This window comes from Hippoglossus hippoglossus, chromosome 4 (assembly GCF_009819705.1).
Source record: "Hippoglossus hippoglossus isolate fHipHip1 chromosome 4, fHipHip1.pri, whole genome shotgun sequence".
Taxonomy (NCBI): Eukaryota; Metazoa; Chordata; class Actinopteri; order Pleuronectiformes; family Pleuronectidae; genus Hippoglossus; species Hippoglossus hippoglossus.
The window spans coordinates 10,565,054-10,636,833 of NC_047154.1; the positions used below are offsets into that span (position 1 = coordinate 10,565,054).

A 71,780-nucleotide genomic window follows, 5' to 3' on the forward strand; every position below is an offset into this window, starting at 1 on the left:
TGGCTAAGTCAGGGGAGGCCCAGTCTGAATAAATTATAGACATACTTTCAATATTTCTAGTCTATAGAGACTAAGATCGAGGGCAAAAAGCTTTGGTTAATCAACAAACAACATAAGACATTTGGGGCAAATATGAAGGTCCAACAGAACATGTGTTTAAGATGGCTCACAGGTCTCAACAGGTAAAAAAAATCTGCCACATCAAATGGTTTTAAGGAGTGCATGGCGAGTACCACTATACATGAAGATCACAAAGCAGGTCGATTTACCCAGGTTGCATTGGTCTGCCTGTAGGAGCCAAACTGTGCAATAATAAACCCTGTCTTTGTCATAACAGAGAAGCAAAAATAGAAACTCAAACTGCGAAGACCTCGCCAACCTCTGACAATGACCAACAAGAGTAAACGAAGAGTTGTGCAAATGTGCACCGAGGGAGCTGTGAAGTAAACAAGCAACACTGTCCAATGAGTTGTTTTACAATATGGTCTTTTTTTTGCTTGTGTGGTACCGTGGACCTATTATCACTGTGGTTCCTCGGAGAACATGTGTAGTTATGAGAGGAGCTGGTGAACAGATGGGGTAGACACGAAGTTTGTTTATCCAAGCTTGTCCTGAGACCCTCCAGCCTGCCAGCCAGCATTGCATGCTTGTGCACACGCGCACGCACACACACACACACACACACAGACACACACAGCGTACACTTTCTTTTTCGTCTCCCTCATCCTTCCATCCCCCTTTCTTAACATTAAGACATAAAAACCACTCACTAGATGTTCTTTTTTGACAACTAACTTCAAGTGCAAATCAGTCACATGGATTAATTTAGTCATTTGTAAAGTCACACAACACTCAACATGTTTGTAGCTGAAACCTGTCTGGCTTCTTTTTCTGAGATCTGATTTAGCATAATTAAGGTTTACATTTTTTTCGTTTTCTTGGCAGCTTGTCATCAAAAACTGAAAAGAACCAGCAAAGGAGCTTGACTTCAACCCCATGGGCAGAAGAAAGGACATATCTCATTTGCAACTGGTTTGTTTCTGAAGTACCCGTTTTGTTGACAAAAGTGCCCTCCTCAGGAACAAAGTGCATTCATAACCTGCCTCTTTCCAATTAAGGTGCAAAAGGGGACTGGTAGTTGAACTACAGCACGACTATTTAAGTTATAGGGGAGGCTCGAAACCCATATGCGTGATCTCCTCTATATTCAAAGGCTCAGTGTGCTGGCTTTGGAAATAATGTTGTGTTTGGAGAACAAAAACACAGCTAGAGATTTAAAAATGGACAAATCCAGATGTAGGGAGTCACTGACAATATCTAACTGATATGTCAGCTCTGGTGTTTTCCCATTCTCTACAGGATACCTGCACTCAGCAAGTGTGTGTGTGTGTGTGTGTGTGTGTGTGTGTGTGTGAGGCAGAGAAAGTGCATTGGGGCTGGCAGCTCAGGGTGCATGTTTGAACAGGCTGTGGCTGACTCACACAGTGATGATGTGGCCAGAGGGACCCTGGCTGCCACGCACACACACATGCACACAAACACACGAACATGTAAACACACTCGCACACTAAACTGCCAGTACCAGGCGTCCTACCCACAGCAACACCAGACTCTAATATAATAATATCCCCTCCAGGCTGGTTCGGGGGCATTAGAGGACTACAGAGGGAGCGCGAGGGAGAGAAAAGGCCTGATTTGATCCCCTCCTGCCTGGAAACGTGGCTGAGCTGGGGGAGATTATTTTTTGGAATGCAACAGACATTGTGAGATCCCCCTCCCCTTCCCTTCCCTTGTTCCCCTCCCCCCACCAACCAGCTGCAGCTGCGCTCCTATTTGGCCTCCCAACTTGGACAGGTATTTATTGCTCTCTTCATCATACAGGTTGCCTCACGGTTTTGTGGTCCCCAGGGCAAAAGAATTGGAATAAGCATGATACATAAACCTGCTCTCGCTCCTTCCCCGACACCAGCCCACTTCCTTTAAATATACCTCTCTCTCTTTCTCTCGCTCGGTTGGATATCTTTAGTAAAGCTGTGCAAACATAGAAAAAAAAAGGTGCTCATCTATCTCTTCTTCTTCGTATTCTTTGTCACTCTCTCACTTGGGCTCCCTGCCATTTCTTTTAACCTGCGGTTGGTTAAATGCTACCCGCGCCTTGTCACACAAGGACAGATTCCGAAAAACTGCAGTTAAGCACATTCATTCGATCGACCTCCTCATCCTTTGGGCAGGAACTATACATGTCAAGTGATTAGGACAAATGGGTGACTTATGTTTTTTTTGTTTCATCAAACATTCATACAGTTTTTTTTCCGTTCACCCGCAAGCTTCACTCTTTGAGAAATATGACATCAAGCCTAAGAGGAAAAAACCCGATTGGTAAGTACACCTCAGCATTAAGAAAGGACAATGTCATATTTACCACCTGCTGTATATACATGTATACAATTATAAAGTGTCAAGTACCCGAAGCAGTCAACAAAAAGGAACGACAAAAAAAAAAATTAAGACAAAATCAAAAGGGAAAACAGAAATGCTGAAATTGCAGAATTGTGAGGAATAAGAGGCCATGTAGTCAAGCCAACAGACACATTGACAATGGTAGTGCTTTTAAAACACAATCCCTCCACCCCTCATTTTCCCTAGTCCTGCAATTGACGAGTCCCCATTAACGTGGATTCGACTCAAGGTGAATTTGTTTTTCAATAAGACAAACCTTAGATTCTTAAAATGCATTTCATAGAGTAAGTAACACTTCAATCAAACCCTCGTCTGAGTCTTTCTGGAACATTTAGAGAGAGAAAACTGTTGCATCAAACTGTGGTGAGTTTCCTTGCATATGCCATATTGTGGCAATGTTGTTTCTATGGTAACTGTACATTTCAGACCTGCAAAAGAATAGAAAAAGAGTTGTTTTCACCGGGAGGATTTGTCCTCGCTTCACCCGTACAGCAGCCAGAAGGTGCTTGACAGACACCTTGCTTAGAGCTTGAAGGCTGTGAGGACAAAACCAATAAAAATCTAAATCAACTGCATAGTTGTTCAGAGTTTCTTCGTATCTATTATACATTTGCCTAAGCCCATATGCCAATGTATAAAACCCCTAATATTATAAAGAAGGAAATGGCCCAGAAAGTGGACGTCATGGGTGTATGATGTGAAGCGTTCTTTGCTCTTTAACAGATACACGGACTCAAGTGCTTGCAAGTCTACTCTTTTCTAAAGTAAAAGGAGAAAGAAATATAAAGATTAGATTTTTGTGACACCCTGATTTGGTTTATAGAGGAATAGTTAGTTGTTAAATTGTTTTTTTTTAAGTCTCTCTTTGCGTCTTTTTTCTCCTCTGTTCACTGGCCTGTCTCACAGGCAGTGCAGAGTGACTATGGTATCCAGCAGTGTCCTTGATGCCCCTGCAGTCTCAGGGCCCAGCCTCCCCAGCCAACTCCTGCAGCTGAGGACTGTGTGCATGAGCTCCAGCTACCCCCCCCATCTCCGCCGCTGAGGTTGCCTCTGAACGCCGTCGTCCCCTGATGGTACGAGGCGCAGGCCCTGTGTCGGAGCCGGGGCTCAGCAGACCCAACGGGGACTCAAGGTGCCCTGGCTCCCTCATCCGAGGCTTTCGACCTCGACGAGAGGGGATGCCGTTGCAGCCGTCCTTCTTGAGGTGGCGGTGCAGGTGATCGGAGCGCACAAAAGTCTTAAAGCAGCTTGAGCACTGATAGGGGCGCAGGCCTGTGTGTACACGCATGTGGTTCTTCAGGTCGTAGTTGTGAGCAAAGGCGGCTCCACATTGCGTACACAGGTAAGGCTTCTCTCCTGTATGCTTCCTCATATGAACCTTGAGCTTGTCCTGCCTGAGAGGGAGACAAATAAACAAAATCAGAATCCGGATCAGAACACAGAGTTTAAAATGTTTTAATGAACTAGAGGATTGGCTCACAACAAATTAAAATCACTCAGGACACAAAGCTGGCTTCAAGTTTTCATTTCAGTGTCAGTAATTAACCAGGCTTCAAGTCATATCATGTAAATAAATACATATAGATCACTCAATATAGATTATTAATTTTCACATGTACCTGCAGTCATCTTAATATACTGTGGGTGGTTTTATGTTCTCAATAGGTATTTGTGATCCAATAGATTTCTGCAAGGGGCAGCCTGACCAATTAAGGCTACATCTATATAAATATTTTTATATTCTATATAAGTCTCCATCCTGATGAGCGATTTAGCTTCATATTAGAAATAATCTCTGTCCATATCAACAGACCATTCACATACACTGAGCATTTGTTGCTGGTGTTGCCAGGAAGCAGATTGTCTACTCTACAGTTGGTTACTTAGTTACAAGAAATAATATTAAACAAGAAATAGCAACGATGCAAAGTAAGAGCAGGGTTTTTGCTTTCTCGATGAGTTGGAACTGTTACTGACAGTAAGTGTTAGCAATATTTTGCATTAGTAGATTGCTAATATTTTGCATTTGGAAATGACTTCCAAACATCTCAGTTTTTTGCATGTATTTACTACAATGCTCCCTGGAGATTTCAAAGTAAAAGGTTACCAGCCATGTTTCCAAATTTCCCTGCATTAGTGAGTAGTGTAGACAGCAGTCGTAAACAATGCAACAGTGATGCCATTTGAAACTATAATAGACAATGAACATTTGACTGTCTTTTTAGTTGTACCGCCACAAGCCATATTTTGGTTGAATTTTGAATAATAATTTTGTGTCACTCAAATCAAATTGCTGATATGAAATAATTACATTCCAATAATTTATGAGTTCTACAACAATTACACAAAGACCAAACAATGACTTGGCTGCTCTAAATCTAACGTCAGTCACCTCATTACTTCCTGAAACAATTTTTACTTTGCCCTGATAGAATGTCCACTAAACTTTATCAGGCTGCCTTGGTCTTTATCTGACTCTTGTCCCTCCCTCCCCCCTTTAGCCCTTACTATCTCTCTAGCTCCCGAGCTCTTAAATCGTCTAACCCTTCTGCATCCAGGGCAGAGGGCTTCTAAATAAACAAGCGTGGATACAACAACTCCATTTGAACATACAAAGACACACAAATACACTGTCCATGTAATTGGATTAGCTGTCATACAAGCAAGCAAACAAACCCACTGCACCCTTTGAGGTCGACAACAAACCATGTCCCAAATATAGAAATTAACAAAGAAATTTGTATATAGGTGAAGAGGAACACACACACACACACACACACACACACACACACACACACACACACACACACACACACACACACACACACACACACACACACACACACACACACACACACACACACACACACACACACACACACACACACACACACACACACACACGAGCCTTGGAACAAAGTGGCACACTGACAGAGGTGAATTATTTAAAGGACAGGAGTGATTTATTACCATGCGAGGCACACTCTTAACCCTGATCAAACAGGATTAAGATTACAATACCCCCTTCCCACTGCCGGTCGAATTTAGCTTGAAGGCAAATTCAGACTGGTCTTCCCTACCCGTCATGCCAGCTGAGGTTCTGGGTATTACTAGCCCACTGCATTTATTTCCAGCACGAGTCTTCTGATTATTTCATTACAAGAATGATTTCAAGGAAAAGACACGTGTACTGAATACGGGGAAACCAAGTGGAAGTCCAGTTCCTTAGACTGGCCACATTTATCTGAGCGGCACATGGCAGCTTTCATTAGAGAGGTAAAGGAGTGACAGAGAGAGAGAGCGCGAGAGAGCGAGAGCGAGAGAGAGAGAGAGAGAGAGAGAGAGAGAGAGAGAGAGAGAGAGAGAGAGAGAGAGAGAGAGGAGGGGGTGGTGTAACTACTCTGCCATGGGCAATAATCAACATAACCAGAGATCAAAAGTTCAAATTACTGCATTGGAGCACATAACCGTAGCACCACTAAGGGCCTGTGATCCCCCTCTGTATCAGAGCACAGCACTTTATAGCAACCATCCACTAGATAACTACGATGGCACAGCCTTCTTTTATAGGACCCCTATGCTGAAATTTCAGGACTTTGCTATGAAGGCTGTCATCATAAAACAGACCTTTATAACCACCTGACCCCCCTCTCAGAGCTGGGATATGCTGCATGCCATTCGGATTAGCATTTAGCTACAATGTGACATTGTAATAACACCTGGGTAGGACTCAAGTCAGTCCACAGTCAAGGTAAACATTTAGATTTACAAACCACGTTGCCTCCTTAATACGAAGCTAAGTTGGTTAATGCTAATACTCCTGCTCTTGGCTTTGTGGCGTTTCCCCACTGCTGGGCAGTTTGTCTATGGTGCCAAGTCCAAGACTATTAGTACATGTGACATCGGGCAGTCACTTCCTTAATTAGGCTTACCTGGTAAAGCGCACTTTGCAGATGGCGCATTCATAGGGTTTCTCTCCCGTGTGCGTTCGGATATGGCGGGGTAGCTTGCCTGCTCCTTGAATGACCTTGGAGCATATGGGGCACTTCTGGAAGGCCTTAGAGCGCATCTTCCTCTCTCCTCCACCTCCTCCACCCCCGCCGCCTCTCTCTCCAACAACCCTCTCTCCTACTACTCTGTCTTGGCCAGTACTGCCCCGTGATAACCAGAGTGGCGGCACACCATGTGTCACAGCAGCAGAAGATGTATCATCATGCTGTGTGCTGTTAAAATAATTCAAGTAAAATTCCATGTCTGGGTCGTCCCCATCTCCTAGGTCCTCCCCGGTCGTTGCGCGCTCCTTTTGCCTCTCGATGGAGTCCATCATCTGCTGCAGGAGGGCACTGGCTGAACCTCTCTCCCTCGCCATCGCCTCCCTACCACTGTCCTCCACTTCGGTCTCCTGCCCCAGCCTTGAGTCAGGTGGGAGGTACAAGTGCCCATTCTGGGATGGGGGGTAGTAAGACGACCCCAGGCTCGCTCCATTCCCCTCTACTGCCTCCCCGTCCTCATCTTCCTCGTCATCCTCATCCTCTTCTTCTGGCTCCTGCGTTGGGGCCTGGGCCAATGCGAGTGCCAGGGGGGAGAAGTACTCACCAGGGCCACCAGGAGCCCCGTTGCTGGGGCCATTGCCGTGGTTAAAGTGCAGGTGTGTAGGCTGGTCCCTGAGCTCTGGCGTGCTGCAGCTGCTGCTCCAGGGGGCCCCTCTCTGGAAGTACTCCAGGTACTCCCGGGCCCGCACCCGGTTCCCCTGCTCCTTGCCCCCTCTGCCCTTTCCCTCCTTATTTTCATCTTCATCTCGTTGCTCATTGCCCGCCTAGTGAGAGACAATGGGAAACAAAGAAAGTGAGCGAGAGAAAAATGTAAGTTCATATAATTGTGTGCAAGGAAAAGAGACAAAAGTACAATAGCAAAGCACAGTAGTTAAAAAGTAAAACATTAACAAAACAGGAAAGACCTACATTTACAAATGTAATGACTGTCAGCATGAGCAGATCGCATGTACACGCACAGGCTAAGTATGCTTGTGGGTACATGCATTTTCAGTCAGAAAATAAAAACTAATTGGCTAAGCAATTTAACAACTTTTACAAAGTGTTACTGTTGAAGTGTTTTTGGCTTTTTAATCAAAGTAAACTTGTGCTAAATGTTGCATTAGAAAATTGGAAATATGTGGCCACAAACTGCAATGTTACAAGTTGGGATTACGTAAAGCAGTAAGTATTCAGACACAACATACCGCAGCTATACTTGATCATGTACAAGTGGAGCTGCTGTATGCTGTATCTCTAGTCTGTGAAAGCACATGCTGTCCTTCCACACAAACTATTGGCTCAGAATGAGTAAGTGTTGAACTAACCACAGGTCTGTGGGCGTGTGTTGGGCATAGTGAGGGAGACTGATAAAGGCTGTGATGAAAGTTTGACTTTGCTGACTATTTAATGAAGGGATTTATTGATGACCAGACAACCCATTCTATAAGTGGCTAAAGCAAGCTATTCAACATTTGCTTTTTGAGTTACCAACTCACAAAGGCAGAGCAGTTAACTGTAATTTCAAAAATGTTCAACACATGTCACTTCTAGTTCAATAATGATCTTGTACCGGCGGGGAGAGCACTTTGGTGTCCAGCAGGTGAGTACAGACGTCCTGGACAGGTGAGATCTCCAGGAGGCGAGCAGCGGCAAGGATGTCCGCCACACTGCTGTGGCTGACTGTCAATGTGGCTGTGTAGGCAAAGTCCAGCAACGCTCCCAGAGCCTCCGCTGGCACAAAGTCGATGTTGTAGATGTTCTGTTGGTCGGCAGCGGCACCTGAAGTGAAGAGCTTGTGGAAGTATGAGCTGCAGGAGGCCAGGACGGAGCGGTGAGCAGGAAACTCCTGGTCCTGAGTGACCAGGAGCACGTCGCACAGCAGGCCGCTGAGCCGCTGCTTGTTCAGGCTGCCCAGGATGTCGGCGCTGTGCTCGGGGAAAGGGATCCCCACGGGGCCTTCCTCCGCCTCTCCCGGCCCTCCTCGCCCTCCTCCGCCCCCGCCGCTTGCTGTCCCCCTGAGCTGCCTTCCGCCCCTCCCACCAGCTCCTGACGACATCTTCCACCAGCCTGCCGCCGAGCCGCCTAGCACAGCCCCCACCCGTGTATCCGTCCTGCCGTCTGTGCGTCTGCCTGTCTGAGGTGGGAAATAGTTTGGATAGAGGGATTGGATGGCGGAGAAAGAGAAAAAGAAAGGAAAACTTTTTTAGAATCACATCATGATATTATGTGGATATGGGTCTTTTCACAGCAGACATTTTGACATGTGACAGTAGGACAGGTACAGGTGCTCATGATGACATTAATAATGTTCTATTCAATAGTCACAGTTATTAATGTCATTATTTACCCCTGTGCTTTTCCTACTATCACATGTCAAAATGTCTGCAGCAGAGAGACAGAGGAACATTGATTAATTTATTCCCCATAGTGACAAATCTACACCAAAATGCTTCAAACTCAACATACTAGTACACACATGATCTCTATACACAGATTCTGCATGTGAAATTAAAGAATCTGTAGATGAGGGACAACATTTTGGGGCTGAAAGACTTCTGGTTTTCCTTTTTAAGTTTGACCAATCACATTTGAGCAGGCTTTGGTTGCCTGCAGGTAAATAGTCCGCGTGGTGGTGCACCTCTTTTGGTGCAACACATTGACCGAAATGCATCGGGTATTGTTTTTTTTTTTTTATCTGCATTCATTTGCAGATAGGGGTGAAAAAAGATTAGCTAAAATGTCATCTGGACCTAAAACTCAGAGAAAGAGTATGGCTGTTTGTGTCTTGTGTGGAGAAATGTTCGACTTGTTGGACTGGAAACATTGTACAGCAAACAGAAGACAGAGTCTTGGCCCGGATATCCACTGTCAACAACAGAAGCCCCAAAATATTGGCCGTTGCCCCCCCGAAGGCAACGTCATCAGACGAAATCAAATCTGCTCCAATTCTTGAAAATTAAAAATTTAAGAATAAGAACAGCTTAGTTCCTAACAGTTCACAACATACAGGGAGTCTGCAATGTAAACACAAGTACACTCTACTACAAAGTTGGGTCATATAAGGTTATGTAGCAATTAGCACGGGTTTGGCAATTAGCATGTTTATAGACTATGAGACATCTGTCAGTCTGCAACAACACTGAGACACAGCATGAACTAGTTGAAACTAAACGTAAACACTATAGACCTCTTACACAGCAGCCATTGTGACAGGAAATAGGAGGTAAACACAGGTGTTCCTAATGACATTAAGGGGGTTCTGTTCTATTTAGGTACAGAGCGTTAATGTGCTTACAATGGTGACACAATTCAATTACAATTCACATTTGTGTGTTTACAAGTCTTAAAGTAAACTGTGCACTGACTTGTACAGTCTCTGCATTAAACCCAAGATGATTCTTTATACATTCATATCTTAGCAATATCTTAGCTTCTGTGATAATGTGTTTTTATATCTATGCCACCAATATCAACAGTCTCACTGTGATGTGTTTTTATACACACAAAAAAGTAATTATTAAAGTTAGGTGGGCCTGATCTAAACTACACAGTGAATGCTTTACATTTGCCACATATGTTGAATGATGGATAAATCTGTTTTGAAAGCAGTATGCTTTAAATATATTAAAGCATCCCAGACCGACAATATAAACATTTCACTCCCTTTTGCTGGACCCAAAAGCCCTGAGTGAGTATCAATCTGCTTACAATTGATTTAAAGCAAATCTACTGGCACAACAGGCTGTTTACACATTGAGTACAAAATTGTACAACACCAAAAGTGTGAAAATGTGCAATCATTTAGTTTCTAATGGCATGGAATAAAGTGTGGAATATGGCCAGACTTGTTACCGGTTACAGTAGAGTGTGTGAATAACTTAGTGAAGATGGTTATGTTTATGTGTGTGTGTGCAGGTGGCTGGGTGCATGTTTCCTTACATGCCTACTTCTATAGGTGTGTGTGCATGCACCCGTGCAAGGAAGCAAGTAAGAGGTCGTGGAGGACAGATAGGCAGAGGGCAGTGGGGATCAGAGTGCATGCTGGGAGCTGGGCTGTGCAGCTTGTGCACTCTGTTAGTGGAGAGCCAGGGAGGGACGAGAGGGAGGTGGAGGAAAAGGGGGGAGGGAGCGGGTGAGGGAGGGGGGCTGCCAGAGCAGACCCTGTGGAAAAACTCCATGGGAGGAGGAAGAGGACACGCAACAAGCTGCGAGGGAACAGTATTAAAAAGGGAGGTTGTCAATCCGGTCTGAGCTGGTTACCCCACCCTGTACTGTGTGCCAAGTTTCAGGAAAGGCTGTCCCCTCGCTCACGTGTGGGGGGAGATTAAAATCATCGACTGAAGCCTGCGCAGTCGGAGGGGAGTTTGGCCATCCTCGATTTCTCTATTAACACACTCACACACAGGCAAATACCGTGGCATCACAGAGACATCAAGAATGCGCGAAGTTCACATACACGCAACTCAACACATATAGGCCACCCCCCCCCTCCAACCCTCCCCCTTCTCCATCTGCCAGGAAGGCCCAGCGGGGGGTGAGGTTAAGGGTGGAGTTGAGGATGGTGGTGATTGAGGATGCGTTCAGTTTGCGGCTCTGTACATGAGCAGGTCATTCAAATGACATTCCTTCAGACCAGCCCTCCTGGTATGTTTGTGCACTACACCAGGCAATCAAACCTGCTCAACCTGGCTGCCCGTCCTCTTCCACACTGGCTCACCTGCGTTCACCTCTCCTTTTCTCTCCACTGTTATGTTATGTTCTCCACTGTTAAAAGCGACGCCTATCTATCTCCACACCTTGAGATCTGGCAACATTTTTGTTGGGTAAAGACCTCTAAGAGGCCGGCCAGTGCAAAGAGCTGACGTTTGTTCCAACTTATCATGATCACCTAAATGGGTCAATAATTATTTTTAATTTAGGCAAAGCTTCAAAATGGCAACAGGATCATTCAACTAAAAGTTTGAACATTCAAATAAAGCAGGCAATATCTAAAACTACTTTTTTGTTTGACTAAGGGTAAAAAAACATCTCTTGCTCCTCACTGTACGTCTCCCTTAATTCAATTCTATTTTGATGGGAAGCTGACCACAAAGTCACTGCAACCACTTCCAATGTCTTTCATAGAGCTCAGATGAAAAAGGAGAGTCAGACATGGCATGAGCACATTTCATTATCCAACTCCTCATCTGAATATGCTGAGAGAGGGGAGGGCAAAAAGACAAAGAGGTACGACACCGGGGGGAGAGAGAGCTGAGTGCATTGGAGATGGTAGAAAGAGCGAGAGAAAGGGCAACCGCACGGCTGTCGGTCACGTCCTTCACAGGTGGAAACAGATCTCTGAGCCCATCCAGACCCGAGCCAACCTCCTCTTCACACACACACACACACACACACACACACACACACACACACACACACACACACACACACACACACACACACACACACACACACACACACACACACACACACACACACACACACACACACACACACACACACAGGGCATTGTTGCAAGCTTGTGTTTTGCGTTATCCCTAGGACATACACAGCTGACCCTGGGTCACGGCTTTGTGAGGTAAAGACGCTGAGCAGAGAGGAGATAAAACACACACACACACACACGTACACAAACTTGATTCAGTGCCAACAAAGCATGGAGGGACTGCTCTGTGTGCAGGAGTCACCTGTCCCCAAATAACCCACAAAGAGCGCTAAGAAAGAGGAAACAGTGCCACAAACCTGATCCTGACACCTCCTCATGGCTTGAAACATTCCTTATCACTAATTCATGCCTATGGGTGACAAGGCCCGCAGCCCAGCACAAGGCAGCGCAGTAACTGTCTGTTTCCCTGCACGCGCTCCACTTTCAGGGAAGGGCCTTCTCTCAATGACCGGTCCTCGAGCACCCACGCCTGCTTTGCAAGTCAAACAGCCGCTCTAACGCAGGGTCCACCCATCCCATCCTCGCCGTGATCACCTCCATTTCTTCCGTAACGTCCCTCTAGCGCCTCCACTATATCTACACGCAGCAAGGACAGATATCAAAATTACGTTTCAGGGACGAAACAACCATCAACCGTCTGCCTTTCTGCTGTTTTTTCAGTTGACTGTGCGGTGCATGTGTTCTTAATATCTATGCCAAGTTGGTCACACCCAATTTGCCTGTCATTCACAGACAAACACGTTGACACCAGGCAGTGGTTGCAACTAGTAAAAGCAGTTTTATTTTGGCCAATGTGTATCATCTATGGAAAGCCTGCAGAATTTCCACTCTCAAAGTAGCTGTCTTTGGCTGACACATACCAGTCATTCCTAAATACAAAGGAACAAACTGTTAACCCTGTGCAACCTCAGATGTTTCTGAGATAGATGAGAAGATTTATGTTTACTGGCACTTTTTAACAGCTGTGGCCACAATTTCAGGTTTCACCAAACTCAGGGAAAGTCCAGAAAATAGAGAAAATATTAAAAATCAGTAATTCCGGTGGGTACTGCACTGTGCTGTGCTTTTTGGTTCAACTCAACTGAATTAGAATGCAAATCATCCCCTTTGTTCTCCTTTTTATTCCAAACTTTCAGTTACTAGTTTCATGCAAAAAGTGATTGAATCATAAAATCTGCAATTCAAATACAATTCAAAGCTACTGAGTAATCCAACTTTAAAAAGGAGAAATAGAACAAACACAACAGAATAACTGATCCCTTGAACCATAAATGTAAATGGAGCACAGATGAGCCACCTTTTAGCACTGAAATACAGAGCAGGTTATTATCTTATTGCTTTTGCAAGAGTACAATTCTATCGTATGTTACTTCTACACAGGTGAAGGTTTTATGCATTCAGTAGCTCCCTTAACATCAGGGAAATTCATATATTTAAACCACAACAACTGTTGTTATTATTATTAAAGTAAGGCCAGAACTATAAACAACTGTAAAGTCTTTATATGAGACGGCATGTTGAAGGATCTGGTTGGCACTTTGCTCTTGTCTGCACTTCCCTGCCCCTTTTTTTTTATCATTTCTCTTTTTCCTATCATGGCCTTGTTTTACTGACTATCTCAACTGGCCTCTATGACAACAAGCCAGTCCAGACCTATATTCCGGCTACAAGCAAATCACTTCACTTAAGTCAAGAACGTTCAAAGTTGGACCCGAGAGGATATTGCAAGATAATAAGAATGGGGAGGGGGTAGAAGTTCCTAGGAAAAGTGGATTTTGAACAAGTGCCATGGCCAAGTGACTCACTACTGCCAGTTGTGAAAAGGAAACCTGATTGGTCGTATTGGGAGTGAAGCAGGAAGAGGGCAAGTGACTGATAAAACTGAAGTTTGGAGGGCTGGTCTAGGCCTGGCAGCTTTTCACTAGAAACTAACCAGGAAGTTCTGCCAAAGCACAGACACAAAGCCAGTTGAAAAGGTAGTGGGCGAGGCAGGGCGTTAAACTCACAAGCTCACTCATAACTCCTGAGTGCATGGTGGCCTAGGAATCCGGATCAGATGTCAATGATAAACTCAAGAGATCTCATTCAGTTACCTGGTGTAACCTGCTTCAGTGAGAGGTGACCGCCCATTAGTTGGGCAAAGTTTAAAGTGAGGAAGGTGGCAGGGGGTTTTATGATGTCCTTATAAACATCTGACGTTTAAGGTGCCAGATAGCAAAGGGACTGGAAAGTGAAATCTGTATCTATATCTGTATCTGTGTTTCTATCAGTCAGACCCACTGTATACCCACAGGCTATAGTAAATAAAAACAGTGCACATAAAAACAAGAAACAACATTGTAATTCAATCCAACATGACAGCTGACAAATACCACTATTGCAAATCGTGCTGTTTTTACATTATACAACTGCAGAAAGATGGTAAATAAATTATAAGGTTATTTTTAAATCTATAGTTTATGGTGTTGTATTAGATACATTATAGTGTAAACTTTATTTTGATTAATTGTTTCTCTGTAGGAAAATGAACCCAAAACAACATCCTAATTACCTCCACCAAGGAAGTTGTGTTTTTGTCTTTGTTGTTTGAGCGGACTGTTGGTGGAGGTATACACTCAGGAGGTATACACATGAGTTCAATTCTAGTTACAGCAATATGAAGGAGTTTAATTTCACTTCACAAAAAGGTAGAGCAAAGAAACTTGAAGCAGAGTTTGAGACAACATTGAGGCAACAAAAATAGCAAAAAACTAAAACTGATCCTTTTAAATAGAGTAGAATACCTCATGGTTTGCATTGTACAGGTGTTTCTAATTTTTGCGGTGACTGCATGTAGAGACACAACAGTGCAGTGACATTATCAAGTGAATTCATTAATTTCATAATTTTAAGTATAACCTATAACTATAGCCTATAATATATAATTTAGATCACTCTATACTTTTGTCTTTTGGTGGATAATTCCAAGTCATGAGTTTCATTCTGACAGATGTTTTGGTACAGTAGTTGCAGTGCAATACAACCACATCCATCGTCTGAGTTACTTTTAGCTTTAGTGACATGCTCTGACACTGCCATGCTGCCAACCAGGAAGTGGACCAAAACCAAATCACATGGCTTCAGAGACAGCGCTACACCCCCAATGCAGTGGTGTTCAGCAGAACCCAGGCTGGCCAGTTGGTCAGTCCGCAGGCCCGACGTGCCCTGGCTGCGCCACTCTGTGCATGCGCAGCCCAGCAGGGAAGGAGGACTTCCTGCGAGTCTGTGGCGAGCGTGTAACAGAACCCGCTCTGTTATCAGATGACCAGCTCTCTGCTTGCTCGCTCTCTCTGTCCCTACTGTCTGACCCTCTCTTTCTCTCTCCCTCTCTTCCTCTCATCTGTCGCTCTCATCTCATCATTGCTCCATCTCTGTCTCAGACTCTGCACAGAACCCACCCCACACCAGCCACTTCCCCTTTCCACTGCTGAGGAGGCAAAGCAGCACGGACCCACCCACCCTGCTGTGTCTCGCCATCCATTATTGCAACCCACCCATCTTTTCTTCTGTTTCATCCCGAACCAATTCACTACATCAACATGCAGACAGTGTCATGTTGGTCACATATCTGCCTCCTGATCACTTAGCCTTTCTGCTAAATTAACAAAGCTTCTGGTTTCTGTAATACACCCCTATTATCGATATAATAATAAATAATTCTGTTGACAAAAGCCCGCCTCTTCGACTAATTTGATGTTTTTACAGAATATTTAAATATAAAAACCCTCACCTAAAGACACCATCTAACTGAAAAAGTTGGAAAATTCTAGTCTAGTTTCACCCCCACCCTGAAAACATCCCAGCCTCTTACTATCCCACTCTAATTTGATCAGGTTATGTTGGCCTCTCCATGATAAATGTCCAGAAGAGAACAGAAGAAGCCCCTTTACTCCCCCTAGACTTCAGCACAACAACAGTAAAACAACAGAGAGGGGTCTGTCTGTCTAGTCAGGCTGGAAGCTGTGGTATTACTGAGCAGCTGACCAGGGGAACCAACATTACAGGGAAGTGAAGCTGCATTTACTGAGGGAGAGTCCGATCAAAGTATTTAAACTGTGGATAAAAATGTGACACCACATATTAGCACAGAAACACGGCAGTAGAGAGATGATGGTGTGAAGTACAGATAAACTCAGCTCTGTATCCTACCACATGGCCAACAATACATAATTTCACCACATCAAAACAACTATGAAAAACCAGAATGACTGCTACATGTAGTATATTGTGTGCAGCCAGCGTTTCACTCTAAAATAAAACCTCAAACTGCCACGGCGACATCACGCAACCTGTCTTCACAGTCTGTCTGAACCTGCTAGTTTCAGGCCATAGTGGTGCAGGCACAAACATACAGGAATATCAAACTGTATTCAGCCTCACCGCCAAATTGATGGGTGGTGTCTTGGACCTGCCCACAGCCACTGAAGTCCCCTGCAATTCCCCTGGAGTCTATTGTTGGTAACACAGATGCACACACATGCTCGCACACAAGCACACACTCACACTCACAAACACATATGGCGTCCTAGTTTAACCTCTTGCTGGAATTCACTTGAACTAATCATACTGTTCTCCCATAGTGGTAGCTAGTCAATAGCATAGAGGGCAGCATCAGGACAACATTTACTGTAACTTATATTTTCTGTGACATTGAACTCAATAAAAAAAATGTCATCAGCGTTGTCTGCTGCTGCCTTCTGCGATGCATTCCTAACACTTTTCCCAGCACTTGGGCGTCTTCGTGTTCTTTGCTCTCTTGTACCCTCTCCTTGCCCACACATTTAAAAGAACGGGTTGAGCGAGTATGCAAAGCTAAAAATTATGCATCTAGTTATCGAGCAAGGCAGCTGGGGTTGCTGTGAAGTCTTTAAAACCACGAGCCACAAGCAGGCAGGACATGACAGGCGAGATTAGAATCTGCTCTTAACAAGATGCTGGTGAGGAAAGGGGGGTGGGGGTAGTGGACTGGGAGAAAAAGATGTCATGAGATTGACCGTGGTGTGAGTATAGCTGAGGAAAAGCTGATATCAAGCAACAAACACACACACGTGTTCTCCTGCATAAAGTGCACAAAGTAACCAGAGCTTAAGTTATATTTCAATATTGCATGAACTTAACTGAGGCAGCTTACCCTCCCAGGGAAATAGTTGTCACAAGATGTGTCCCACCTGTGCTCCTGTACTGTCAGCTACAGCATGGTCGCTCTGTAGAAAACATTTTGATGCAGTCATCTCTGTGGAATGACTTTAACACCGTAAGTACCGATGCAGGGCATGCAACTGTCTTCATCTTTTCAGTCCACAAATTAAATTAATAGGATGGAAACAACACTGATGCATCATGAGCTTGCACGCTCACAGTTAAAAAGTTAGCGTGATAAAAACTTAGAGACAACAACTATTCTCCTGAGCAGTCTTTGCAGCACCTTACACTCAGCACTGACCTATTTGCCGTATTCACTGCTTTAACTGCAAGTGGGTCAAGAACTCTGAACTTTATCAAGACCCATCTCTCTCACACTCTCTTTCACACACAGCATGTTATGGTCTTTATTTCCTTTGCTTGCCTCTCTTGTCCTCTCAGCCACAGTCTAAAGACACAGTGTGTGTGTGTGTGTGTGTGTGTGTGTGTGTGTGTGTGTGTGTGTGTGTGTGTGTGTGTGTGTGTGTGTGTGTGTGTATGTAGATGTCTTTGGTGTGCTTACCAAATAGGCAGAAAATGTGTCCCGGGCCCTATCTGACTCCCCTGCCTGTCGCCCAGCTCTGCTGCCTCCGTCTCTGGGCAGGGCTGCAGCTCTACCAGACAGGAAACTTGCGAGTGGCCCTAGTCATACAGGCAAGCCCTTGCCTGATCCCACACAAACAGACACTTACCACCCCCCCCCCCACCACCACCCCCCCCCCCCCCCCCCCCCCCCCCCCACCCCCCCCCCCCCCCCCCCCCCTCTATTTTCAGCCCACAACTCTGCTCCGCATCCCCTTCTCTCATTGGCTTGACAGCTGCTCATTCACCACACCTCCTCGTCAGGATAGGCTGGCGGCTGTTCCCTTTCCTGGATGGCCAAGGGCAAGGCACTCTGGGATGTAGAGTTCCTAAACCCCATATGACTCGCTTTGTAGCCCCTGCTGTGGACTACGAGTCCCAGTGCTCCGTGCCCTCACCACCCCCACTATCTCCAAGCCTGCTCTAACGTAAGCACTCAGGGCTGAATTATACACTACTGTATGTTGCTAGCAGGCTGCCAGGTATTAAAGTACAGACCAGGCATCAAACAGGGCCAAGCTTTGTATGAGGAAAAAAACAAAACATCTCAACCTCAACTGTCACAGCAGTAAGCAAACATCACAAGTGATTTCATTCACAAGCTCATGACAGAGTGACATTTCACCACACTTACAACTCCTGACCTAAATTATGAGTTACTGCTCTTCCAAACAGACTAATGCCACCACGACATGCCCTGCGCACACAGCACTCAACTTGCCCCTGCACTGAGCATTTCAATTGCTGCTGTCCCGAAAAAGTTTTCTTGCGATTGCTTGTGCCATGTCCAGTAGAATTATTTTTGGTTTCTCCTTCTCCTCATTCAGTGCCCCCCACCCTCTCTCGAGAGCCCCCCATCCCCCTCCTCCTCCTCCTCCTCTCTAAGTGCTTCCACCTGCCTGAAAAGTTAATGCCTTGAACACATCCTATAAACTTTACCTCAAGATCCCTCAGAGGTAAAGAGCAGTGCAGAGGAAGTACTTTAGAAGGATTAAAAAAAAAAAAAAGAGGAACCTTGACTGGGGACTACTGCTGCGACCCACCTCTCCTCATCGGCCAACCCCTCCACCCTGCTCTCCTTTCTGTCCCCCTCCCTCATTCCTCCCTCTCTCCTCTCCTCCTCTGCCCTGCTCCCCTCTGGTCGACAGGCCCAGGGCAGACAGCGGGGGGATGGCAGGGTGCCTTTAGCTCACCTGCGATGGCCGTGGTGGTGCTTATTGTGGGTTAGCTCAGCCCTCTCCTCTCCTCCTCTCCGGAGCTCTCTCTCTCTCTCCCTCTCACTGTTGTGCAGCTTAAAGCCCCGTATGCGCTAACCAAGCAGCAGCAGATCAACTCAATTCCCTTCCTGGTTTCTGGAGGGCAAAGAGGTCCCTCCCTTTCTCTCTCTCTCTCTCCCTAACTCTCCCTCCCTCTCTCTTAAAGAAACAGCATTCGTCCTACGTCTCCCCTCCCTCCTCCCCCTGTGAAGCAAAAGTTAACGAGAAATATGTTTGCGCTCGAAAGTGGACAGTTATTAAAGTAATAAACTCAATCAGAGATAACACAAATCATTAACCCATACCTTTCCACTGTGTGGTTTCACAGAGGATGTTAGCCTGTGTCTCCCTCTGTGGACATTCAAAAGCATGTTTTAAGGTTAAGCTGAGTTGTAACTCATGTCCTTTCTCACACGCCACATCTCCCAGTACTGCTTTCCTTGTCTATGTGAATTGAGTCGCACCCATCCATCCCATTGCCTGAGGTCATGGTGTCCCATCCCAAAAGCAAGCCATGGCACATTCCAGCACAAACAGTAGGGGCTGCCAGCAACCCCCTTGATTCTCAGTGTGGCTCAACCCAGTCTCTGTACATAAGGCTGCCAAGCTCCAACAGGTGAGGCATCAAAGAAGACGTTACTAAGCTGAAAAGTGTCTCCTGGTGGAGAATGGCAAGTTCCCATGTGTAAATTTACAGCTCATGCGCTTCATGTTGCGCCACTTCCAGCCTCCCACTGCACGCCCCCACGGCGAGTGCAAGCCAGCTATTGTGGCACGGAGTGGGATGGAGCAGAAGATGTAATCGATGATTCTGTTGCACCATTTACCATCTCAACACGCCTCTGAATGCACCTTAATGCACACACAAGAAAATTGACTTTACACAGTGTTTCTACCTGTAAATAGTTGCTTTCTGCCAGTCTCACAGGTGTGTCCCACGGTGCAGCGGGGGCTTGACACTGGCTCGACTCTGCTCTGATAACCTTGCAGGGGGAATCATGGAGTAAGGAAGAGGCAGTGGCACAACCTAAGTGTAGAGGGCACTGTTCAGCTCTGTGCATATAGGGGTTAAAGCTTAAAAATGACTAAAAGTCCACGTCAATTGCATTGCATATGGACATTTGTTGCCATCTCTTGCTATAATCTGCGATGCTAAGTGAAGAGGATGCAGGTGGATAAGTTGTAGCCTAAGTGAAATGTAAACAGCAGGATATGCACTTCCACAAAAATACATAATATTTACACAAGTTGCCTACTACTTAGTTTTGCTTTAATTACCCACGGTGAAAAGGAGCTGTTGTAAGCCCATGGCAGTCTGAGGTGATGTCAGACATTTTTATAGCCGTGTCGCCCTTCTGTCCAATATAATAGAGTCCAGACACCCCCACATCAGACCTGTGTTTGTCATTACACTCTGAATAAATGGGGTTACTTTGATCTAGCTTTATAAAAAAACAAAGCAGTTACAAGAGTATTTAGAGGTTTTAGCTTTAGCAACTAGCAAGGTTCTAAATGCTAGCTAGTAGCCATACGTGTACATTTCAGGCTGTGGGCCTAACTGACACTTAACGAGGGTCAGGAGTTAGCAGGTTAGCTAATACCTGCTTCTGTGAGAACGTGGGGTTTAAGCTTCATAATTATTCTAAGCTGACTACTATTCTACTTGTTTTATTAGTAAGAAACAAACCGTGACACCATGCTGAGTTTCTTTGTAACTTTAAGACTCGCTCCTCCTTTGCAGGTGTAAGTTAGTTTACCTGTTGAGATGCGGAGGCAGAACGCAACACGCACTCGACACGGAAACACAGTTCCACGCACCGGTAACGTTAATTAGCTTAACAGTTAAAAAAATATGTATTTATTTGTGTTGAAAAGTCCACTTACCCTCCATAAGTTCATCAAAACTCCAACTCGTGCTCCAGTCTCAGAACGGTGCGCAGTCCGTTTATTGACGGTTAGCCACGCGCACGCGGGTCCAGTGAAGCCCAGATGTTGTTGCCATGGTTACCTGCACTTTGCACAGTGATGTGGATTTTTAGCGGACACCTATCAGCCAATCAGAACCCAGTATCACTCCACATATGAGGCAACATCTGGAGGATAAAATCAAGAGTCGTTCAGCTGGCCATGTATGAAAATATGAATGTTAATGTTATTACCTATGACACCATTAATAGTAATACTTTTAACCGACTCAAGTGTAAAGAAAAAAACAAAAAAGGACAAAAAAAATGTCCCTAAAAAGTTGCAACTTATCACATTTGATTTATAAAAATTTAATTAGATTTTTTTGAATATTTTCACTTTTTCAAGTCAATAAGGGCTACTGGTGTGTATGTGTTGCCAAAAGCACAAATACAAGATACTTTATATATTCTATACATTTCATATACAATATATTTTCTCAGAATTTGATTTCCCCTGTTGACGATCTCAAGAAATACATTTTGGTTGGATAAAACTGATTTAAAAAAATGACTCAAAAGTAGTGAATCTTCAACATTTAAGTCTGAAAGTACTGAACTAATGTTGCTAAATACTGTGGTATAAAGTTAACCCCCCTTAAAACACCCAAATTCCCCAGAAAAACAAAAGATGACAGTTGTCAAGGCAAGAGAATACTTCAACCAGACCAGTCAGCTCATGTTTGTTTGGTGATGCCAGGTTCTGATGCGCACCAGTGCTGTAGTTTGTGAAATATGCATCATTATACACAGGAAAGCTACAGTGGATTGCCAAAGAAAAATTAGCATCAAACAGTACATTCACAAATAAGTTTTATTTTCATCTTTTTATACATTATAACCATAATCCAACACCTTTTTTATATTATAATAAAATGACTCTTCTCCCTTGTCATTTACATAAATCAAAAATTTGTATATTAAGACTGCAAAATAGTACTCCTGTAATTTTTGTATATAGCTTTGTACACATACGAGTGACGATGCATCCATTTAGCTCTGAACGAATGCATGTTTCAGGGGGGATAAGGGCAGCCATAACAGAGAATACAAGAGCTCTAGCAAGACGTCAGGCTAGCAAGTGTAATACCACCACCATGTGACCAACACTGACCTGGGTTAAAATTTAGCAGTCAAACCCTTTGTACTACTTATGACTTAAGTTCCACTTGCAGTCGGACAAATAATAGGGTTAAAGCACAAGGAAAAGGTTTTCAAGCGTGTGCAAACCCAAGTCTTTTCCAAAAGCACACCTCTTCTGTTTGGGTCCCAAGAGAAAGCTTGGAGCGCCACACATTAGCAGTACAGTGAAAACATAACCAAATACACCTCAGGGGGGAAAGTACAGACCAACAACTAAGAAAAGTAAAAGTTAAATTAGCCAAATGTGATTTGGGATTTCATATTGACATTGCAGAGATTCAGGCTTTTGATAAAAACACCAGCTAATCCTCCCCACCATGATGTTGGGAAATAAGATACACATACAGTATTAGAAAGATAATAAACCATGCTATATCATCCCTTGAATACGGTTGGATCATTGTTTTCTCAATGTCAAAAATGACATTCTGGCGTGTATCAGGCCTCCACAGCATACGCCTCCGTACACGAGACACACTGTGTGGGATGTTTGCAGAGGAAACAATGTCAACACAATCGGAGTGTAGGTCACCAATTGGAAAAAGAAAAAGAAACATTCAAAGTACACTGATATACTGTTCGTGAATGTGCATACAAAAAAAACACAGATCAGGCATTAGTAGTCATGAGTACCCTCTTTGGTTTGTGACACTGTTCACAAAGTGATTTTTAGAGTGATCACTCACTTACCAAAAAGTGCAAATGACTCCTGATAGGCCCATTTCTCCTGCTCACAAATTTAATTTATTGGAGGTAATTGCAAAGTCACAAATTTTTCAGATGAGCAAGTTTGACAAAGGGATTTTAAATCAAAATAACAGCATTCACCTTCAATAAAACAAATTTGTAATTTGCAAGTAATGTGATTTATGTTCAGATATCTCTCTGGTCATTTTCAGTCCAACAAAACCTTACAGCAGGTAATTCATTAAAATCCCAAAAGCCATCGACCGTTGCCATAGAAAAGATTAATACAGAATATTCAACAATACAAAAGAATTTTCGTCAATCAATGCAAATTCAGCTGACACACTGGCAGCCCTTCAGTGCTTTATGTCCTCCCTAGCTGTGTGGAGAAGTGAGCTGAGGCTACTTTTGACACTGGCATAGTGAAGCTGTGGTCTTACAGTACAATGACTCAATGGGCCCTGCTGCTTGTGAGGAAATAAATGAGGGGGGGAGCCAAAACCATTTTACCCAAGAGCAAGATAAAAAAAAAGAAAGTGCCACTATGTGTGATGGCTTGTGTATGTGTATGTTTAGTATATGTATGTGTATGCAAGCAAGACCCAGAGGTGTGTCAGAGCAGTGGGGAGGAGGGGGCCTGTTCACTCAGTGCTGCGGGTGGGAGTGCTGGGCTGGTTGAGCTCCATGGTTTTGCACAACCAACCGGCAAAGTCCACTTCCTCCACCTCTGACCGTTTGATGAATGTGTGACTCTGAAAGACAAACAAGGAGAAAAACCAATGACTGTGCTGCAAGAATCAAAATAAATATGGAAGTATCTCTGTCTGTTTGTTACTTGCATTTTTCGACAACCACTAATTTGATCAAATGCAAACTTTTAAGGTGTAAGAGCAATATTGAGAAGGTGTTTGATAAGAAAATCGGCACTGAACTACGGACAATTTTCTGAAATTGTTTGGAGGGGCTCTTTGTAGATGATGTCATAAAAGTTATTTTCCTGAACATAACGTGCAAAACCCCTAGTAAAGTGTCTGGAAAAGAGCCAAGTGAGTCCTTGTGAGAATAAAGAAGGAAAAAGACAAAAAATATCACAGTGCACAAATGGGTGCGTTGTTGACATGTCATGTGATTGACACAAAACAAAAAGCTCTATCCAGACACCATCCCTCACCTAAAGTTCCAGACATTTTCCTCTTGTTGTGAACACGTCTGACCGAGACATTGCCCGTGTCTAGGTCCGACACGTACTTCATATGAAAAAGGCGAACTCCAGAAACTCTTCAGACCAAAATTTTCCTTTTATGTCTGTAAACGCCCAGATTCCTCCATTCATTCTAAATTGTGCCAACTGTACTGTTCCCATGGTAACTATATTTTGAATTGAGACAACCATTTCATGATGTCCCTGATGACATCCTCAAAGGTCACGCTGCAGCTTTACAAGTACTGCACTAGTTAGAATAGATATCAAACAACCTGGTTATCAAAGTATCAGATAAATGAAAATGAGGCTCAGGAACGCACCATCAGCATCTTCAGATCGGCTCTCTCTGCTGGGTTCTTGATCAAACTGCAGACACAAACAAAATTAAGACAGTTACAGACATGAGGAAACTTTAAAAGAAACATTACTGCCTCTGTCATTTAGGTCCTCAAAGATGGGTTTTACTTGTTTCATTTGAACCTTACTATGTAAAATTAGTTTGCAGAGTTTGACACGAGGAAACTGTTCATTTGCTGAAGGGGGAAAGTTTCTGTGATTTTCTGACATCGCAACTAGTTTGCAAGCTGTGGTTCAGTCTGCAACTTACACAAGTGTCATGTGGAAACCTGAAACCACAACTTCTCAGTGAAATACGAGTAGTTAAACTTTTAAACATTTATTTTTTCACATTTATAGATTCTGCATGTTTGAAAGGGGGGAGTGAGACATACAGATTTAATGATGTTTTAAATTGTGAATTCAACATTTTTGTGGATAAACTATATCAGACAAATTGTTCTTCTTCTTAGTTCGTTTTATTTGCAAGTGGCAACGATTACCGCCATCTACTGTGTCTTCTTCAGAACTTTATTGTTATTCTGATATTAGTATTTTATACAGTATGTCTTCAAATATGTATGTTCGCATAAAGTTTTTTTTTTTTTAAGTTAATGCACAACATTAATACAAATAGACAAGTTTAGAAAGCTGTTGTTGGTTGGTGCCTTTTTTTCATGTGGAAGATCAGATGAGAACAATGTAAACACAGCTCAGTCAAACATGTATGTACTCACCATTTTGTCACAAAGTCCTGGAAGTCAATGGTGAAGACGCCATGTGGCAGTTTGGGAGGCGGCTAAGGAAGAAACACAACGCATAGAACAAACAGCAGTTAAAAGAAAGTACAGTAAGATAAGTGTGTGTGTGTGTGTGTATGTGTTTAACAGAATATATTGTGCAATAGGGGATTTCTCACACCTCATTTACAATGTAGTCCAAAAGTTCAAAGATGGCCATAGCAGGTCGGCTGTCCATTCCAGGTCCTGTGAACAAGTCACATACCATAAATAAAGAAAAAAGAAAAGAGAATGTTCATAACCGTAAGCCATGTCTTGTATTGCAAATTGTCTTATATAACCATCTGTGTATTCATGGATGTATTTGTGTCTCATACCGCTCACAGGCCTGCCTGGTGGTCTGGGCCTCTGCATGTTGGTGTGAGGCTCTACCTCGGCCCCGTCTAGAACAGCCCGTCCAAAGACAGCCTCCAGTTCTCTGGTGTCCGGAGGAGGGATGGGGTAGCGGCCGATTGCCAGCTCCACCAGGGACAGACCCATGCTCCACACGTCAGACTGAACGGAGTAGTGAGTGCCCTGCAGTCTCTCCGGCTGTTGAGAAACACACAATCTACGTCAGAGGGAGCAGGTAGAGCCAAGATGCCAGGCAGGAGAGAGGTTTGGACAGAGAGGCTGGGTGGGGAAAGAGCAGAGACTGGAGGGGAGGTGGATAATGGAAGGGTAGAGGGAGGAGGGGGTGTTATGGCAAGAAGAGGTGGGGTGCGGTTCGGGCAAGAGGACAGAGGATGGGAGGGTTTGGCAGGAAGTGAAGAGCAGCTTTGGACTGTTTTTGTTAGAAGAGTGAGCAAGGGCAGATGTGCGTGTTGGGAATTATGATGAAAGGGCAAGTGTGTCTTGTGCGGGTTTGGGGATGGGTATCATACAAGCAGCTCATAGCACCCACCAGGTGTCTAAGACTGAGGGGGAAGCAGGACAAGAAAGAGCGAACACAGTTGCGTCGCTCTTTGCCAAAGAGCCCTTTTCCTGGGCACGGCCCTCAGGTTCTTGGCAGGGAAGTGAGGGAGGGCCAAAGGAAGGGAGGGTAGAGGGCGGGGCCAGTGAGCAGGAGCAATGTGAGAAAAAAAAAAAAAAAAAAAAATAGGAGGAGAAGGAAAGTGGGGATAGGGCCAGAGAAAAAAAAAAGGGGGTGGGGGCGCAGGCGTGCAGAGCTGACTCACCGACATGTAGGAGCGCGTTCCAACAAAGGAGTTGGCCATGGAATCTATGAGCTGGCCGCTCACACCAAAGTCGCACAGCTTGATCTCCCCGCGAGAGTTGACCAGAATGTTGGAGGGCTTGACATCTATGTGGCAGAGGGGATGTGGACAAACAAACGTATGGCGGGTTTAGTGAGATTCTTCATCTTGCTGTGTCTCAACTGTCATCTGTACTTAACACCTCAGTATGGACTCATCAGGAAGAGAAGAGACTGCTCACAATAGCAATTCATGATTACACAAATAGCAAATGGCAACACTGGTGTGTTTATATTTTTGTTTGGGAATATAATATAAAGCTGGGCATGAATGGATTCACATATGTGTACCATATGTACAGTGTGACATGCATCTATAGCCCCTTTCACACTGGACACAAAACCCACCAACATCTGTCTTTAGTGTTTTGTGTGAAGACTGCATTCATTCCCAGGTCAAGTGACTCTGCAGTGGTAACGGCTATTTATCAGCTCCAGCTCTGATAGGCAGTGATGGAAACATGACACCCACGTGGAAAAGACTTAGTTCCACCCCTTTTCTAGCACAGTGCTGTCATGCATATATAAGTGCAGAAGGGATTTTTTCAAAGGTGATCTATGAACAATGTGCAGTGGCAATTTGATTCTTGGTGTGCAACACAAGCAGGAGAACATGGGGCGAGAGCTTCCATGTTGCTTTCTGCGGGTTACGGACTCGTTTTCCAGCACATGTCACATCGAACGTAATAAGTAAAAAAAATAAAACAGAGGCAATTGTCTTCTTCAACTGATTTACTTGTGTTAAATTAACTTTTGATTGGGTTTTCAGTGGATATACTAATGTGGCAGGCTTTGAAAATAAATTTATATTTCAAATTTTAGGACAGTAAACAATACTATTAGGGACTTTGTGATCTACCACCGCCAAGGAGGTTTGTTTTCATCAGTGTTTGTTGGTCTGTTAGATAGTAAGATTACACACAAACTCCTGGATATATTTCCATGAAACTTGGTGGAAAGATGCAGTATGGGTCAGGGAAGAACCAGTCACATTTTGGAGCAGTTTACAGATCAGGAAGACGATCCAGGATTTATTTTTTCATTTTCTTTAACATTTTGAGATGGAGCATGTTTTCAGCAGAATAATCCGGACATGTTTAGGGGACTGATAGACTGATAGTGAGTGTGTGCAAGTTATGAGTGTGTGCCTTGCGGTGGTACACTCTCAACTTAGTGCCATTCTAGATTGTATATAAAATCTTTCACAAGCCACAGTTATGTAGAGATGAATATTTTTGACCAGAACTATATTGTGCCGTGAGGGACGTGGGTTTCACGCTCAGCATGCCCAAGATTTGTCTGTGGTGCCGTGTTTATCGAGCGAAGGGGAAATTAACTAACATCTCTGTTATAAAACAAGGCTCTCCTCCACAGTTCCCGCTCAGCACTTAAAAACATCCTGCGAAATAACGGGGTATGACTGAGCCCTACAATCTGTCCTCTGCGGTGACGGACCCTCTCACTGACCAAGGACGTTTGAGGAGTGACTGAGAAGGAGGTGGCGTGAAAGAGCGGGGAGAACGATGGAGGGAGACGCGGAGGGAGGGGTCGACAGGGCGCGGCTGCTGTATAATCACATCCGAGAGGCTGTAATTACCGCCCGAGCTCACAGACAACTCTGTCCTGTAGTACCACCGACCCTGTAGCACTGCTATGGACTTCACTGCGCAGCACTGACTGTCTGCCTTAGCCTTATTCATAACAACACAACTGTTTCTCGCTGGTATGCTGTGGAAAACTTGTCTGCTTTAGACTTTGCTATGGTCTGACTTTGAATGTTGTTAGAATGCAAAGATAATGGTTTTTATTCTGGCTTACATTTTGCTGCATGCTACTAATTTCTATGTTTAAGAACTCGTGATATTTCCAAATAATAGCCTACCTTGTGGTGAGCGTATTAAGTCTCTTAAAATGTCGATGCAGTGTATATGGGGGGGGGAAGCATGACGACTTAATAAAAAATGGAATGAAAAAGTGCCGGGACCTAGTGTCATTAATGTGCTGCAACTGAAGCGGGTTCACTTACATTTAAAGAAGTTTAGTAACATTTGTAAATAGCAGTCATACATATATGGTTTTGTTCACGTATTTGTTTCAGAGTAGGTCAAATTATAACAGGGAGGGTATTATCCTGCTTTCTTTAATCTGATTTAGACTGCAACATGTATGTTTGAATCGCTGCTGGTTGCGTCACCAGCATCAGCACATTTCAGACACCACCAACACTGAAGGGATGGGAGTCATATTACTCACAAGTATCCATGAAAAAACATCTACATTCTGTTTTTGCTAAATGAGGATGACTTTACTGTAATCTGGCCATGTTGCCCTTTTAAGTTACTAGAGACTAACATCCATAGATTTTGTGGCCATTTCCAGACAGAAAACCATTTGAACAGATTTCTGTTCTGGTCCTTTCTTCCATTGCCAAACTGGGTGATAAAAAACCTTAAAGAATTAGCCATAGCAAATATGATAATGTAATTTAGTTAAGCACTGCATAGGTCTGGTTAGCTGTTGCAGCAGGGTTGAATTTAAATCAATATGCTGTATTAGAAAAACTGAGTCACTGAATTTGTCCTCCAATATCTTTTGTGCATTACATAAACGTTGTCTATACGAAAATCATGACACTATTTAAAACACAATTCACTATACGTCAGAAAATTAAATTCGGAGCAATAATATTAAACCTTTTAGTTTTTTAAAGTTATCACTGGATATCTGAAGTCAAAGCCTCTCCAGCAATATAAATGTATACAACACCCTTTAGTGTCCAAATACATTCGGATCATTGTGATCATATTATTTTACATTGAAAACTAGCTTATTTAGCCTTTCTGGTATTGCAGTGTTCAAAATGTGGTGCAATGGACTTTAAGAGTAGTGAAATTTATTGCAACAAAGCAAAATCCTCACCTCTGTGCATGATCTGATGCTTCTCCCGCAGGTAAGCTAATCCTCTCAATACCTGTAAACAAGAAGCAAACATTCAACATGACACAAAAATACAGAGAGCAATCAGACGATAGAATATGTACACAAGTGGATGTTACTTTAAAAAGGCCATTCATTTTGCAATTCATTTTTACACTTGGTTATTTGAAATTTAAAGTCAAGTTAAACACTGTCAGCCTTTTTGTTTGTGACTCATGCATGACTGGAAACTCACAGCTGGTTAAGCAACATAAGAGACACACACCCACAAAGGACGAGCAGTGCATATTCAAAAACATGTACAGTTACAAGATACAAATCTTTATGCCACTGCCAAATACAAACAATTCTTAATTTTACAAACATGTCAGATCTTTTAAAAAAACAAGGAGAAAAGTCAGTTATACTTCATATTTCACTTTAAAATAGTAAGTTTTAGTATTTGTTTGCTACATACAGCTATGCTGACTTTCCCCAGGATTTCCTCTGGGATTTTTCTGGCTTCCTTCTGGACCTGGTCCAAGGATCCACCGTCCTGTAGAGACAAGTTGCACCGATAAAATATCACATTTTAAAAATCAAAACACATGCGTCTCTTTGGGAACAAATATATTGCTAAAAAGATCAAATGTTTTAATATAAGAACTCAAATTCACTAAAGAATCCTTGTCTCTCACCATGTGCTCCATACAGATGCTGATCTCTCCATCGCTGTAAAAGGCCCCATAGAAGCCCACAATGTAGGGGGAGTTGCATTCATGCAGCACCTGCAGCTCTCTGATGATCTGGTTCCTGATGGCAGGTTTGATTTCCAGGTGAATCAACTGGAAGAGGGTAAATATGAAACATGAATGACTGCTCTGATAAAGACTAGTGCACTGGATGCAGAAACATCACTGTATGATCGTCTCATATCTCAAAGTAACACACAGAGGTGGAGGCTGGCATCACTAACACTTTGCTGTGTCAGCAATCTTAACACACACACTGGAGTTACATTCATATATTCAAAATAGTGATAACCACAATGTAAAAATACCAATTCAAGACATGTCAGAACACAGATGGTGGTCCACAGGCTTGAGCTTGTTGCTGCACAAGAGTCTGCATGGAGTCCTAATAACTAACTCTAACCTCATAGACTGTAAACTCTGTGATATGGTCAGAATGTGTAGGGAGGCAGACCAACCAACTCGCTGTACGTATGAAACACTATATGAAGATAACATGCTCAACTGATAAGGCCTTTTTTGATGCTTAGTTTAAATTCACAAATGAGAAATACACTGAGGACGACACTTGACAGTGTAAAATGTGCTTTCTAATAAAGATGGAACCAACTACATGATGGGGCAGTGCTTATAAGTTTGCTCATATATATTTTCAGCATTTTATTCATCACTATTTCTTGTTACTTGTGGGCCAACATTTACATACTGGTGGATATGGACAGTCGTCAGTTAATCAGGGATAAAATCTCAAACTAATACAGTCTAATAGAACAGCCCTGCAATAAATCCTCTCTTCATGTACAATCGTCCCAGAGGTTGCGATTTGTGGTGCTGTTGAACTGCATTGTGACACATGTTGACTCATGTCCCAATTATTTTGAGGAAGGGCTTAACAGCAGAGACATCTCTTTGTAGAAAATTATTGTTTTATGTAAGGAACGATTTTCCTTGTATATTTTCTGACGAGGACTTCAGGTGGATACTGATGTGTTTTATATGTTTTCATCTGCATTTGTTTGTTTTTTAGCAGGATTACACAAAAACTACTTGATAGATTACCACAGACCTTGGTGGAAGGATGTGGTTTAGGTCAGGAGAGAAAATTTAAAAAGAAATCTTAAAATTCTAGTTATTGCACGTATATGTCTTTAGCCCACAGTGCAAAATGTGCTTTTCTCCGGACAGTAAGTCAGTTGGGCCTCATGTAGACGTGTGTGCAGCAAACCAAGCCATCAGCGACGCTATGGCGCCATGACAAAAAATCTAAACTGGACTCAGAGAGTGGGAACACATCTGGAGAGTGTTTTCATTCGGCTCCCTCCACCCAACACACTTCGCCTCTGCAGAAAAACGTTCAAAAACAAATGCTCAAGTTCACCTTCCGGGCCATGACCAAACCAGAGGGTTTGTGGCGGACCTTGTTGACCACTCCTCCGTTTCCAGCACCCAACTCGCAGATGGGGTCAAAGTCCTCATCCTTCAGCTCCCCGACCTGAGCTTTCTGGGTGAGGAAGGCCTCCAGCCGTTTCCTCTGCTGCTCGTCCAGGTCCAGCTCACCCAGCTTCTTCTGTAAGGCCTCGAGGTTTGCTCTGAGGATGAGACAGGGAATACACACACACACACACACAGACAGATGATGATGCAGGGACCTCTATCATCTGCATACAAGTGATGATGCACAGGATTACAGGCTAACTGCTAATAAACAGTGATAACTTCTACCACAGCTCAGTAACACACATCCTCTCTCTAGTAGCCCCACTTCATTTCAAGCCACTGTGGTGCTACTCACTCAGATGCAGCATCAATGGTGTTGGAGGTGGCCTGTCCCTCCCCAATGGGCGTTATGTTCAGGGGCACGGGTCTTCTTTTAGGAGCCATCGCGAAAACTACCCCACACGACTTTCACAAACAAAGCACTGGAGGAGCCGAGCAGCAGCTGATGAACTCTTCTCCTTGTTCGAAACTCAGTCTGAAATAAAGCAACAGGGTCAGCTCTGGGTGGCTAGTCAGTTAGCTAGCTAGCGTTAGCAAGAATTAGTGCACTCTCGGTAACATGTGAGAGACGGTGCGAAAACCTGTCATACCGAGGGGGGTGGGGGGTGAAAGTCCAGTGGTCTGTCGGTGCGTTTAGAACATTTGGAGAGAGCACATTTCTTTTTTTAAATCACTTCTCCTGCTTTATCTACCTGCTGCTACTAGCCATTAGCCACCTAGCCGCTACAAGCTAGCACCAGCTCCAAGAAAAACCGTGCCCTGCGTCTCTTAAGCTTCTTCCCAGACAACGGGCCGCCGAAGGGGTTTTAGCGGCGCACACACCGGGACACCGACTCCGCTGGCTTCCCTCGGCAGGACGGCGACAGATTCCTCCGTGCTCCGGCTCGGGGTGTGGGGGATCTCAAGCGAGAAGGGCTTCGGCCGTGGATGGTGGCTGGTGGTGCTTCTGTACAGGAAGCAGCAGCTGCAGCATCAGAACTGTGACACCCACAGGGAGAGCCCTTCATAAATAGCGCGAGACTGAGGCTGTCTGACAGGCAGATATGAGGGGTGCGGGGGGTCTCATGGGAGACACACGACATGTGCACTGTGTGATAACACCCGAGCTTTGCTGCTTTAGATGAGCCACAAAGTCCCGTTTGACCACATCTGCTCCAGACTCTGCTGCTTCTTAAGTGTCTAATGGCAACTCGCAAACAAGCTGCGAAGCACATCACTGCCACCCAGTGGCGAAGAGAGGGAACTGAAGCGTCACAAAACCACACTCTATTGTATTAATATCATTATTGAAGGGAAAGTTCACCAAAAAAAAGGGGGGGGGGCATAAAATGCCTAAATACTGCTCCCGTGCTGTCTTCCAAGTGTCCGTTAGTGCCATCTTTCAAATTCTAGTAGAAACAGGTCATTTACACCATGTTTTTAGCCTATAAGTCCTCGGTGATCCTTTTGCACGTGGATCACAGTGGACATTTAGACATTTAAATTACCTTGTTTCAAGTTGAATTTGAATGCCGGGCTTACGGACACTTGGATGACACCACAGGAGCAGCATGGAGGCATTTTATGTTTTATTTCTGTTTGTTTGTTTTTACATTACCCCTGAAACTCCAAAAGTGTTTTGTTCACTCAAACACTTCAGTCACCCCTCAATCAGAATAGTGGTGAGTAGATAAGGGAATTTAAATTTTTGGGTGAACTATCCCTTTAGAGCACCACTATGCAACTTTTTAACTTCAAAATCAGTTTGATGCTTCACTGACTTGGAATAGGGAGAATGGTGCAGCTTTATTTTATTTAAAAGGGACTTTTACAGTTCAAACATAACTGTGAACATTTTATGCACCATACCAGATTATGGCTTCAAGATCATTCACACCGGTAGAGCCTTGACAGGTCAGAACAGGACAGTAACAGCACATTACACAAACACTACAGAGTACTGTCACATACTTTTTGAAATGGCTGAACCTTTAAGTTAACCTCAATCAAAGTGAAAGTATGAGACTAATTCTTCAGATCAATTTTTATTTTAATAAAAAAATGAAAGCTCAGATTTTACGGTTTAAGTCTGTGTTGGTCTCTTCCAATCGAGGACAGTGAGATTCCAGTGATGTATTGGCTGTGTGGTCATAATTGATCTGTGAGTTTAGCCGTGGCTCCAGTCTCAGGAGCAGGATTTCTTTATTTTTGGACTTTCTGTATTTGACTGGATTCTTTCTTCCCTCACGTGTGACCAGTCGCTCGGTCTCCTCTGCAGAGATGCACCATCATGTAGTAAGATACATCCACTGCCGTGCTTCCCTGGAGGGTTTGTATTAGCTATAGGTGATGAGCAGTACAGAACCTGATGTTCAGGAAATTCAGGTTTGTCAGACCAGGCTATATTTTTCCGTCTTCACCTGTTACCTGTGTTTACTGCAGCCTCAGATTTCTGATTGTGTCGGAGAGGAATGAAACCTTTCTTGCTCTTCTGCTGATATAGTTCATCCATACCTTAGGTCTGACAGACCAAATTCAAATTATGTTTAACCTTTCAGTATTTGTGGAATATGGGAAAAGTGCAAGATATTTAAACAGTCGACATCGTTGGCAAGTTGTTCCAGACCATAGATTGTATGTTTATAAATACTTAATTACTGTAGACAGTCTATGATGCTGACAGAGAAGCTGACAGCAAAACTCTCAAAGTTTAATACCACCAAATGAAAAAAAAAAAATTAGAATTTACTTTGGTACAAAGAAGAGATTACAACATCATATGGTTTTTATTTTCCCTTTTTTTGACATAACAATTATCATAGAGCATCCTGGTGGCCAAGGTGTTTTGAGGCGCTGGCAAGTAAAACGACCTCAGCTTCAATATGACCAGCGACATTTCTCTAAAGATCAAAACATAGTTTCAAAATAAAACGATGGCACACATATTTTTAAGAACTGATTTTAATTAATTCCACACGTCAATAACAGCTGTTAGAATACGATCATTTGAAATTTTACAGTTTTATCCTTAACAGGCATCAAATGTATCCCCAGATCTGAGCATTTGGTACAGGACATGAACAATCCACACCTCAGAACCAGTCCTCCCAGTCCTCAGTGGCATCAGCTCCAGCTGCTGCTGCCCTTCAACAGCTCCTCGTCTGTCCACCCGTAGGAACAACTGGAGGCGATTCAAGGCTTAATAAAATATTATTTAATTTTATTGTCTTTTAATATGAACATATAAAAAAACACAACAAACAAAACATTTACATCAGGGATTGTAAGCCTCTGCCCATGCTACCTTATGCAATTATTGTAAGATGAAGAGATGCCACTGCAAAAAGACCAGACCCTCAGCTCTCTCCTGCTCCCAAAACAACCTGCACAAACACATCTGGCTCAGATCCACAGAAGCAACCTGCACCGCCTCTCATCTTTAACCATGAAGGCAAAGACAAGTTTAGGAGATCCATTCAAATAATAACCTTCAATACCTAGCGACAAATGAACAGTGTCATTTTAAATGTATAGCAGTTACTCAAATTGCCTAGTAAAAAACAGGTATTAGAGTTCTTCGCAATTATTTTTTGCTTCAAAGCGCCGTATAAAGAATATCCTTGCAGGGACAGACTCAGGTGGAGTAGAGGCCATCGATCAATTTTGTGTGATGACCAAATATTTTTCACCAGTATGTTCTCTTTGAAATCTACTTCAATGTGTCAAAAAGAGGAGAGAAATGGAAGACCAGATTTTTGTCAACCTAGCTTTTTCAAAATCAACATCCCACTATTTGCCCGCTTGCACGATGCACTTACCAACAGTGAGGCCTGGCAAAAAGGGACGATAACTGTGTTTTACAGTGGAGTATGACTGCGCCCTTTTTTTTGTTTCACATTTTCTGATCCCCATGCATGAGATGTTAGAGGATATCTGGTCACAAAGGTAATTTATCTTTGATTAATACTCACTACAGGATGGCGTAAAAATAAATAAGCCATAAACTCTATGTCCAATGAAAGTGCAAACAGCTCTATCAACACAGCAATATCTTCTGACCGTCCTGCAGACAAACCTAATGCAAACACGTGCAGCCCATGTTTCCTCATCCGAGGAGCAGCGATCGCAAACCGACAACACTAGTGCGGGTGTAGAGGAGCATTAGTCTGAGCCTACAGTGTGTGGCAACTTAAGTCCAATTCTACTCCAGCAAACACACACGACCTAATCTACATTGAGCGGAGGCCGAAGGGGGATTGTTGGTTGAAGCAGCTCCACTTGTTCCAGACGGGACAATTTGTAATTCAACGAATGACTTTAAGATTGGCAGGGGTTGCACATATTTTCAAGTCATTCAGATTGGTTGTGTTACACATGTTCAACCCCGGCGGCAGAAAAAATGCTCCGAATGCTTCTTTGACCCAGGTTGGATTCATTCACAGGAAAAGAAATAGGACTGTTCATCAACAGCCCGGCCATGAGCCTCGCCACACCCAAAACCACAGCAGCTGAAGTATCTTGCTTTCTGCGAGTACAAGCTCCCGACTGTACAGAGCTACAGCCAAATACTATGATGATTTATTACACACAACTGTTAAGAGAACATGAAGCAATAAAATAAATATAATGCTTGTAGAGAAAGACACCAAAATATGGGGGGAAAAAAAGAATTAAAAAAAAAAGGACGACAGCACTTCTGAAACCTGTTCCATGACTGTCCTTTACCTCAGATTCTTTATTCTGAGTTGCTCGTACTGCAATTGAAACAAACGAAAATAAAACACCTCTCAGACTGGGGGATCTCATCTGATTGGCCAGCTCAGCTAATGTAAAAAAAAAAAAAAAAAAAAGGCACCAAATTCTCATGACCACCTTCTGTCAGTGAAATCTTAAAATGCATCTGCTTTGGCGCAGCAGCCGAACAGTAATGTTGATGTCTTATGCCCATTTGCACTGTTGATACACCAACCATAATTAATCCTATTACAGCAAAAAAACTACAGCAATGTGTTATTTAGTGGGACCGCTCCACCCATCACTGACACCAACAGTTAGCCTGGTGGTTAACCACAAACTAACTAGTCCTTCAACTAAGATTGTGTTGCTGCGGAGGAAATGGAGCGGCATGTAACAATGAACTTGGAAAAAACAAAACCAAAAACAATGTAGGAAAAAAAAAAATCTCCAGTGTAAAATTGGCTTCAGAAAGACTCATCAATTCTTCTGTCCTCTGCTTCTTTCTCAGCTACTCTCTGGTCAGTCTGCTAAGTTTTTTATTTTTATTTTTTATGACTGAGGTAGGTTCTCTTATCTAAAGGACAAAATAAAAATGGAAAGCATCACACATCAGAGGCCAGTATTGTGTTCTGCCCTTTCATAATTAAAAGGATAAATTCCTGAAAAAACCCTTTCAAGCTTTGAATTCATTCTCTGAACGAAGAAACAATAACCCAACAGAAGAGGTTTTGATTTGCATCACACTCCACATACCTCTGCCATGTGTCCTCCCCCAAAGTTACTCGTGCCTCTTTTCCGTGGTTGTTTTTGATCCTTCACCAAAAACTACTGAGGTGCCTCCGCTTTTCAACTTGCCTGTTCATCACAAATGTGACAAAATCTGAAACGCAAACATTGAACGCCCATGGCTAAAAGAGCCAGTAATTCCAAGTCAAATACAAAGAGTGATGGAGTGGAAGAGAGGAAATAGTCTGGAGAGAGGAGGAGAGGAGGAAAGGGGGTGGTGGTGTCGGGGTGCTCGATCCATTCAGTTTCTTTAGTAGAGGCAGGACGGTACAGATATTCACTGTGAGGTGACAGTTGACCAAAAAGAGTTAGAGTCGCTTCCAGTGGTGTACAGTACAAAGAGGAATCCTAATCGCTCTAGATTCAAGATTCATTAACAGTGCATGTTTGAGTGTGTTTGTTTTGTATGGGTAGAAACCAGAGCTGCTAAAAGGCTCTAATGTTGGGCGTAAGGGAGGGTCGTTGCATCTAGTGGATTACTGTTCCTGTCCTCAAGTTTCTTTTGAGCCCCCTGCCTTTGTCTCTGTGTGTGTGTCAGTCTATGCGGGGACAGAGCTGCGGGGTCAGTAGGCTGTAACCAGGTCCTTGTCGTAGTTATATCGGCCCCTCTTCGGGGCAGGACTGTCGGCGCTATCCTCTGTGTCCTCGCTGTCTCCTCCTGCCCCGCCGCCTTCCTCTTCAGAGGAAGAGTCAAGAGTTAGATCTACCACAGCACCTCCGCTCGGCGCCACGGCAGGTCCCCCCGTGCCTCCTGCCACCCCCACGGAACTGCTGCCAGATTTGCCCGTCAGGCTGGTGCTGCTGTGGGCTGGTGAATGACCGTTTGCCTCAGGAATGCCTGCAGACAGAGATGTCATTCAAAAATATGTGTGTGTTACAAGATGACAAAGATTTTTCAGAACGTCTGCAGCGTCTGTTTTCACATACTGCCCCTCTGCATAATTTCAGGAGAGTATCTGGTGTTCAGTGTTTTCACTGTCTGAAAGCAGTAAAAATGTCTCAGGGTTTGACACTCACATATATCAACATCAGGGTACTCTGGCGTGTTGCTGCTTTCTCTGTCCCTGTCCCTCTCCTTCTCATCTCTGATGGGTTGCCAGGAGCCGTCAGTTAGGTACTCAATCTCCTCAATGTCTTCACTTGTCTGTTTCAGGATCTCAGATAGCAGCCTGAAAAACACACGGCAGGTTAGAGTTGCCTTACAAAAGATCACACACACCAGAACACTCAACAGCAGGAGAAATTCCAGGTAAAATGTCGATCATTTTCATTATATAGATGGCTATTATTCAAATTACACTTCATAAAGAAAATAAGCAACTTCTGCTAAAATCCTTGGAGGTTTATTATAAACAGAAAATTACACTCCATCTGTATATTTCAGAGCCCTGAGGCATCACTCAATAAACCTGACAACATTATGTAATTAGGCCATTTGAAACTGAACCTTGCGATCAGTTACAGACGAGACTTTCACACAAGCTTTATTTAAGGAATGCAAATAAACCTTGAAGCCAAACGGGAACACAATGCTTCCAGTCTTTGTCAAAGTAAGGTTGTGTCTGTCAGAGGTGTTTAGAATTTGCAAGAAATAACACGCCCCAAATTGTTGTTGACAAAAATGGACTGCAGGCTCATCTGTGTTTTTCCAAAGAACTCACAATTCTCTTTATAACAAAAATGCAGAAAAGCAAAGACACAATGCACTAGAAACATTTGGGACCTTTAGATGCGTCAATGAACTTATCCAGGTAAAATACAAAAACGACTTAATCACAGCTATGTGGCATGGTTCTCTAAATTGTAGGGCTGTTAGAACAAGTCGATCAGAGAGTCAATAAACAAGCCAGTTTAGCCGATCAAAGGTTTTGAACTATAACCTGATAGGTTTAGAAATACAGAACAAAATGGATAATGACCCTCTCATGACTTGCAAAACCTCCAAAGCGTTTTTTAATGAAAACACAGAAGGCTAGAGCAAGATCCAACTTGCATCAAAAGTTCTATAAAGGCCCCGACACCTGTGCAGCTTTATATATTTTCCCCAGGCTGGCTTCGGAACACAGGGTTGTCCAAACTACACATCGGTGAAATTTCTGGATTTATTGAAAAGATGATGCTGTGTGGGTGGAACCAGTCAGAGCATGTTTCTGTCTCCTTACCCATCAATTGTGAGCAGCTCAAAGGGAGCGGGCTTGTCACAGACAGGGCAAGTCCACGTGGGCTTCTTCTCGTTCATCTGCAGGAAGAAGACTGCATCGAAACACTGGAGATGGGCACAAGTTAAAACTCGACACGGTACTCCGAGCCGCATCTTCACCAACTGGGAAATGGGAGAAGACAAAGCATGTTAAAGACATCCAGCAAAGTAGCAGCACAAATATTAAGGAAACTTTATCACAGCTGAAAATGTCAAGTGGTCTCATGTAGATATACTCACTGGACAGATGAGAGAAACTCGAAGGCCTGTGGTCGCAATTTCACTTTCTGGGTCAAAGCGAAGTTTGTCTTGGACTGTAGATAAATAGTTGATCAACATTTAGGACACCACATTTTTTACATTAAATAGACAATCCAGTCCAACCAAAACGGAATAAACAAACTTTGAGTCAATGACTTGTAGAAATATAATTCAAAATCAGTTTAATATTAAGTCGTAATAGAAACTGGCACAATTTAGGAGATCATACAAGTAAAACTTACTGCGTTCACGACAGCGATCTGCACTCTCCACAGAGCAGAGTTTGAGTTGGCTGAAGAGGTCTGTTGCAGTGAAGACCCTCACTAAATACACAGCCACCGAGTACCGCTGAAAACACACCAATTCAGAGGTTGTGAGCACAGACTTTAAAAAGACAAAAAATAAAAGCATATAGAGCAGCTTCCAAGTATTCAGCCCCCTTCAATATTTTTTTAGGTTGTAAATATGGCAAATATTTAATATTTATATCTCTAGGGTTTACAGAGAATGGTCCGAAAAAGAGAAAATATCCAGTAAGCGGCAGTTGTGTGGACGAAAATGCCTTGTTGATGTCAGAGGTCAGAGGAGAATGGGCAGAGTGGTTCGAGATGATAGAAAGGGCAACAGTAACTCAAATAACCACTCGTTACAACCAAGGTATGCAGAATACGATCTCTGAACGTACAACACGTCGAACCTTGAAGCAGATGGGCTACAGCAGCAGAAGACCACACCAGGTGCCACTCCTGTCAGCTAAGAACAGGAAACTGAGGCTACACTCGCACAGTCTCACCAAAATTGGACAATAGAAGATGTCTTGAACATGACAATGAGTTCACTGTACTCCAATGGCCTCCACAGTCACCAGATCTCAATCCAATAGAGCACCTTTGGGATGTGGTGGAATGGGAGTTTCGCATCATGGATGTGCAGTCGACAAATCTGCAGCAACTGTGTGACGCTATCATGTCAATATGGACCAAAATCTCTGAGGAATGTTTCTAACACCTCGTTGAATCTATGCTACGAAGAATTAAGGCAGTTCTGAAGGCAAAAGGGGGTCCAACCCGGTACTAGCAAGGTGTGCCTAATAAAGTGACCGGTCGGTGAGTGAGTGAATTGTAAACTGAGAAATAAAAAAGAGGAATAAGGTTTTTCTGGGATAAAAAGAAAACAAGAAAAAATTGTTTGATGTCCTTGAGTGGTCCCTTCTGGCTTAGGGCAAACCTGAATGCAATACACTGATATGCGTCATCACTAGGGGTGGGAATCTCTAGGCACCTCACGACTCCATTCCAATTCAGAGGGCTACGATTAGACAATAAAACAATTATCAATGAATCAAAGAATTTTATTTCTATACATGATTTTGTTTTTTATAATGACTGTGCAACTAAAGGTGTGCATCATCACTAGCCTCATGATTTGTGCTTTTAAAAAGCATTTTAGTCTGTTACTGTTAAAAAATAAGGTTTTCAATTAAAAAAATCTGACTAACTGTCAGGCTATAACAGCAGTCGGTGCTCTCCACATTGATTTGACATTCATTCAATTTAGACTTGTGTGCTTCATCTTTAGCCTTTACTGTATCACAGAGGCCCTGCCTGACCCCTTCTTGGCAGCATTAAGGCGCATTACTCCGCTGATCAACAAGAGATTCTGCTCCTCTGATATTTTCTAATCTCTCACTTAGAACTGATCTTTATAAAAAACAGCTCAATTCATATTTATGTTCGTGGGTAAACGGGGCATCGCTTCTTCTGCATGGTGCACACGTGTTTAAATACGTGCTTCATAAATGCTAAGGTGAATCAACAAGCACAACGTAAACTGAAACATGCAGCTACACTGGATGAGTGGAATGGATAAATTCTGTTGGATAAAGTTGACGGTCTTGGCAGAGCTTGTGTACCCAGCAAGTACCCAAAGTGGTAAAGTGGTAAAGTAGGCAAGTTTTGTGGTGAGCAAGCTAGTACAGAAGAAGCTGAAACCTCTTTCAGAGGGAAAGTTAATGAAGGAGCCTTGTTGCCACTGAAGTTCGTGTCTTTGTTTGCGACAAAACAGCCCTTGAAAGTTGTTCATTAAGAATACGAAATGTAAATGGTCCTGATCGGAAAGGTTTCCCCACCCTTGTCTTATGACCTCTTGGTCTGTGTTTGACACCATTCATCCCATGCCTAGATTCTGACCACCAAATAAATTTGCTAAAATATACCACATTGTTATTTTGGAAAGTGAAGATTGACGGCAATTTTATCAATTTAAATTGTAAAATTCTAAGTGATGGGACTGTAGACAAAATTAACCTCAAAGCCACAAAAAATAAAGAAACTTTAATTCCCAAGATCTTCTTTGGCAAGACAAATCGCCTTGTAATCACCCTCTCAGATGTCATCGATCGGTATTGGACGAAATTGCCTCTAATTAGTTTGATCGGCAATCTCTATAAGATGAGGCAAAACAAACAGTGGTCACTCATGAAGTGCAACTCTCAAGAGAGATGAGAAGGAATTGAGATGGCTGAATCATCATTTTTCTCAGTAAATACTTTTGTATACTAACTTCAGTAGTTATTTGATGACTACTTTTGTTTTTTTCCCCCGGATCTGATGGTGGAAATAGCTAACGAGTGAGGCATCTTGCTTCTCATCTCTGGGTTGAACTGAACTGTGTTGGTCTTGTGGGGGAGACTGAAATGGTCTTTGTAAATATACAGATATAACTCTGGATGTTAAAACTGTGCGAGACACACACATGCCACCTTTCCTATTCTTTGGTTATTTTTGTTTACGTAGTTACATGTTAAATCAAATCCAACATGTTCTTTGGCCTTCTTCTCTTTACTTCTCCAAATGTTGGTGCTTTAATAAAACACAGAAATGTTCCCCCTGCTTTTTCTTACGCACCCACTTCACCCCCCCTCAACCACCAACCCTAGTTTGCTTCTCCATTTTTTTTCATGAGCACCACACTTAAGTGAAGTGCTCTGGTTAGTTTAAAACTGCAGTGTTTTGTTACTGTTAATTGTGTTTAGGTACAACTTTCACGGTTCTTATCCCTAATTGGTTTACAAGAGCTCTAAAAAGAGGGTGTGAACAGAGGTGAGAGTGTATTCGTCGGTCTTCCAGCTGCTTAACAGGATAAGGATTGTGGGAGCAACAGTTAAGAGGGTCACTGAAGTAATTCAGCCCTTGGCCTCTGAAAGCCTTCTTTAGGAGTTACACCACGCAAGGCTGCGCAGAACTCATGAAACACTGTCTCAACTTCCACTGTTTCCATCATGACCCTGAGCTGAGCCTAAATATGGGAATCAGCATCAGGCTCTTACCTTGCCAAAGTTTCCCCAGGTGATGGTGACTCTGTTGGTGACACTGGAAAGATGCAACCAGGGAGTGATGTTTACAGGTCGACAAGGGCGACGAGGTTCAACTCCAGGCTTATTAGAGGGGTAATAGCCCTGTAAATACACAGACACACAAATGCCAAAGTATTATTTACATCATCTAAAACTGTATCCAGATAACAGTTTTTGAATGATTTGTATACATAGGCATCAGAATTCCCTCTAAAGGGCTCAATACAATTTGAAAGTAGTCAGGTTCTTATTGTGTTGGTTGCACAGTCATTATTTTATCAAAGAGACACAAAAGTCCCACATAGCTTCTAGTCTTTACTTTTATAAAGAGGTAAAATAAATAACTGAGTTTCAGGCAATGTTTTTCCCTTCCTTGTAGTTTTCAATTCAAATAACAGACATACCCAATCTCAACACACAGACAAGTCCATTTAAACACGGGGAAAATAAATACATTTGAACATAGAACTAGAAAAGCTACTGAAAGACAGGAGGAAAGATGAAAATCAAGAGGATTTGGGAGGAAAAACACAAAATAAAAATTATTCCCATTCTCCTCTACCTGAACAACAGTATGTTCAGGTAGAGGAACAGTTTTCCAAGAGAAAACCATCCTACTGCTACTTGCGGCTTTCTTGATGGCTACAAGTAATATTTTAATAATGTCTATCACTGGCTTTAGGTTTGGTCTGAATATTATATGCACAATCTTTAGCACCTTTCTTGTCCATTACTGCTACATTTGATTTTAAAAGACAGGGCAGCCATGATAAGTCGCTGTCATCAATGACATCAAAGCTAAATGTATCAACATCAATATTTTAACACTCAAGTTCTTTTTCTTCAACATCACTACATAGTCACTGCATCATGACGTCAGTCATTTTTGGCCAAGACTTGAGTTGGGCTGTCAACGAAGACATAAAAGACACAAAATCCCATTTTTGTGTCAACAACATAGCTCGAAAACAACAATGCAGTAAACATGCATCTTTCCCACCAGCACATGACATAAAACACAACAGTTTGTTATCCATACAGAGACTGAGGACTGACCAGAGCAGAGGATCAGTTCTGCTTTAGTCGTATTTATGTTCTTAAGTTGTGGCTTAGGTCAAATAAGAGAATTCACTCACTGGCACATGACAGTAGGACTGGTTGACTTTGACAGCAATATTGGGGGGATACTGGTCCTCCTGGACACCAATGGAGTCTGTGTAACAGATTCTGCAACAGAGAGTGACAAGAGAAATAAAACATTACTAAACATGGTAAAACTATATTTCCTTATCCGTCAGAAACATTCTGATTAACACTGGCAAAACGAGCACAGTCCAGACAACAGGATTGTGTTATTAAGTATTAAGTGTATTAAGTTTCAATGGGAATTGCTGAAAACTTACCTAAGAACCACTTGGATTGATCTGATTCCTGGACGAAGCTCGCTAAGAAAGTAAAAGGTACTTAATTAAAATGCGCATGAGTTACATAATCCTAAATTAAGATGCTAATAACTGTGCAAAGCAAAATCTGAGAAGAAATGCTGAACTCCATTACCTTGCATTTCTGATCTGATCAGCTTGGGTTGGTGTTAACTCAAATATGCATTGACTGTCCTGCAGTTTCTCATTGTTCTGGGCAACTGTAAAATTGAATTAAAACAGTGCATAGTTGAATAACCCAGTAGGAGATATAATATTTCTCTCAAATCAATTATTAGATTACAAGAACAAAGAAATTCAAATTGCCTATACTTACTTAGCTCTGTTGGTGGCAACAGTGTCTCCAAGGTTTGGTAAAAGGGTAGTGGCACTAGCTTGACCTCTGCTGCAGGTGTCGGAATTGGTTTGGAAATGCCGTTGAGGTAGTCTGCGCCCTGAGAGGTGGCAGTGGGGGATGAGCTGAGGGACGAGTAGGCAACCGGGACGCCCTCTGGACGCCGTGCAGCAAGCCAGCCAGACGATTTGGGGAAGCGCGACTCGTAGAGCTGCCGGACATTCTTCAGAAGCTCTGGGCTGTATTCGGTCTGCACCAGCCGCAGCGCGCGCCCCACCAGGTCCTGCTTCAGCCCGCTTTTACTGCGACCCATCGAGGCCAGCAGTGTCTGCAGGTCTGACACCCGGAAACTTTTGACCATGTTCTACAGAGAGGAAAGAACCATTAAACAATTTTTAGAACTCGGACTCTCTAACAGTAAAAATGTATGACTACACTCATGCATGTCACTGTATTACAGTCACACTACATGCCTTCAACATCATGTAAGGCACAGAGACATGTAATCAGAAGAAAAGCATGGACCAAAAAAGCCAAGCTACAGCTCAAGCCTGAGAAGAAAAGACATTTAAAACTAAATGTTCAAAAAGGTAAACAACAATGTGCGCTCACGAATAAATACATTATAAAAACTGTAGTTTCGACCTTTGTTTACCATACGCCAAGGAGGATATGTTTTCATCTGGGTTCATCTGTCTGTTAGTAGGCAGGTGAAATTGATAGGGAAAAAATCAAGCATGTTTAGGGGACTGATATTTTCAAGCGTGTGTGCAACTTGTTGGAGATCCAAATAACAATCTGGATTAAGTGAAATCAAACGTGTTTCAAAGGGGGACTGCTGGTGGAGGTGTGACCTCTCTCAGTGCACTTGTGTCACTGTACAACTCACCAACAACATGTCCCATTACTAGTGGGCTCACCGGTAATCAATCAACTAAGCATACTGTTAAAATTCCACTTACACTGATGGCTTGGACCCTCGTAGGTCAATCACAACCAAACTTTAAAATGGAAGAATAACAATAATGGGCTCATGATGCCCGTTTCCTCTATGAATGAAAGTGCAACTAAAATTATAAATATACACACAGTGTAATGTCACTGAGGCCAAAATGCGTCAAGACTTCGATAAGCCACACTATACTTGTACAGTATTGACCCAAAGAGAGCAATCGGTTACCGCAGAACAAAGCATACGCATGATGGTATATATTTAAAGGCAGCAGCTACGTAGTTTGTACGAACTTGACAACCAACGTAATGTTGTTGTTGATGGAGGAATCGGCTGCAGTGTGACACGCTTTCACTGGCAGATGCGTCTACAAATACATTATCACAGTAACGTAGCTGGACGCTGGGCTTCTGATGGACAAGCTGTGCAGAGATTGCGGTCGTGATATAAGAAAGATTTGAGTTTCTTCAGCCTCACTCGAACAACAGCAGTGTAGCCGCAGCTATCGCCTGGCTAGCTCATTTCAGGACTGGGCTGTCGGCATTCAATCATAGCAACGGAACAATTTGACAGGTGCTCAGTTCCGTAAACTAAGCGTCAAAATACAGAGACACGTATCCGTCAGATAAATAACGTCACGTATTTACAGGGCTGGGGGGAAGCTGGCAGCAGCCCCCGATTGTCTGGATGGACCCATCATTCATTTCGATGTCTTCCTTTAGCGGCAGCGTGATGCTAGCCGAACCAACGCATTTGCCTGGTTAGCGCTACCTAGCGGGCTAGCTACGTTAGCGGCGCAGGCTAGTTCGTTTCGTCGTGAACGAAATGGGCCACATTTGACAGAATATAAACTCCAAACCATGTTCACGCAAAGCCCCAGGTTTCCCCCACGACGGGGCTGAACTTCAGCCCGCAAACCCGCAGCCGTCTCCCCTCAAACCAAATCTATCCAAGCTCTACTCACCATCGCTTCCACCAGTTCGGCCGCCATCTTCGAGCAGCAGTACCGCGAGAGTCAGAGACGACGGCTAGTCTTTCACCAATGAGACGCAGAGCCTGCTTTGACGGACAGGTGTCTTTAACCAATCCCAGCGCGGCACTGACCAGACTCCTTTGCGCTGCATACGCAATGGGCGGGCTCGCGGTTTTTTAAAGTTACAGTACAACTTTTTTTTCAAACACTAAGAGTCGGGTCCGGTGTCAGAATTAGGCCTCGCTGTGTGTTAGTGACAAAATGTGTGACCGTTTTGTGATATCCGTGATGTTCCGGTTTAATAGTGTTGAGATATCGTGAACACGATTGTTAAAACCTGTTTATATTCACAGTGTATTTAAAGCACGAGGTGTCAAGTGGAACCGGTCGCATGGTCCCCACAAGTCCACTCCGAGCAAAATAATCCGTTTCGGGTTTGTGCGTCCAGCAGTCAGTTATGGAGTTAATGCTTTGTCTAAGGTATGTTCACTACTGAATTAAAAATAAGAATCAACGAAATATACATTCACGTTTAAGTATACACGGACCACACCGTGTCTTAAACACAAGTACAATGTTATGTCATGCTTTTAATGTGATGTAAATAAGTATATAAGGAACACACTGACAGTCCCTCCGGGGATCCAGCCCAGGTTTTCTAAAGCTCCTCATATGTGGCAGAGAATAGCCTCATGGAAACAAAAATCAATTGAAGGAATTGCAGTATCATGTAATAACACGGTGTGTTTTGTTTTGGCTTTACTTTGTGAAACATCAATAGAACAATGCAGGAGGATACAGACACCTGGCTTTCCACCAATCTGGTTGATGGAATAGGTTATCTATATTTATAAGTTGTTTATTTGTGAATAAAAGTATATAAGTTATGAGCAATATAGGAGATGTACAAAATAAAGGATTCATTTATTTTGATACAGCTGTTTAAATTTATCTCAATAATGTTTGTTCTCCACAATACAGGCTACTATTAAATTTTTTACAATACTAACATTAACATTTTTGGTATATTTTTTAATCAAAAGAGACTATGCATATATAGGTAAATGATGAAGCTGATTACAATACATGAGCTTGCTCATGTAAAGGCTGCATAGTGCTTTACGTTGCACATAGGCATATATTTCATGTTGCATTATTTAAACAGAAGAGGGCAACATGGTCCATGATTTGACCTGACTGTCATCTAATCCATGCCCAATGTAAAACTGATGGAACAAAGCAGATCAAACAAGTTACTGTAGCCTACTGTTACTGTGATCTAGACTAATGTGATGTGTGCTGTAGAGATCGTATAGGTCAGTAAATAGAATATAATCCTTTTATTGTCATTGCACAGTGTAAAACGAAATTTAGCAGCAGTCCGTAAGGTGCATAGTATAAATAGAAAAAAAAACAAAAAAACAACAACATGAGGAAACAGCATAAACAGGTAAAAAAGGTGCAATCATTTTTTTAATTTTAAATATAAAAAACAGTGCCGCAGATAATTTTAGCAGATAAATCTGTATTTGTACATGTAGTGCAATATAGTCTATGTAAAAAAAGCAGAGTTCAGTTATTTTATGGCTGTGGGGTAAAAGCTGTTTTTCAGTCTGTTTGTCCGTGTTTTTATTGACCTTCAGTGGGCAGCAGGTCAAACAGATGATGTCCATGATGGAAATACACTATATCTATTGTGCAGATTATTCTGATTCTATATAACTTCAAAGCACATGGGTTCACCAATATGAATATGTGCACACAGACACTATTAAATCAGACATCTGTTTGTTTAGGATCCCAGAGACTTTAAGAATATAAGACATGAAAGTAAGAGAAACTGACATCAAAACTATTTGATGTCAATGCAAGATTCATTCAATGCAGACATCATCACCAGCAATGCAATTCTTAGTCTTAGAGCCAAGTCAACTTTACAAAGTAGCAAAAATAGTTTAAAAAATTTGATACAATTCACAAGTTACAACAAATTACAGTTAAGAAATATATTACATTTGCATATATTACAATACAATATAGTTTGTGATACCACTCCAATTAATCATGAGAGGATGCAGATACAGATTATGTGAACGATGAAGTGTTGAAATATTATATATAATGTTTTGCCATGATTTTGATCTTACTTATATCTTATTTCTGGAAAGATTAATAGTTACTGTGGTTGAATAACACAACATTTTAAGATGGATTAGGTGCTTTAGGATGCCTCAGAATTAATCAAAAAGACCAAAGAATGCTTGGCTTTTTAATTGTGAAAAGACAGTTAACAGTACAAAATTTAACAAATGTCAGTCATATCAACTAAATATAAAGATACAATCCACATTTTATCTCAACATTTGACAGTGTAATTCAGTGTCTGATTTTGATATGTGTATAATAACATGAAGAAGAATGATTTATTTCAATACTGTAACATAAACCTGCTACATCAGTTATTCACATTTAAATCCCATTACCGTCATAGCAAAAATGTTAACATTAACATGAAGAAGGCTCCTTTGATGACATAGAATACTCATCTTCTATATCATCTCCTAAAATGAAGAAGGAAGAATAAGCTATAAAAGAATATAGCAAAGAAACACCCAGCGATGCATGAAATAAAACAGGAAATTAATACTATGCATCTCGATGCATTTCAATGTATCACATCCACCATTTTCTGTATTACTGCATATGGCTGCTTTTTCATCAATTAATAAAATCAGTCAGACAAACATGAACTCTGTTTTTATTTATTAAGTGCTTTAAAAATATTATCGACTGTTGCTATTATTACAATTGTGCCGTAATTTACTTAATAATGTTTTCAATTAAAAAATCAGCCCACTGAGGCGCATTACTCTGCAAGTCAACGAGTGACTCTGCTCCTCTGATGTTTTCTAATCACTCACTTTATAAAAAACCTGCTGAACTCATATTTATGTTCCTGGATAAACGGGGCTTCGCTTCTTCTGCAACAATGAAGTTAAAACCAAGCGTTGAGTCATAATCTACAGGAAGAACTTCTGTCTGCAGGAGTGTGTGTGTGTGTATGTGTGTGTGTCTGCTCGTCTCTGTTACTCTTCACATGAACTGATAAGCACATGTCTTTAGTTATTATCAATAATGTCGGATCATGACTCCGGATCATTCCTCTCACTTTAACACTGAAGTCCTGTCTTTGTGCGTCATGTTACGTTAAATGTGTCTCAGACTAATAGATCTATTCAGGTCGTGGCTCTGATGAAGCCTGAGCAATTTGGGGCCGATTGGACAATGTGCAGTCAAGTAAAAAAAAAAACGTCCTGTTTCATTGCGAATCAGTAGGTGGCGCTATGACCGTTTTGACATATGGAGCTGTTATGGAGCTGTTAAGGCCAGGACCCTGATCATAGGTGAGTATTTTGTTGCTGCTAGGACAATGCACAGTAGAGTTACAACAACTTAATTTTCACGCTGATCAGTAGGTGGTGCTATGACCCTGAGTTAATATTGACATATGGCCGGAAATTTGATCATAGGTGAGTATTTTGGTGCTGATTGGACAATGCACAGTGGAGTTTTAAAAAAACGTCCTTTTCACAGTGAATCAGTAGGTTATCAGGCCGGGACACAGATCATATGACAGAATTTTGGTGCTGATGGACAATGCACTTCTGAGTTATGACAACTTCGTCTCCTTTGACAAAGGATCAAGGGACTTTTTTTCCCGCCCGGTCATGATACACGTGTGTAGCAAATTTCGTAAAGACAGGTTAAACCAGCCGGAATTTCTACGTATTAGGGGGCGCTGTTCAGCCATTTTGCCAACCACATTTCGTCGCACACGCGAAGTTTGGTGAGTAATCGAGTATGATCAAGCCGTTAAATTGCGATTCATTTGCCTGCATAATCAAACGAAAAGCAATAGGACCTTCACACCGTCGGTCGTCGAGCACTAAAAAAAGGTTTATATCAAAAGCAGGAAGGGAAGTCATTTGATTTTTCCTTCATACATTTTACTGTATGACTCCACAAAATGTGAATCTGTGTTTTTTTTCTCTCTCTAAAACATTGAACTAGAGCCATTAATTACTGCTCTGTGGTAACTGAAGTAATTCTTTGGACAGCATCCCCACGGACAAAACAACTTTAACAGGATAACACTGGCATCTAAAAGGCCTTTGATTCTACAGCATCCATCCTCTGCACACCATGTCTCACTAAATCTTGAGTGTTTAATCTCCCGTAATTACAAAGATTTGCTTAGGTTAATAAAAATAATCCGCCTGAATTTAGACCCCCTACCTGGACCTCCCCTGTGTCTCCTTTGCCCCTTTCTGTGAGGGATAAATTCACAGTCATATAAATAGAGTCACCTTCACAACTGTGAAGCACAGCTCTTCCATTCACGAGCAAAAAGGCTGCAGGATTTTGAGGAGGGGGTTTTGGTCAGGTTCATTTTAACATAGAGGCGGAAGCGTTTAATTAAACTTTGTTGGCAAACAAAGTGTCCGCATTTAGTCTTCGTGACTGACGTCATCTCCAGGTTGAGATTGTCTCGCTCATGAGCGCATCAGGGTTAACAACAGTTGAGAGGCTCATCTTTATCTGTGATCTTGTCAACAGTAAGACTTCGGCGGAAGAAGCGAGGGGCATTTAGGCGTTCAGTCCATAAGGGGGGTTTTATTTTGAAAGAAAATGCTGCGAAACTCAGACAAACAATTCTGAGAAGACTTTTTGGGAGAAACGCTTTCTACTCATCAGTTGATAATTATTCAACAGTCAGTCAGTTTGGAAGTAATTAAACCTCTTAAATGAGTGTGAGATATCTCAATTCAGAAATGACAATGGAGGACAGAAGCAGCCGCACCATCGCCAGAGAGAGGCTGGGACTGAGCTTCACTATTGACTACCTTCTGTTCAATAAAGGAGTCAAAGGTTCCAAAGAAGAAGCGACAGGAAGTCGTGCGGCAGAGCAGACAGCGAGCAACATGCTAGATCATCAGAATCCTAAACCCGAAGAGGTGGGGATTCGCTCTGAGAAACAGCCGAAGAGGTCAGAGGTAGACCCCGAGGAAAGGAAAGTCAAAGAAGAGGAGGGGGAAGAAAAGCAACAAGAGGAGGGGGAGGAGGAAGTGACCACCACCACCACCACGTCTGTCAGCATCGGTCGAGAGAAGTCTGCGGACAAACCCAACCAGTCGTACATCTCTCTCATCTCTAAGGCGATCCTGGCGTCCGAGCAGAAGAAGCTGCTGCTGTGCGACATCTACCAGTGGATCATGGACCACTACCCTTACTTCAAGAGTAAGGTATGTTCAGGTTTATGTTTGCATCTTTGTATTAGCACGGCAGCCAGAGATCATCCTATATCGTCAGAAAGTAGCTGTTGTCGTAACAGAGGGATTTAGAAAGTCAGATTTGGCGATAACGTAAAGTAAGCTCCAAGAAACATGCGATCGCTGTCTGGGGGAGTGTTTTGAAATAACGTAATGCTCTATTACTTTTGTTAACGTGCCCCAGCTACTAAAAAGCGTGTTTGCCTGTCATCGTGTTTATCTTAGTTACAGAAAATAACGTGGCAGCCATTTTCAAATGTAGCGACCCAGTTGGCACAGGTAATCTGTCTGAGTGGTTAGGCAATTAGGTGCTCGCAGGGACACTAGATGATCTTCTTGTTGGCGAATTCACAAATAAAGTAATCCTGTTGCTAGGTTGCAAACCGCCTCTGCCGTTACCAGGTGCAACAACAGATTGGATGTAGCCTAGTGGATTACATTGGTTTGACGTGCTAAAAAGGTAACTCAAGGTGTCGTGTCTTGCTGTGATCATATACAGTGTTGACACGCTATCACACTTCCTGCCAACAACAGGACAAGGTGACATCCTGAGGAGGATCAGCCATACTTAACCAGCCACCTATGTTAATTTTCAGATGGGGTCACCCACCGTTTAACGCTTACTTACCTTCAGGTTTTTGCTTTTGGGCCTAACAGCCTTCATGTTCTTTGCTCCCCAACAGGATAAAAACTGGAGGAACAGTGTGAGACACAACCTTTCCCTGAACGACTGCTTCATCAAAGCTGGCCGCAGTGACAACGGTAAAGGCCACTTCTGGGCAATTCACCCATCGAACTATGAGGACTTCTCCAACGGGGACTATCACTGCCGGAGGGCACGGCGGAGGGTGCGCAGGGTGGCGGGACAGCTTCCCCTACCCTCCCTGAGCTCCCCCTACCACCCCGCTCTGGCTCGCCCCCACAGAACGACCTGTTGGTGCTGTCCTCAGGCAACAGCATTCCCTCTGACTTGCTCAGCGCCCAGATTCTACTGGCCCTGGTCCCGTATGCAGCCACAACTGGGGCTCCACCCGGGCCTGCATGCCTCTCTACAATGAGAGTAAACACTTTATATTTGTCAGTTATTCTGTACGTACAGTTTGGACTTGAATCACTAAAATGTAAGAGATATTTTAGAGACTTTTTCTGCAAATAATTATGTCATTAGGTGACGTCAACATTGATTTGAAATTGTATATTATTACATTATATTTAGCTTTGTTTGTGAGGTCATTCAATAATTAAATAAAATGTATTAATGTTTTAAAACCATTGCATCTGTTTCATTTATATTCTGAATGTATATGAAGTTTGCTATAATCTCATTAAATCTTATTGAATTTAAGTGACGTTTTTTGTTATCTGTGTATGTGTGCATGTGTGCATGAATGCGTGTGTGTGTGTGTGTGTGTGTGTGTGTGCGTGCTTGTCTGTGCGAGCAGATAGCACTAAAAGTGAGCCCAAATGCTAAGACACCCACCCACCATTAGATGCTAATTAGTCAAAGCTGTCGGGCTGCGAAATCTTCTGCCTTATTAGACTAAAATCGGGATTCCCAAAGCCGACTCCCGAGGATATGAGGCCAGATAATCTCAGCAATCCCAAATAGTTTCAAGAAATAGGAAGCTTATCACACAGTGTAATCTGGAGCCGCTGCCGCAGAAAAGAGGGGCACCATGCGGGAGGTCGGGGATGAAGGAGGCAGAGGAAAGGGAAGGAGGCAGAGAGATTGAGGGAGGGGAGGGGAGGCTGATTTATTGGAGAGAGGTGGGTGGGCTTTTTTAGGGGCTGAGTCCCATTTGTATATTTAAAGCAGTCAGGGCAGAAATGTGCAGCAAACGGAAGGGAAGATATCATTAGATTTATGCTGAACACAAATTGAAGCAGTTCTGTTAAACAGATGACTCCAAAATAATGCCATATTAAGAATCAAGTCAATTTCTTACCTGTCTCACATCAATAGTGAAATTCCTCTCTGACTTGCAAAGGTTGGCATTTACATCCCCAGTGCTCCAGCCAAAGAGGATTAGGTCATACATTGACTTTTCTGAAGTTTGTTTGTCTCGGCTCATGTGGGCTTCTTATTTGCAAATGATTGAATATTTGATTAAAGCCGTAGTTGACATGAAATTAGATTCGGAACGGACAAACAATATGTCAGAGGGATAAAGGTTCAAGAGAGGGTTATTCACAACAGTTATTTTCTGGTGATGTTCATTAGAACAATGACAAATCCATCTAATTAATTTTTTTTCACCAAATCTTCCTATTCGATGTCGGCAGCTAATTGGAGGCCTAATTTGCTTAATTCCCATGAATTGTTCGCCGCATTAAATCCTCTTCTATTTACCAGCTTTAAGGCTTTAATTTGGTTGCATATGTTTGCTGTACACACATGCACACGTGTTGCCACACACACACACACACACACACACACACACACACACACACACAGGATAACACGCGCACATTTACATTAGTTTACACACACATACAACTCATAACAATCTTGCAGACTTGTGTGTGTGTGTGTGTGTGTGTGTGTGTAACTAATTAAGGATTTTTGATAATGTAATGCACATGCAAAAAAGACTGCAAATAACATGTTCAACAAAATCGCACAAAATTGTAATTAACTACCTGTCTAAGTCAGTGAGATTGAGGTCATGAGCTCAATCAGTGTGTGTGTGTGTGTGTGTGTGTGTGTGTGTGTGTGTGTGTGTGTGTGTTCATACTGTATGTGCATGTCATTTTGTTAATCTAATGAGATGGGTGGAGGGGTTGCAGGGGGGGCCGTAGATTAAGGAACACAGATTTGTTGGTGATTAGCGGAGAGTGAGGTAAGAAGATCAGCCCTGAGACGGCGATGAAACATTATGGCCGTGTTTTAATACAACACATTTACAGCAGCATTCCAAAGCTGACTCCCTTCAGCCTTACATGTATCTCATTGATTTGACTGTAGGCTCGACATCCAACCGCTCACACAGCGAAGAGTGAAGCTCCAACATAAACATGAAACTAAATACAAGAGATATTCAATTCTGGTTATGTTGGTTTTCAGCTTGAAGCTTCTATTGGGTGCAATATTTTATAACAACAGCATATTAGAAATTATTTAACCCGACACATGGTTAGATTCAAATTAACCAAATAATGTATTAGGATACAATCATTATATTGAATTAATTCACTTATGGTGCTGGTTACAGCCACAGTTACACCTAAATTATCGTTATGACTTAAGATAAAGGTCTTGGTTATTGACTGTAAATTAAAATTTTAACTCTAGTATATATATGGCCTAATTTCCCCTAAATGTGTGAAACTTACTACACTTACTTTATAGTTTAAAATACTTTTGAATTATGAATAATAAAGACAGACAGAGAAATTAGAATTTATTTTTCTAGTCTGATTATATAGCAACAATAATAAATTATTGTTGACTATCACTGTTTTTAGGGGCTTAGTTGCTACTTTTCAACTTTTTCTCTTCTAACTCATAAATAGTGATATAACTATTTCAAATGTTCCACACAAATCTTGGTTTTAAATTGTGGTTTGAGGTCAAGCTTCACATAATTAATTTCGCTGTCATTTGTTAATTTTAATTCAGTGAGATTTTTAGTTAATAAGTCGCACAAAGAGTAAGACACACAACATTTAATTTCAATGATCTTATAGACCCTCAGGTTGAAAAAGGGCAACCTACAGTTTGGAAGTGCTCATGTACATCTTGCAAAAAAATAATCATATTTGAAGTGGATGCTCTAAAGTAATTAATAGTGAAGTTTGTGTAATTTAGAATTTGCTGTTTATTTGACACGACTCTGTTAATTATTTGCTTCTTTCTCTGAGGGTTGGTGGTGGAGCGGCTGCAGCTGTATACGAATGACTCCTAATAGGCCCAAAGCCTGGAGGAGTCCAAATTGCCAGACTATTAGAAAGCATGATTGCACACAAGTAAGTAGTATTTGAGGCTTAGGAAGCGCTATAGCTGGACCAAAACCAGCTGCTATTTTCTGGTTGTGTCCCACCACGAACAATAGTCTGGCGTTACCTCGGCTTCAAAGGCCCCATAATAGTCAATCGATCAGAATGCGAGGTGCTATTCTGCAGATTACTGTTAACAATAATTTGCCTCCCAGTGCACCGTTGCCATCTTTGAAGCAATGTTTTATTGCCTCTCTTTTTTTTTTTTCATCTGCATCTGTCATCCCCGAGGTCCAGTGTTTGATCTCTCCCCACCAGTGTCTGCCTCCCCGGGGTCGCGTTGACCTGTTGATTGGCAGCTGCGATCAGACATATGGTCGGACGAGGCATCGACCGCAGCTCCCCGGAGACAAAAGCAGACTAGTGGGGTTTTTTGCCCCCTCTCTCACCGCGCCGAGGAGCCGAGGAGCCGAGGAGCCAGGGCTGCAGCGCCGGGGAGAAAGCACCCGATCCGGCCACTAGATGTCACAAGGTGCAAGCGAATATCTCCAGCTCCATGAGGATGCACTCAACGTAAGTGGATGGTATTTTTAATCATTATTTCATATTTTATCAACCCATGGTCTTCAGTGTTGTGACCAATTTAGTATTATATGTTATAACTTTTTCAATGCAGTTTTTATTTTCCCCCCATTGCTATTATTCATGAGCATTAAAAGAAAAATCCTTGAGGATAATCCTCCTCACTACACTTCCTTTTCCATATGACATTTTGACCCCTGCTATAGAGAATAATGGCTGTGCAGTCATCTGAGGTGATAAAATACAACCTCTAGCAGGACGTAGAATTAATGTGGATGGTGGCAAAGCAGTGTGTTTGCTCGGTGCTCATGCCAGGAGGCCTCTGGTGGTTGCTCAGCTGTGTGCTTCATGGAAACCAAGTGGGGGCAGCTTGACTCCCAGTGAAAAAACCCACAGATGTGATTCTCAACCCAGTATGCGTGAGCGTATACAGATATGTTTGAGAGGACCACTTTGAGCCCAGACCTTACAGCGTGAGGATATTTAGGGAAAGTGAGGATATTCAGGCCGTTCCTCACTTTCTGACCCACTTTCAAAGGGCTGTTTGAGGGTTCAGACTTGGCTTTAGGGTTAGAAATAGGTTTAGGTTAGGGTTAGCTTTGGGGGTAAGGGAATGCATTATGCCAATGAGTGTCCTCACTAAGATAGAAGTACAAAGTTGTGTGTGTGTGCGTGTGATTTCATAATATTGAATCGCAAAACACCCGCATCTCCATCTCTGCTATCTGTGTGCACTTGTAGAGATATCTTTGTGAGGACCTTTTTGACCCTAGACCTTATGGTGTGAGGACATTTTAGCCCGTCCTCACTTTTGACACACTTTTAATGGGCTGATTGAGCTTAAAAATTTGGTTTTAAGATTAAGTTAAGGGATAGGATTAGTTGTGATGGGTAAGGGGCGAGGAAATGCATTAAACAAATGAGTGTCCTCACTAAGATAGAAGTACAAGGATGTGAATGTAGGTGTGTGTGTGTGTGTGTGTGTGTGTGTGTGTGTGTGTGTGTGTGTGTGTGTGTGTGTGTGTGTGTGTGTGTGTGTGTGTGTGTAAATGCATGAATTCAGCATATAGAATGCAAAACACTCCCCATCTCCATCTCTCCTCCTATATAGCGAGCGGATAGTTGCCATGGTGATGCAGCTAGGGTCTTGCAGTGATCCCCACTGACCCTGAATGGTGACCTCTGACATTTAGGCCATGGCCAGGGTCAAAAGGTCAGTGATGGCTGGAGGGCAACAAGAGCACTTCCATGATTGGCACATGCTCGCTGCCTACTTGCATCTGCAGCGCTCACCTCACTGTCCAGTTTACACCTCACATTTTGTATTCGTTACAGAGCAGAGACCATCAGCAGCAGAAGGTTGGTCCCACCGCGCTGCATCGCACTGTTTGCAGGTTTAGCCCATTCTGTGCTCACGGCAATGCAAGGCTCCACATTGTACTGTATAATGTGTGATTTGCATTCGGTGTTGTTACACTTTCTATGTCTCTCCACTTCAGATTTGTGTAAATCGTGATGATAAAAATGCATCATGTATCATGATGGTTATGTTAGCAGTAATGATCATTAGTATTCCCACGGCCCCTGCAATCCACTGTATGGGAGGATATTTATAGTTCTTCATGTGATTATGTGTGTATGTATGTATGTATGTGTGTGTGCATATGTGTGTGTTTGTTCGTTTCGATGGGGGGAGGGCTCTGCACCGCACCATGGTTCTTCTCGTGGGGAATAATTACCGAATTGTGGGTACTAAAAGTCATGTGACCTGAGCCTTCTGCTCCCAAATAATTTATCCCCCCGGCTGATAGCTCGTCAATATCAATTTATTAATTTAACAGTTCTGGACTGATAAAAGGTAGTGCGCACAGTTAGATTGCTGAAGCAGGGAATACGGATGAATTTTACAGTACAATGGTGTGAGAGGAAGGAAACAGGGAGAGAGGCTGGAGGACAAAGCGAGCGGGAGCGAAACAGCACAAGAGTGATCAATGGCGGCACAGAGGAGAGAGATGCATATTCGCTGTGTAAAAATGGGCCACCATCGCTCATATTCCAAGGTTATTGAATGAAACTTATGAAAATTAATACACTTATTATCACCATATTAAAAATTAAGATTGAAGACAGGGCGCTCGTTGTATTGATATTCAAATGTCTCCGATATATTGATCAACACAACCCAGTTTTTCCCCTAACATCCCCATGCAGGTGAGCCTGTGCAGTGGAGAGGAAAAAATATGTTTTTCTAGAACAGCTTTTGAAGATTTTAATTTGTAACACAAAAAAAATCACTTTCATGTTTGTTCACAGCCTGAGAACCCTCAGAGGTGTTATTTAAGAGGATCGTTTCCTGGAGGATGCTTCCTCCAAAACAAAGATACATCAGAGAAAAACACATAAATGTGACCTCTTACATGTGACCCCTCTTGACCTCCCAGCACTTCCTTTGCATCCTGATTTTTTAAAAAGGGTAATGAATATACATCCGACATAAAGCAGAACACATATATCACCAGGTCTCCAGCACAAAACAGTCAACCTAGAACCTAACCTATTCCCAGAGCCATTACATAATATCCCTGAAGGAGGCTAAAAGGCATTTTAACAAGACCCACTGCTCTATGACCTCTGACCTCTTCTTCGTTGACCCCAGGCTCCTGACCCCACTTACACTAGCCAGTGACAGCGGCGGACACAGATCCAGCACACTTCCTGGTGTGAGGAGACAAAGAGATTAATTTACTAATTGATGCATGTGAGGATGTTGCGTTTTCCGTCAAAGGGCTGACAGATGGATTTGATTTGATGATTTGTCATTGCCACTGTATTTTTTTCTCCCTTATCCACACAGGAATGTCATGAAAAGAAACCAAACAATCCTGTAAATCCAATCGCCTCTTGTCGTGTGCGTCAGCGCATTATATAATCCTTTCTTCTCTGCAGGCTCCCCTCACACGGACAATCACTGTAGTGGATTCTCCTCAGGTCTTTGGAGAGCTGCAGGGTAGCGAGTGTCAATAGAAGTGGAGTGTGTGAGTGTGAGAGATGATAGACTGAGGTTAAGAGGTGTCAACACAGAAAGAGAGAGGACTCGAGGACTCTTCACTGGCGCCGGCCTGACACTCTGACACTCTCCTCAACCTCTCCTCTGATTAACCACTCTAAAGACGCCATTGAGACACACAGAAACATACGTGCACCTGCAGACACGCGCACACCGATCCACTGCACTCTCTACGACTCCTTTCCCTCAAGTCACACACACGTCTGCGTGCAGCTACATTTCATCCACGCGTACACTGTGCGCCAGACACATCAGCTGTGAGGTGTGGAAATCTGAAGACGTGTTGTTCACAGCCACAGAAACTCTCTGAGAGGTTCAGGCAGTCAGGAATGGATTTGTTACACCTCTGATCTGTTGTATACGTTCAACCAAGTGTAAGATGCAGCGGTGCCATCCCACAGGGCTTTGCACCTGTCAGGTGGTGCAGCGCAACATACAGAAGGCGGAACACACACTAACATACAGTACATTGTCACTCACATGCACTTAAACACTGCTTCAGTCAGGCTTTGTGTCTATGTGACCATTAGCTTGAACACGTTCCTATAGCTGCACTCATTTGTCTGATTGCTGCTTTATGAGACAGTTACAGTCTCATAAAGTCCGGAGTCACAATACGTCACACACTATATAATCATTTTATCAAAGGCGTGCTCCACAGTAATTCTTTTCATTTCACACCCTCATAGTTAATGTCCTGTAAAAACATATTAACCTCCTACAAACTGTACAACAGCAGGATTGAGTATTTTCTTATCGGCCTGACTTTATAGGTGCAGACTTCTGTCTGGATGTGCAACACTTTATTTTCTTTAATTAGGTCTGATTTTGATTCAGTAAAGACTATTGTTGACAGTCTGATTGATTTAGGAGAGGATTATGTTTGCTCACCGGAATTCAAAAACATATATTTTCTCTTATCCCTTTTCTAGCCATGTGAGATTGTGTTGAGTTTCTGTGCTCATGGTTCTTTAATACTAAACTGCTGTCACTCTGATATAATAGAGGTTAGTGGATTTTCATTTATGTTGCCCGCAGTATTAATCTTTAAAGAATATTTAGATAATTCATCAGAAACATTTATATCTTTTTTGCGAACAGATTCTACAAAATGACAGATTCTACAAACTGTTGCATGGCACGCCTGCCCGGCTGCTCCACACCCACATCCTCCATCATGGTGGTATACGTCTCAACAGCCTGCACCTCATAACAGTATGTGTGTAGATTAAATTTGTGGAGAAATCCTGGGCACAGTACTTTGGTCAACACTTTGCTATGTCGATAAGAGAAAGCTGGGGTTTAAATCTATAATTATTGGCTGAAACGTTCATTCAAACGCAACCTTAATAATTAATAAAATAATACTGCATTACATATATATGTAAAGCTTTTAACAATGCTTAAAGACACTCGACATGGGTTAAAGACAAAGAAAGCAACTAAATGTAAATAAAGGAAAATATAAAATACTCATTCGGTGCAGTCGTTCAGTCTGTTTGCTACGGTTTCCTCTCACATTCCAAAAACATGCAGACTGGGGTTAGGTTCATTGGAGACTCTAAATTGACCGTAGATGTGAATGTGTGTGTGAATGGTCGCCCTGTGATAGGCGGTTGTACCACATCTCAGCCCAGGTGGGGTTGACCCTCAAAGGATAAGCGGTACAGATAATGGACGGATGGAAGGATGGACATCATTAATCACACATTAAAAGCAACACTTCCCATAACATTAAACTCATGTGCAGCCTGGGTGGACACCAAGAATCCTCACCTCGAAGATCATAGAAACTTTATGAAACCAATATCCATGTGACTTTGATGATACATATATATGTATGATCTATAGCTATCTATAACACACTGTCCCTAGTTTTTAGTGGGTATATTTTTTCTATATACTCTGCAGCTCTGAAAGAAGATAGATGTCTTATAGGAATATATGTGCCAGGCTACATACTGTATATTCTGTGCTTTTTCATACATTAGACATGTTTGATATGTTTGACATGTTGCATATCACCTGTACCTTTGTTAGCGCACTTAAAAGTAGTGAGCATTCTACCTGGTTTGTGCACAGTGCCTCATTGTGTCATTTATAACACACCACATACACAAAGCCTGCATAGCATTCATATGTAGTGGGACACGATTTGATGATTTGCATTTGCGTTTCTTTCATCCCTCATATGACGCTTCACACTGCACATGTGTGTTTTGCAAAGGTCATTTCATTTGGCACTGCAGGGATCAGACCTTCTCTTTTGTGCTACTTAGTGTTGAACATTAAGCCCGGCAGCTGAAGAGATTCTGATGACATGCAGCGCCTCCCTCTCCATCATGCTTTAGCATCAAGCAAATAGCACTTCTCCAGTGACCAGACAAAACTGCTCAGAAATAGAGATATAATGCACACACTGTGCAGGGATATAGATTGCAGAATGTGAAAACGCTGCATGAGTCAATACCTAAATGAAGAAAAATGCTGATGTGAACATAGATATATGACTCATATCTGTACGAGTTGACATGCAGGCAGGCAGGTTCATGAATCTTAATAATCAGAGATGAGAAGCAAGTAGGTTGAGTGGTGATACCAAGATATGTCAGCGTAATGACATGTGAGTATTTAAAACAAATAGTCACGTCGACGGCGATGGATATGAGACCCTGACCAACTGGTGCCAGACCGCCGCTTCTCCCTCGTCCCCTCCCTCTCCTCCTCAAAACCCGTGAAGTAGAAAATAGGGAGATATGAAGAGGTGGGGATGGAGGGAGATAAGCTGAGGTGGAGATAGAGACAGGCGAAAGAGGTAAGGGTCATAGCACATGCCCCTCTCGGCCTTCTCCCTCGCCAGTGTTGTTTTATTAGCCCTGTCAGATTGTAATTTGCCCAACGGTAAACATACAGAACAGGCTTAATTAAGAATTTTTGAACGGGGATACGGTCAAGTCCGGAAACATTAGAGAGATGCAACCGGGTGTCGTAAAGATTGATTGAGACGGAGGATGGAAGGACGTGGTTAAAAACAGAGGGGTGGAGGGAGGAGGGGCGCGAGTGGTGTGTATGTTACTGCGGAGGGGTATTCTTGTGTTGCTCGGGGCAGTAGGGCGAGATAAGTTTGGAAAAGATAGGGACAAACGATTTTTAATGCATTAACAGACCGGCTGTTCGAGGCAATAACAAGGACGAGATCGGCGTTAAAATGTTTGACATCCTGCGTCGAGATCAATGCATCCCGGACAGACACACACACACACACACACACACACACACACACACACACACACACACACACACACACACACAGGCGGCACACTTACCTCAACTACTAGCACAGATAACACACTAACACATGCACACATACACATCCCAACCTTAGTAGGGCACAGAGCATGTGGGTGGGTGCATGAGTTAACAGCCTCCAAACCTCAAGGCGATGTGCAGAAAATAAAAAAAAAACAATGCCTATATCCATAACAATATCCGCAGGTAAAAGCATCTTTAAATCAAAACAGAGAGAGGGAGCATCTGGAGTCGATTTTTTGAGAGCTGTGTGGACTACGTAAAAAGACCGGCAAACTAAAAGAGTAATGAGCCTATCTATATCTCCCTGTGGACCTTAACTTTGCATTCAATACATTATTTACAGCTGAATTTTTACTGAGGTATAGGTTCCTCTCAAGGGTGTTTACAGACTAGTGCTCTAACAGCTTTCCATTGCCTGCAGTTGAGTTGGGAAGCCTTCAGAGGTAATGATTCCAGCTTGTTTTCCCGTGTTTACAGGCCGCTATGTGTAACGATGAAACAGCGCTGTTCTTGTGAGTGGAGAATATTTGGAAGATATTATGTGGACTTACATGTTTGTTTGCAACATAACCCTTTAACAAACACTTGTTCCTGTTTTGACGGCGGTAAAGACGGCCCAAGTGAAATTTTTCACTGCTATTGTGATTGCACTTTTGTTATAAGATAGCAACTGTCGTCACAGTGATATTAGCTAATTAAGATGCTGGAATTTGTGCTTTCAAATAATCTAAACCCTATCCAATGAGGATCCAACCATCACAACAAAAGTAAACTCCCCTGTGCACATTCAAGCTGTTGTGAATGTGAATGCATGTGTAGACACACTGTGTTTACACTACTATTAAAATTGATCTAATTCTGATGTTTTATCCATAAACAGCCCAAATCACAGATGTATTGGACAGAAAAGTTACATAGAGGTTTATTATTGGAGAAACTCTGAGGTGATGCAGGTTCCCACCATTGCACAATCAATCTAAATGCACAAACACATTTTTTGGACAGGTTCAATATTTACGTACTGTACATATGCTTTTTACTCCTTTCCTCTGCCTTCAAACAGGTAAACTGCCATCATAGCGCCCTGTTGTTACCCTCCAGCAGGGGCGTTAAATCATATTTCAGTTGCAGGTTATATTTTTGCATGTGAAATGTACACGAGTGACTTTGAATGCTAACTCTGGGATTGGATATGGTTTACTTTAAAAAGCTGTGATGCTCATTTAATAAAAAGCCAACGCTGGTCTTTCTGAGATGTAACTCAGATGTGACTCACAACACATCACGTACATGAGATGCAAAAATAAGCAAAGTGAAGAAGGAACATCTGTGATTTTTACCCGTTAGTCACATTATCTAACACTACGTCATGCATTAACACTTTGAGTGGGAAAACAATATTTTGGTGGTGTCAAACACTTCAGGTCATCTTATTTTGTCCTGTCCTTAGGTGTGCAGTAAAGTCCTGGCTCTTACACAAGTGTGTCATTTACAAATTGTAAAGAATAATGTGTCAGAAGAAACTACCATTTACCTTTTAAGAAAAGGAATAAGAAATAAATAAATTACAGAAAGATTAGAAATTCAAATTTCTAATACAAGCAGATTGGCAACCACTCAGAACTGTGTCAGATTCAGAATATATGATCTGTATAGATGGAACTTGAGCTTAGATTTTGTGAAGTTAGATATAATGCCAGATGTACAGTATGGTTCTGGGGCAGGTTATTCAGTCGACTGCTGCCTTTACAGCACTGTTTTTTGGATCTGAAGGATTTTTTTGTGTAATAACTACACCCCTCCCCCCTTGCAGCCAGAATACACACACACACACACAAACACACACACACACACACACACACACACACACACACACACACACACACACACACACACACACACACACACACACACACACACACAATCTACTGTAGCCTGAGAAGTCCCTGCTCGCTTTGTCTTTGTAGTTGAGCAGCTCCTGTCCAAAATACTGTAACTTGTGGGAAACAGGGAGGTCTCAGCTCTCTGCTCGGAGAACACAAGAAGCAGAGACTCTCTTTATGACGCTCCCTCTCTCTGTCTTTGTTTCCCTCTTTTCAAATAGACTATTTGTCATCTCTGAAAGAGAGCATTTTAAAAATTCAACCTGGAGCCAACCCCCACCCTAACTCCCCCTCTATTCTCACTCTCAATTCCCCAGACTCTGGCCAGCTGCGATCAATAGCCTATTGATCAACTCTCTCCATTCCCATTACACACTAGTGCCAAAAAGAGCCAACCATTTTCCCTGAAAAGCTGATCTGGAGCATATTTGCAATGGTAAGGTTTCTCTAATTTCAGCGGGTTCTTATTAGATGCGTGTACAGTGTGTGTGAGTGCTTTAAGCGGTGTGTGATGTGGAGTGGCTGAGAAAGAACCTCAACAAATGCAGTTACTTATTTAATTGAAAGGTATTGCACAGAGGTAAAGCATTGGCTCTCCGCTTAAGCAATATAGGAAAGGTGATAGCATTACCACATATGTAGAAAGTAATTTGTTTTCCAGTTGTTTCTACTTCTACTTCTCTCCCCCACCCTTCGTCTTTCTCCTCTCTCTCTCTCTCTCTCTCTCCACATAGACAATGCTACAGGCAAAATCAATACTGGAAAGAGAAAAAAAAGAAGGCATATTTTTAGCCTGTTATTATATGAGCTGCATGAGGAAAACAGTGTTTGTGGGAAAGACAGAAATGCAGAGGTGCTGATAAGAGAGTGATTGGGTGGGACACGCAAAATAAGTGAAAGAGTGAGAATGATGGCGGGCCGTGCAAAGAGAGCCTCTAATGGAGATGGATCAAACGAAGGTGGAGATAAGATGGGGGGTAACTGTGAGAAAATGGCTGATGTCTTGGCCGGGGGGATGAAGCTCGGCGCGGAGACGGGGCTGTAAACATTGAGGATGTTTCATCTGTAAACTCAAGAATACATTGATATGATGTGAAATCTCCTTTTTTTTTTGTGTGTGTCACATTTATGTCTCACATTTAATTTAATTCGGCTACGAGTCACATCTGAAAAGTAGCACCTCCGCTTTCAGTCTGCAGAGGTAAACCCTGAATCCCACTTATTGTGCAGCACCAGTGATGTTATTAATATCTCCTCATGCAGCTTTACTCTGTGTGTGTTTGCGCTCTCTGAGGATTGCTGCACACTACACCACAGCCCTCACTTCCCCTCCTGCTACCAATGGCTTTCTGATGGACTCCCTCTCTCTAACCTCTTTTGGCGCTCACCTCTGTGCCACTGTCAGTCAACCTCCAGCGCTCCTCCTATTGGCTGGAGATGCTCTGTTGATCAAATGATGGGGCCGTCCAATTGGCCAGAGAGCTCAGGGGAGGGGGGGGGGGGGGAAGGAAGGAATTGATTTATCTGAGGTATTAGAGGATCAATTAATCCCCATTGTGTGTGCCAGCACAGATAGTCTGATGTGTCTTATTTGGTATGGCTTGTTTCTGCTCGGCCAAGATAAGAGTCTCTCCCCTCACTTCGCTCTATGAGCAACAAATCAAATCGAATTGAAAGGGATGACGGCATGCGGAGGGTTCCTCCCCGGGCTGCGGCTGGCTGATCCCAATAAGGAAAAGACCATCGATAAGAAGAGTATGTGCAGAATGAATTGTGCTCATTTGAGGGCTGTTGCCATGACGATGCAAGGTGGGGGGGATACAAACATCCCAAATAACTGGAGTTGTCTCCTGGTCCCGTTTATGATTGTTAATGACTTTTAAATCAAATACAGTGGAGACACAGTTAGAGCTGAAGCTATTAGTCAATAAGAGAGTAGATTCACAAGTGTATCAAGTTGCACTCTATATTTATATATATATATTGTGCACAGTGCACTCATTATATATATTATGTAGAACTTCTATGTTTCTATTATATTCTATTATTCTATTTTGTATATCTTTAGTTTTTGTATCTTATCTAGTGTGTTATGTGCCTGCCGCTGTATCACAGGAATTTCCCAGTTTGGGGTCAATAAAGTCCATCCATCCACCCATCCCTCCTTCCATCCATCCACCCATCCCTCCTTCCATCCATCCAACCAACTATCCAACCACCCATCCATCCGACCACCCACCCATCCAAATATCCCTCCCTCCCTTCATCCACCCACCCACCCATCCATCCATCCAACCCTCCATCCATCCACCCATCCACCCATCCATGCCTCCCTCCCTCCCTCCCTTCATCCATCATCCCCCCGTCCATCCATCCTTCCTTCCATCCATCCATCTATCCATCCAACCATCCATCCCTCCATCCATTCATCCATTCATCCCTCCATCCTTCCATCCCTCCATCCATCCATTCATATACCCATGTGCATGGAAAACATTTTCTTTAAATTTTGTAGTGAAAACAAAGTAGACGCTGATGCCTCATGTCACTTTTGGCTGAATTTTGAGATGCATTTTTTCCACAGAAAGACGACTGTACATTTTGTATGTCATTGCTTACACTGAAATATATTAAGGCAGGGATTTCATCTCATCTAGTTAATATAGGAGGGATCTTTACAGTCAACAATAACAACAGACATGTGGGCATGTAGCTATTGTTTTAACATTTGAAATAAGGCTAACCTATCATTTAATCGATAAGAGATATAAATACCCAAAGATGGCGGCTCCCAGCCTCTCAGAAATGAAGACCTCATGCTTTCCTTTTCCTTATATGGTTGTATATATTGAATATTATTTGGGATTTTGACATTTGAAGACGTCACCTTGAGCTAACGATGGCCACTATTTCCTGACATTTTCAACTCTTAATCAATTATTGAACAAAATATTCATCAGATTATTTAGTAATGGAGATAATTATGAGTTGCAGCCCAACGTGTATATGCTGCATATTTAAAAAAAGCCAACTGTAAAGAACAAGGAGGAACACAAGTGACACACTGTAGTGCACAATTCGGAGTGGGAAAGCAATCATAGCCAGGGGAGGAAGTGAGAGGGGGCAATGGACCGATACTTGCCGATGCACTCGTTCCAAGATGACAGTGAAAAGAAAAGGTAAGAGAGACCAGGATAGAAGTGGATGCTAATTCCTACTTTTCAGTTTAAATAAAGATTGGAGCTGGATAAAAGCCATTAAGGGAGAAATCAGACAGGGCATGCTATGTAGGACAAGAGCTGACTGCAGGGAGGTGAGTGGTGGGATCGATACTCAGTCGATACGCTCAACACCCAGCTCTGCACACACACACACACACTTACACACACACAGAGAGAGTGAGAGAGAGAGAGAGAGTGAGTGAGCGAGAGAGGGGCATGCAGTATTGCCAGGCATCTGCATGTTTGTGTGTTTGTGTGTGTGCAGCAGTGACAAATGGAGAATGGCAGAGAGACGGAGAGAAAGAGTGCATGCAATATACAATTAACTCTCTTTTGAGTGAGGGAATATTAAACACAGGCTGCTTGTGCGGACTGTAATTTGTAGTGATAAAAGTATTAAAGCAGAGCACTTGGACAGAGATGGAAGGGTGGACAGCTGCGCAGATGGATTTATTTTCGGAGCCACGATACAGTTAACAAAGATAGATGTTTCAAAGGAGCGTCTCCAGCCCCAACTGGAGCCTGAATACGACCGCAATCACTCTGCATTCTGTCCTCCCTTCCTCTCCTCTCTCTCCTCTCTCTCTTCTTCTCTCCCTCTTTCTTTAACCTTCTCCCTCCCTCCTTCCTCTCCCTCTCTCCTCCCTGCCTCCCTTCCTCTCTCCCCCCTCTCTCTCTCTGTAGAATTGATCGACTATGTCTCCTCAATCCATCTCTCCCTCTGTCGCCTAGCAACGGGTGCTCTATCGGGTGTGGAGGGTGGGAGTTGCACTCGGGGAGGGGGGTATGAGAGGGGTAGTGTTGGGGGGGTGGCATGTATGGGTGGTTGGTGGTGGTGAAGCAAAATCCAGTTGTACTTGATCCCACATTTATTCTGACTGATACATGTTTTGCTTTCATACTGTGCGTCTGAGGGTTTTCACTACTTGGCTGATGAATACAAAACAAAAAAATAAGATTTACAACCTAACAAAACGAAGCTGGCAGAGAGATGTTTCACCATTTATTCCCATATCCAACCTAAAAAAAAAGAAAAGAAGAAGACATAACACATCTGCTGCAGCTGTAGCACACCTCAAAAAAACTGTTTGATATCAGAGCCAGGATGACTAGTAGTAGTAGTAGTGGTAGGTCACTGGTTCTGTTCTGTGCATCTGAATGTTCCACATCCAACCGAGCGGCCCAGCGCTTTCCCTGCAGCTGTGTCGCTGTTTCATACTGTGAGCTATCTCTGAAAATACAAAAGCTTATACTGGTGCACTGCAAATTTATCTACGCCTCCTCTTTTCTGTCTCCACAATAAAGAAATAAGAAAAATAAATAAATAAATTCCACAGTATTTCAACTCATACATGATTTTTTTTTAGATAATCCACGACTCTGTCACCTTGAAAAGATGCATAATTTAAACAACCTTTTCGTGTTATATTCAATCCTGGCAACTCTTTTGCTGTTCTGCAAAATTAATACAAGGAAATCTGGGGAGTTAAACCCCTCTGGTCATGAGAATTATTGTTCTGCATGAAAGCATGAATATAACTTCAAACAAAAGGCCATTTAAATCTGTCTGCGTTCAATCCCTGAATTAACATGCATAAGGGAATAAGAATGAGTGTTGTGGAAGAGGCATTGTTCTGTTTTTAAGACCTTATCCTTTTGATCTACACTTAATGTCTGATCCCCTTTGAGGAAGATGTGTAGGCTATTCTTTAAGCCTAATAAATCCAGCGTTAGCAGTGCTTAAGAGGGGAAAAAGCTGTGTGGTTTAAAAAACCACCAGGGCAGGAGGAGAAGAACAATGAGTAATGCTCTTAACTAGCTTGTGAGATAACGCATACACATTACAATCTATAATCATTCTAATCTGCAATCTATCAAGCAGAGTAAATGTATACATATCAGGCCCATAGGCTGTGTTGAGAAATATGCATCTGCATTTGAATCTGTGATCTCTTTAATCCAGACTCTAAAGAATCATAATCGTAAGTGAAAGAATGTGTATGTGTATGTGTATGTGTGTGTGTGTGCGTGTATATGTGTGTGTGTGTACGTGTGTGTGTAATTTCACACCTTAAGACCTTGCGTACTAAACATTATTTTGATGTGTGATAGATATTAAGTGATAAATGCATTCAGTTCTGCAGATTAACACACACACAAACACACACACCAGCATTTAGCATTTGTGGCACATAACAATTACAGCGTCAGTCAAACACCGGCAGTCGATGGATTGAAACACAAGATAAAATGTAAAATACGAATCCAAAGCATTTTCAGTTCATTTGTATCTGTTTACAACTCGAGTCAATTCACTTTCAGCTCAGTTTAAAAATAGGAGTTATATCAAATATGTACATTATCTCTGTGTATTTGCATATCTCACCGTGGGTCTGTTGTATTGACATCAGTTCTGACACAACTTATAAATCTAAAGAACTACTTAAATAAAACGGCACACAAAATGGCAGCAAAATATAATTCTGTACCAACTAGTTAACGATGGGGAATGACAAACGCATGAAGTAATTTACAAACCACACAGCACACTGTAAGTCGCACAAAACACACACACAGCATTAAATTAATACTACTACAGATTAATACAATATGGATAAAACACAGAAAGGTTTGTCATTGTAATGTTTATATATATATTGCTCTTCTCAGTTTTTGTATTGGTTGTTTAATGGTAGTTAATTGTAATTTCAATCAGTTTTATAGAGCGTATATTTGTACATACATATACACACATTTTGTATGTATTGTGTATACACACGCACACACACACACATTGTGTGTATAGTATTGTACTGTATGTATTATATTGTGTGAATGTGTGTGTGTGTGTGTGTGTGTGTGTGTGTGTGTGTGTGTGTGTGTGTGTAGGTGTACAAATACAATTAAATAAAAATATGACATACATATCAAATTAAAAATAAATACATAACTTCTTATATAAAAAGTTGTATATTATTTTAACCTCAGCAGGAGGAAATATTAAAATGAAAAGCTTGAAGCTTCTCGGGCTGTTGGCTCTTGTTTATTTTTTCTGACAACACAACAACAATCCAGTCGTCTCATCAGCAGTGTACGGAGGCCTTGAAGGCTGAAGTTGGATGTGTGCGAGAGGGAGAAACCGAAAAAAGCTAAAGTTAATCCGTATAACATTTAGTGATGCAGCCCAATCAGATCGATAGTCTATTGAATGTGTTTGTGATTAGTAGCTCTATTGATTGACGTGACATCATGTGACGGCACCTGACTGATGGTTATTTCGCTAACAGCTTGTCAGACTATACAGATAAATATGTGGAGCTTCGATCACATTTATGACAAAAACATATATATAGGCATTTATTCTAAATTGTTATTGTTTCCGATTGTATTCATTTTAGATTAAAACAGAAAGAAAATGACTCATCTGTCCATCTAAACGGAAATATGACTATATATAAAATATATAATATAAAATATCCCAGTAAAACTAATATTAAAATCTATATAATAAAAAGGTATATTAATAGTATATGTATGTATAATAATTCTGCATTTCCCAATCACGTTTTTCTTTCAAAAACAATCACAGGTTTTAGAAGCCCTTCCTCAAAAATATTCTGTAGAATAGACAAACCCCAATGGCTGGGATTTAAATGAATAAAGTATAAATATAATTGTATCTATATAAAACATATACATTTATTTACGATTATTTTTTTATATAAAAAAATATACAAAAGATATCCTACCGTGTCGATTATTGATCAGTCCTGTGGAGGCCCGTATTGGCACTGCTCCTTCATATTCTCACAGCCGCTCCTCTGTCACGGCCGCTGTATTAAAGTGTCTATTTCTAAATAAGTTCTTGAATGGAGTGAAACCACGAGCAAAGCACAGAG

General features: G+C 42.4%; 4 protein-coding genes across 9 annotated transcripts; 1 reads left to right on the forward strand and 3 right to left on the reverse strand.

The window, feature by feature from the left end:
- Positions 1–1,271: 1,271 nt before the first annotated feature.
- On the reverse strand, positions 1,272–21,006 carry zbtb7a (zinc finger and BTB domain containing 7a). 6 transcript variants are annotated; one of them, XM_034581921.1, is made up of 5 exons: positions 20,883–21,006; positions 19,895–19,981; positions 8,065–8,628; positions 6,393–7,276; positions 1,272–3,854 (listed from the first exon to the last, which is right to left on the reverse strand). In XM_034581921.1, the coding sequence occupies exons 1-5, from the start codon at positions 20,895–20,897 to the stop codon at positions 3,419–3,421; spliced, it is 1,986 nt and encodes a 661-aa protein (XP_034437812.1). In that variant the 5' UTR covers positions 20,898–21,006; the 3' UTR covers positions 1,272–3,418. The 6 variants fall into 6 exon arrangements, with proteins under 6 accessions (XP_034437812.1, XP_034437815.1, XP_034437813.1 ...); XM_034581924.1 differs by lacking the exon at positions 19,895–19,981 and having other exon boundaries at positions 20,883–20,942; XM_034581922.1 differs by lacking the exons at positions 19,895–19,981; positions 20,883–21,006 and adding an exon at positions 19,304–19,384.
- Positions 21,007–21,757: 751 nt separating this feature from the next.
- On the reverse strand, positions 21,758–32,743 carry map2k2a (mitogen-activated protein kinase kinase 2a). The gene is made up of 12 exons (XM_034581928.1): positions 32,122–32,743; positions 31,827–32,006; positions 31,413–31,623; positions 29,981–30,127; positions 29,761–29,838; positions 29,286–29,337; positions 26,290–26,414; positions 25,450–25,663; positions 25,254–25,318; positions 25,070–25,131; positions 24,317–24,362; positions 21,758–23,544 (listed from the first exon to the last, which is right to left on the reverse strand). The coding sequence occupies exons 2-12, from the start codon at positions 31,913–31,915 to the stop codon at positions 23,434–23,436; spliced, it is 1,200 nt and encodes a 399-aa protein (XP_034437819.1). The 5' UTR covers positions 31,916–32,006; positions 32,122–32,743; the 3' UTR covers positions 21,758–23,433.
- Positions 32,744–34,453: 1,710 nt separating this feature from the next.
- On the reverse strand, positions 34,454–46,630 carry pias4a (protein inhibitor of activated STAT, 4a). The gene is made up of 11 exons (XM_034581929.1): positions 46,542–46,630; positions 44,608–44,989; positions 44,407–44,491; positions 44,253–44,294; positions 43,986–44,076; positions 42,823–42,951; positions 39,737–39,842; positions 39,474–39,547; positions 39,196–39,356; positions 38,051–38,202; positions 34,454–37,871 (listed from the first exon to the last, which is right to left on the reverse strand). Exons 1-11 carry the CDS (start codon positions 46,566–46,568, stop codon positions 37,597–37,599), a joined length of 1,524 nt encoding a protein of 507 aa, XP_034437820.1. The 5' UTR covers positions 46,569–46,630; the 3' UTR covers positions 34,454–37,596.
- Positions 46,631–51,355: 4,725 nt separating this feature from the next.
- Positions 51,356–52,938, forward strand: foxq2 (forkhead box Q2). The gene is made up of 2 exons (XM_034583679.1): positions 51,356–51,853; positions 52,564–52,938. The coding sequence occupies exons 1-2, from the start codon at positions 51,356–51,358 to the stop codon at positions 52,936–52,938; spliced, it is 873 nt and encodes a 290-aa protein (XP_034439570.1).
- Positions 52,939–71,780: the final 18,842 nt, after the last annotated feature.

Excerpts from the sequence above, each read along its gene's own strand:
- pias4a (XM_034581929.1), bottom strand. The coding sequence starts at position 46,568 with ATGGCGGCCGAACTGGTGGAAGCGATG. Across the intron at positions 44,492-44,607 it reads GTTGCCACCAACAGAGCTAA|TTGCCCAGAACAATGAGAAA; the intron begins GTAAGTATAGGC and ends TCAATTTTACAG. Across the intron at positions 38,203-39,195 it reads GAGCTGCTCACAATTGATGG|GCTGCTATCTGAGATCCTGA; the intron begins GTAAGGAGACAG and ends TGTGTTTTTCAG.
- zbtb7a (XM_034581921.1), bottom strand. Across the intron at positions 7,277-8,064 it reads CCAAAGTGCTCTCCCCGCCG|GCGGGCAATGAGCAACGAGA; the intron begins GTACAAGATCAT and ends GTCTCTCACTAG. Across the intron at positions 3,855-6,392 it reads TGCAAAGTGCGCTTTACCAG|GCAGGACAAGCTCAAGGTTC; the intron begins GTAAGCCTAATT and ends TCTCCCTCTCAG.
- map2k2a (XM_034581928.1), bottom strand. The coding sequence starts at position 31,915 with ATGGCTCCTAAAAGAAGACCCGTGCCCCTGAACATAACGCCCATTGGG. Across the intron at positions 29,338-29,760 it reads TGGGGAAAGTCAGCATAGCT|GTATTGAGAGGATTAGCTTA; the intron begins GTATGTAGCAAA and ends TCTTGTTTACAG. Across the intron at positions 23,545-24,316 it reads CCGATCTGAAGATGCTGATG|AGTCACACATTCATCAAACG; the intron begins GTGCGTTCCTGA and ends TTTGTCTTTCAG.
- foxq2 (XM_034583679.1), top strand. The coding sequence starts at position 51,356 with ATGAGTGTGAGATATCTCAATTCAGAAATGACAATGGAGGACAGAAGC. Across the intron at positions 51,854-52,563 it reads ACCCTTACTTCAAGAGTAAG|GATAAAAACTGGAGGAACAG; the intron begins GTATGTTCAGGT and ends GCTCCCCAACAG.